General features: G+C 47.7%; 3 protein-coding genes across 3 annotated transcripts in view; 2 read left to right on the top strand and 1 right to left on the bottom strand.

Annotated features, from left to right (window-relative positions):
- The window catches only part of LOC136563930 (DEP domain-containing mTOR-interacting protein-like), a 16,880-nt gene extending 10,884 nt beyond the window's left edge, over window positions 1-5,996 (top strand). The window contains exons 4-9 of the mRNA XM_066561616.1: window positions 862-1,040; window positions 1,898-2,083; window positions 2,447-2,587; window positions 2,882-2,952; window positions 4,603-4,707; window positions 5,784-5,996. Of these exons, the coding sequence (XP_066417713.1) occupies window positions 862-1,040; window positions 1,898-2,083; window positions 2,447-2,587; window positions 2,882-2,952; window positions 4,603-4,707; window positions 5,784-5,909 (808 nt within the window). The 3' untranslated portion in view covers window positions 5,910-5,996. The remainder of the gene's footprint in view (window positions 1-861; window positions 1,041-1,897; window positions 2,084-2,446; window positions 2,588-2,881; window positions 2,953-4,602; window positions 4,708-5,783) is intronic.
- Window positions 5,997-12,889: 6,893 nt separating this feature from the next.
- On the top strand, window positions 12,890-62,220 carry COL20A1 (collagen type XX alpha 1 chain). Its single transcript, XM_066561598.1, has 39 exons — window positions 12,890-12,962; window positions 15,262-15,372; window positions 16,980-17,123; window positions 17,349-17,498; window positions 18,399-18,599; window positions 19,815-19,970; window positions 20,940-21,059; window positions 21,233-21,397; window positions 23,710-23,874; window positions 25,138-25,310; window positions 25,896-26,025; window positions 26,497-26,642; window positions 28,269-28,392; window positions 29,318-29,457; window positions 30,054-30,183; window positions 30,716-30,858; window positions 31,918-32,050; window positions 37,351-37,493; window positions 38,043-38,172; window positions 38,826-38,882; window positions 41,875-41,913; window positions 43,617-43,755; window positions 45,927-46,069; window positions 46,421-46,530; window positions 47,221-47,379; window positions 49,281-49,358; window positions 49,990-50,076; window positions 52,236-52,289; window positions 53,081-53,176; window positions 53,688-53,741; window positions 54,217-54,270; window positions 54,581-54,634; window positions 55,993-56,064; window positions 56,758-56,793; window positions 57,957-58,023; window positions 58,860-59,048; window positions 60,359-60,436; window positions 61,252-61,407; window positions 61,901-62,220. Exons 1-39 carry the CDS (start codon window positions 12,890-12,892, stop codon window positions 61,912-61,914), a joined length of 4,413 nt encoding a protein of 1,470 aa, XP_066417695.1. The 3' UTR covers window positions 61,915-62,220.
- A 5,808-nt stretch (window positions 62,221-68,028) lies between these two features.
- The window catches only part of CHRNA4 (cholinergic receptor nicotinic alpha 4 subunit), a 21,201-nt gene continuing 19,707 nt past the window's right edge, over window positions 68,029-69,522 (bottom strand). Inside the window, exon 6 of the mRNA XM_066561300.1 lies at window positions 68,029-68,616. Within this exon, the coding sequence (XP_066417397.1) occupies window positions 68,491-68,616 (126 nt within the window). The 3' untranslated portion in view covers window positions 68,029-68,490. The remainder of the gene's footprint in view (window positions 68,617-69,522) is intronic.

The following is a 69,522-nucleotide window of genomic DNA, read 5'->3' as shown; positions in this document are numbered from 1 at the left end:
CCCAAATCAGCAAGGTATGGGACTTTCAGGACCCTCGTGGGCCTGGGTTCCTGCCCCTTTCTTAGCCCATTAGCCTATTTAGGCTATTCATAGCCCATTTCTTAGCCTAATTTGCAAAATTTGTAATGGAAAAGGTTATTCTCAGAGAGTAGAGAAAAATCCTTCCACCTCCAAGTGTTTCATTTTCGTTGTGTCAGTTGTTTCTGGTTCTAAATCCAAGCCATTCCAGAGTTTAACCCCAGCCCACTCTGGACCTGTTTCCTTCAACAGCCTCTTCACAGCTTCACATCCTCCCCACCCTGGCAGGGGGAGTCACAAACCGGCCCTGAAGGAGGGTCCTCCCTCCGGCCGGGTGGTGATTTTGGGTGTGTCCCTGCCCCTTTGCCAGGTGTGCATCCCTCGTGCTTGGCCCTTGATCCGCAGCCGTGCCCTGGGATGGGGAGCGCGTCCCTGCGCTCTGATGGCTGAGCCGGCTGCACCCTCTCGTGGAGACACCGGATTCAGCTCTCACACGCTGCCAGGGAGCACCTGCTGACCGAAACCCACCTTGTCCTTGCATTTGGACCCTCTGCCGTCTGTTACCCACGCTCAGTCGCTTGCTTGGCTTTCCCTGCGGTCTTTAGCTGAGCTCACAGCCCACCTGGTTCTGCTGGAGCTGCTGCCTCGCTGTGCTGAAGATTTACAAAGGTGTCCGACTGCAGCTCCGGGTTCCTCCCTCCCTTCCCGCTGCTCCCCGGCAGGAATGTTCTGGCTGCAATGCTTTTCCCACTGCTCTTGAGCTTGTTTCACCCGGCTGCAGCTCCCCTGGGGGCTGGCAGGGATGTTTGGCATCACGGGAGCCTTGTCCCACCTCTGTGCCAGGCTGGTGAGCGTGGAGGAGTCAATCCTGAAGGTGAGGGAGGAGAACTCGGTGAAGTACCAGAGGACTTTCCTGGGCTCTGAGATGATCGACTGGCTCATTCAGGAGGGAGAGGTGGAGAACAGGCAGGAGGCAGTGGAGCTGGGCCGGGCCCTGCTGGAGCACGGGATCATTCAGCATGGTGAGCCAGGCTGGAACAAATCCCCATTCATGCCATGCAACAAGTGCTGGTCAAGTGCCCACTTGGAGATGGCAATGGAGCCTTTGAGTTCTATGTTTGGAGCTGGTGACCTTTGAAACTGGAGCAATCTTTACCATCCACAAAGGCTTTGAGATGAAATCTGAGCTCTTGCTCTTCAGTTCTTCAAAGCCGCCGGCCACGGGGCTGGGCTGCACCCCTGGGTTTGGAGGGCTGGGGCGTGAGGATGTCATGTTTAGCTCCTCTTGGCTGGAGATCCTATCCATCTGCTATAATTAAACTGTAATTCGGAAGGCAGGGAGTCCTCTGAGTGCCTTGGGGCAGGGGCAGCTGGCGGGCTGTGCCACTGAGGGCACCCCTGGGAGATGGCGCTGCCTTGGAGGTGGCCCTGCTGTTCCTCCCTCCCTGCAGGCAGAAAAGCTGCAGTAGGGCACAGGGGCGTTAAAAACGATTCATGAAGGTCCCTTTAGTGTCGCTATAGGACACGAAATAACACAACGGGCACACACAGCTTTTTTAAGGTAAAAAAAAAAAAAAAGGCACTTTTAATTTCTGGTTCTAACATTTATAGATTTCTAAAAGTGACAGTGGATTGGAGGGTGACAGTGCCACCTCTCCAATGACACTGGACAAACCAACAGTTTATCAGATTTCTCTTCTTCCATAAAAGAATGCAAAACAATAAGTTATTTACATAAAGTGTGTGAGAAAGTTCGTTACAAGAATGTAAACCTCAGAAGGCTTAGAAAAACTTAAAAAATCAGGGCAACACCCTCAGGATATTTGTTATTTATTGTTCCACCCCCTCAGCCTCTCCCTCCTCCCCTGTTCTCTCCTAGTCTCCAACAGGCATCACTTCTTTGACAGTGACATCCTCTACCACTTCTGGATCAATTTCCGGCGGCGGCGGCGTCTGACGGAGCTGCTCAATGAGAACTCTGCCCGTGCCCTCTCCGAGAGCCCTGACAGCCCCTTCTGCCTCCGAAAGCTCAACCCAGAGCCAGGCAACAGCAGCTTCCTCTCTGGTAACCGCGGGTGTGCAAGCAAGGATTAATTACCAGAGTACCCCAGGGATGAGGGTGTCGCTCCAGCAGAGTTTGAGAGCTTCCTCTGGCACCCCATGAAGGGAACACCCATCCCACTGGTTTGTGGTGGATGTCACAATGCACTGGCAGTCTCTAGCACGGCCCCCTGGCCCAGGAAAAGAACTCAGCTTAGCATCAGATCAGCTCTTGATCTTTCTTTGAAGCTGGTTTTACTCTTTCTAAGCTCAAATACCTTCTTCTGTGCACACATACCTTTCAAGTGTAGGTCAGGCTTAGGGGGAAGTTTGTTTTTTTTAATCTACTCTGTTTTTACATAGAAATTTTTTTATGTGCCTCTTTCAGTCCAGACCAACAAGGAGATCAAAGTTGTCTCAGCAGTTCGAAGGAGCAGCATCACTTCCCTCTCTGGAAACTCCAACACCTACTTCAGTGCTCCTCCTACCTTGGTATTCCCTCCTGTGGCTGAGTGCAACCCCAAATCAGGTCTGGGCTTCTGCATTGCCTGTTGTTATATGGGAGACATCAACTCCTTCAGGGCACGGGCTCCAGCCCAGGCCCAAACCCATCAAACCCCTCATCCTCACCTCTGCACCTTGATTTGAAAAGCTCTGTGTGTGTGTTTGGCAAACCACTGAGATGAACTCAAAGGTTTCTGTGTGCAGGAACTGTGGTTCTAACATCTGTTTTCCAGCCCAGGGTGATCCCCAGGCTGCCTTGTTTTGCACTTTCCTGTACAAACCCCTTGATTCTGATGGAATCTGTCACCTTCTGCTCTAGTGTTAAAGAGACCTGTCACCACTGAGGAGCTGCTGTCCCCTGGGGCCCCCTATGTCAAGAAAACGCTGACTGTGAGTGACCATTGGGAGTGGCATTGCTAATCCAGCAGTGCCCAGCTCCCTGCCTGCTCTGTGGTGCTTTTCTGTTGGCTGCTCTGACCTCTCCATACTAAAGCTTTGTCTGCTTGTCACATCCTCGTGGCTTTTTGTTGGTGACTCTCTAGGGGTCAATGTCTTCACACATTCTTGTGGGTGGAAATGTGCTCAGCCCCTCTGAGAGCTTGATGTACATCCATAAGGTAGATCAGGAAAAAAAAAAAAAATCTGGCCAGGAAAAAAATCTCCCATTTTGGAATTTTTTTTGCCATTGGTCAGGCCCTGGCACAGGGTGCCCAGAGAAGCTGTGGCTGCCCCTGGATCCCTGGAAGTGTCCAAGGGCAGGTTGGATGGGGTTTGGAGCAACCTGGGATAGAGGAAGGTGTCCCTGCTCATGGCAGGAACAAGCTGATCTTTAAGGTCCTTTCCAATCCAACCCATTCTGATATTCTGTGATTTCTGTTCCCTCCAGCTCCATGCCAACTGTAAAATCAGTAAGTCTTGTGGCACTTGGGACTGTGACACTCACCCTCTGTCACACCCTTTATGCACAGCTTCGTGCATCTTTTAGGTCCCTCTGCAGATCAGGGGTGTTGATTTGATCCACAGCATCTGATGGAGCTGCACTGGGTGGGGGGAGCATCCAAGGGCCACTCCTGCCCTCCTCATGTTGGGCTTTTTACATGGACGAATCTCCAGGATGCTGCAGACAACTCAAGTTTGGGGCTTTTGCTTTTTAAAATTATTTCTAACGCTGTAGGACTGGTGGGTGAAAATATTGCAGGGCAGCTCCTGCCCTGTGGATCCTGTTGCACTTGGCTATTTTTGTGTCTCACCCCTTCAGTGTCCACCTCTGAGAGGGGCAGTCTCACAGAGAGCAGTGTGAGACGTGTGAGGGCTGCCTTGCCATGCTGGTTTGGCACCAGGAAATGTGGATCAGGTTCCCAAATTAAGTGTGCTGTACAAAGGGGTGGGATGGAGCAAGAAAAATCAAGCTGGTGATTGGCATGGCACGTCTGAGGAAGTGCTGCTCATTCTCCTCCTGAATGCTCTTGCCCTGCCCTTCAACTCTGCCAGCCTGGGCCTTTCACGGCTCATTTCCTCCTGCTTAGCTCTGCAGTTGCTGTTATTTATTTCTATGGGCCATGTGCAAAGTCCCTTGGGAATTCCTTTTCTCTTTTGGGCCTTTCAGAGGGCTGCAGTAGCACTGCAAACTGCTCTGGCAGGCTGGCACCAGAGTGTCCAGGCAAGAGCAGCCCCTTCCAGCCAGGAAATGCTCTGCTGTGCCCAGGAAAAGCTCAGCAGGTGTGTGTGCCCTGGGAATGTTCCCAAGCATGCTCGAGGTGCTTCACCTTGCATGGTGCTGCCTGTGATTCTGCTTCCTGCACAGGCTGACAGGGAATTAACAAAAAATTAATTAATTTATTAATTAGTTAATGAATAAAAAATAGAAAGCAGCTTTGCAGGGAGCAATTAATCAGCTCTGCATCTCACTTGGTGCTCAGCCTTTTCTCTCCTGCCCGTAACAGGTTAGGATCATGAGCTCTCTGTCTCTCTAGGAGCTGTTGCATCACCTCTCTGCAGCCCATTCCTTGGTTTTTGAAGGAGTTTTTGTTTTCCTTGCAGATTGTGGGGGATGCAGTGGGCTGGGGGTTTGTGGTTCGAGGAGGAAGACCTTGCCACATCCAGGCAGTGGACCCAGGAGGACCTGCTGCTGCTGCAGGGATGAAGGTACTTCTTACCCATGGGGAATAAACAGGAGACAGGATTTGTGTCCTGTTTGAGCTTTTTGGGCTGAACACGTCCTCCATGATATTCCCACCTGCTGCCCTGGGGATCAGACTGATGGAATGGAGCTCTGGGAGAGATGGAGGGAGGGAGGGATGTTGTGGGCAGCTGAAACTTAAAAAAATCTCTGTCAAAAATAAACCATCCCTGTGCCAGACTTTGGAACTGTCAAAATGGTTTGAGCTACTAAAGACAAAGCAGAGAATTCCCAGTTCAGTTCCAGTGACTTTATATAACCCCAGGGAGGCAGGGAAGGAGCAGAACTTTGTCCTGAGTCATAGTTCCTGAAATGCTCAGCTCCTGAGCGTTTTGTTTCCCTGCTATTAGCAATGGACTTCTCCATTGAGCTGTTTTCCATGCACACAAAACTTTAATAATATCAAATTGATGCCTTGATTTGATTCATCAAGTAACTTCCAGTATTTACAGCTCAGGAGAAATGAACTTAGAGCTTGAAACTCACTTTAGGCCCAGGCACGTGAGTTTGGTGTGCAGTCTTAGGCATGAATGAAAGAAGTGCTGTTTCCCTACAGGAACCCCAGCAACAAGGGAGTAATTTCTAAAGGCTGATATAAGTCTAAAGCCAAATGAATATTTGAAACAATGGAATTTTTCAGAGGCAGAGTGTGACTCCTTGTTTGCTCCAGGCAGGATTGGAAGAGGATGGATGAATTTGTTTCATTTACTCAAGAGCCCAGTTAATTTCTACTTACCTAATCTCATTTGCTACCAAATTGCTGGATGTTAATATTGTGTTTCATTTCCATCTGTGAAATGATCCCCTGCTCATAAATGAGTCTTTTTTTCCCTCTGTTAGCTCACAGCCTAAATCCCCTTGGTCCCATTTTTATGACACAGTGATTGCAGCCCTGTGATTATTGGTGTAGCTACAGGGTGGTGATGCTTGAGGCTTTCCAGGATTTTGACACGAGTTATTTGCATCTCAGCCAGCATTTCCAGCCAGTCCTGGGCAGGAGGTGCTGTGGGGCTGGAGGTGAGCTGTCCCTCCTCTCTTGCAGGTGTGCCAGTTTGTGTTCTCAGTCAATGGGGTGTATGTTCTGCACCTGGACTATCAGACCATCAGCAGCCTCATCATGACAGGACCACGGACTCTGGTGATGGAAGTCATGGAAGCCATTGAATGAGCCAAGGAGCCTCCTGCCACGGCTGTTTGGAAAGGCAGGGAGGGACTGTGGGGAGGGACCGAGCTTGACCACTCACTGTGATGTGTTACCCAGGCATTTTGATGTATTTTCAAATAAATACATTCGAATGGACAAATCTTGGATTTTTACCCTCTTGAAATATTTATCTCTACCTGCTCTCAGAGTGTCTGAGCTCTTGCAGCTCCTTTTTAGTGCCACTGTGAGAATTCAGCACTTAATGAAGCCCTCCACCAGCCAAGCTGTGAGGCAGGTGGCAAAGCTGGTAAGCAGCAAGAAGTTTATACCAAGTGAGTCTGTCTGAGCTGCCCTGAGCTGTCTGTGCACTCTCCCAAGAACACAATGTGCTCCCCAGATGGCCCCATAAGCTGTGCCACCGGCTCTGTCAAGAAAATAAGGAAATGGATAAAGGAATGTGGGTTCCTTGTAGAGTCTAAGGCTCCTGCTACTCTCTTGGCTTAGCCACACTCACAGCCAGGGCTGGTTGCTGTTCACAGCTGTTTCTTGAAAAGGTGACACTTCCATGATTGTGCTTTTTGTGTCCCCACCCCTTAATAATGCTTAATTTCATTAATCAGCTTCACCTCAGCAGGGAGGCAGGCAGAGATCCCCAACATCATAGGCTGCTAGCAAACTAGTGGGGAGCAGTGGGTAAAAGAGGGACCAAAACCAGAGCGTGGCCAAAAGGAAATGTGTCCTGGTCTGAATCTGGCTCTGGGAAGGAACAAAAATGAGTAAAAGCCACCAGAATCCAGCTCCCTGTCAGCTGCTGCTTGAAGGATGGCTGTATTTGCAGCCAGTGCAAAATATTCCTTGCAAACTACCCTGAAAGTGAGCTCAGTATAGAAAAACAGGTAATAACAAGAAATTAGGGAGGTTTCCTTCCTTCCAGTTCACAGAGCATCCTGTTTGTGATTAGCCTGCTGTGCTGTGCATGGACAGGATGATTGCCAGCACTGCTGCTTAGGGCAGGGTCCTCAGTGCAGCTCCTTTGGCCACAAACCAAACCTTAAAAACACCCCAGAAAGGCCAAAGATAGTAATTTTGATTTGTGTTAAAATGGGGTTGACTTTCTTGGAGAATCTGGGGTCAGTTGTGTATCAGGTATTGCCCTACTGCTGGCTCCTTTTTTTCCCTTGGTATAAAGGGATTTCTGCTCCCCCAGAGCTGGTGCTGAGGTAATGGGACAACTTGGAGCACAGAATTCCTGGAACAGGGTCCAGGCAAGATGTTTGCATTGATAATTGGGGTCCTTCCAGCCCCTAAGTGGAACCAGACCATCTCCTCAACAAACTCACAGTTGTTATTTGTAGCATTCAGTGCGTGAGTTCAGAAACCTCCATCTGCCTGTTTGCTTTTTAAATTCTCTTTAGGGAGAGTTTGGGTATCTGGGATGTCCCAAAGGTTTAACCCAGCGTGCTTGGCTTGCACTAAGGTCAAATCCAGAAGGTTTAGGCATGGTGTGAGCACCTTGGGAAAGGCAGGTCAGGAAACAGCAGCCTGAACACGAGCACTGAAAACAGCTCCAGATTTTCCTGTGTCAGAGCAGGGATTTTTAATTCTGGATCTGAATTCCTTGAAAGCTCAGAAGATAAGTGCTCATTTCTTTCTCTCCTACTTTTAAAGAAAGCTGCAGCAGCTCTGAGCAACATCAGAAACCCAGCAGGAATTCCAGAAGAGGCAACTTGTGGTATTTACACAAAGGGCAGTGACAACTCTCTCTCCATGGGGTACAAAATGCTCTGTGCTTGGTTTTATGAAGATTTGTTGCCCACTTTTTGCCCAGGGAAGCTGTGGCTGCCCCATCCCTGGAAGTGTTCAGGACTGGGTTGGAGCAACCTGGGATAGTGGAAGGAGTTCCTGTCCATGCAGGGGTTGGAATAACATGCTTTGTCCCTTCCAACCTAAATCCTTCTGTAATTCTATTATTTAAGTGCTTCCTTAGTGGAAGGAATAGTGGTTGGAATAACATGCTCTGTTATGTCCCTTCCAACCCAAATCCTTCTGTAATTCTATTATTTAAGTGCTTCCTTTTGGTGTTATCCTTTGGTCTGTACATTGTGATGCTTTTAAGTACTTACAGGATTATAAAACAAAACTGCAAAGAGCTAACAAAGGTTTGTTTAATGTGCAAAATATTTTGAAAACTATGATTTTTTCCCCATTTAACTTGACACTTCCAAAGGTATCCATGTTTCCAGCTGAATGGCAATGCAAGTGTCCTAAACCTCAGTTGTGATGGGAGACTGATGCTGACAGCCCCTGCAGTTGCCTCTGAAACAAGAAATGTCACCGTCAGTCATCCCCTCCTGACAACGAGGACAAAATCCATCCAGCAGAAGTTTTGGCACACCGGGGGTCCCTCCCAGCAGCTCCTGGTGCTGGGGATCCCTCTCGCAGGGCTGGATCTCCCAGCTGAGCAGCTCCAGCTCACGATTCAGCCTCCGGCCCTGCAGAACTGGCAGATGTGCTTAATTTCCCAAAGCAAAGGGAGCACAGCCCCCATCCGTGCGCGCACAGCTGTTGATGGGAGCGAGCGGGGCTGGGCTGACTTCATCCCGGCCACTCTCGGCGTGGGAGGGAGCCAGCACTTGTTGCTGCCTTCTAGGAAATCAGCCTGCAGCCTCCCGCACAGAGATTCTATTTTATTTCATTAGCAAATCCCCTAAAAGCCGTGTGCTCCTGCCCATAGGAGCAGCCTCCCGCTTTTCACGCTTTTCTTTTGGCGGCGCGAAGGGGCCAAGCCGTGCGTGTAGAGAGGGAGGTGCGGGAACCCCATCCCTCTCCCTCTGCTCTCCCTCCCCTCCCTGATCCCTCCCGGCTGCTGGGATTGCGATCTTGGATCGCTGCGAGGAGCAGATGAGGCGCCGGGGCAGCTCCTGCCCCCGTCCCAGGATGTAGCCGGAGCCACCTCCCGACTCCGACAGGTCTGTGCCTCCTTCCTTCCCCTCGGGGCTGGCTTTGCAGGGATGCCCAGGAGGGGTTTGCTCTCCTGGGGCACGTATGGGTATAGCAAAAATGGAATTCCTGCAGGGTTTTGCTCTCTGGGATGCCCAGGAGAGGTTTGCTATCTGGGGCATGTATGGGTATAGCAAAAAGGGAATTCCTGCAGGGTTTTGCTCTCTGGGATGCCCAGGAGAGGTTTGCTATCTGGGGCATGTATGGGTGTAGCAAAAAGGGAATTCCTGCAGGGTTTTGCTCTCTGGGATGCCCAGGAGAGGTTTGCTATCTGGGGCATGTATGGGTGTAGCAAAAAGGGAATTCCTGCAGGGTTTTGCTCTCTGGGCGGCTTGGAGCTGGTGCAGTGCTGGGTGCCGGGCAGGGGGGACAGGTCCCCTCCTTCAGGGTGAATTGGCTTCAGGGCACATTCCCTGACATCAGCCTAAACAAACCAGGATCTGGGGCTCTTCAGGGGATGTGGCTGTGAGAAATGCACTTTGTTGGTTGGTTTTGATCTCTTTTTTTTCCTTCTGTTTTGTGGTTGATAGTACAAAACTGTACTATCCTCTAAGATATCCTCTAAAATTTTGTATTATCTATCTATCTAAAATACTCTACTATTTAGGATATCCTCTAAAAACCTTACTATCCTCTAGGATATCCTCTAGAATATTGTATTATCTATCTATCTATCTAAAATACTCTGCTATTTAGGATACCCTCTAAAACCTGTACATTCCTCTAGGATATTGTAAGATATCCTCTAAAAACTGTACTGTCCTGCAGGATATCCTCTAAAATACTGTACTATCTATCTAAAATACTCTACTATTTAGGATATCCTCTAAAAACTCTACTTTCCTCTAGGATATTGTAGCCAGAGAGTGCTTGGAAGGGTTTGTCACCTGTGTGGGTTTTTCCCACCTGGAGGTGTGGGTGGGTTCAGCCTGATGGGCTGGGGGAACTGCAAAAGCTCAGCCTACAAGTGGAACTTTTTCCTGACTTTTTTTTTATTCTGGTGCTGCTTCCACTTTTGTTCAATAGTGGAACTGAAATAGAGGAAGTTTCCAAGAGAAACTAGAAAGGGGTTGGTGAATTTGTGGGGTTTAGTGTGTTTTAGGTCCTTTAACCGGCAAAGCACTCGGGGAATGTGGGACAGATTTATTCCCTGCCTCGGGCAGCCCCTGTCTCCTTCGGGGCTGTTTCTGGCCCTGCTCCTGTGCCCAGCAGTGAGAGGAACAGGAGGTGACATTGCTCCTGCCAGCCCTCCTGTGCAGAGACAGGGGTGACCTCTGACATGAGGAAACGTCCCCAGACTGTGACTGTGGAGGATGGAAATAATTCACAGTGCCTGCAAATCCTCACTTTTAGTCCTGATGATTTAAATACGTGGCTGGCATTTTTTTTCCTTAACTAAAGTGACTACTTCTAAAATTTCCTGTACAAAAAAAGGCTTCTCTGACTGCCTTAACCTCCAAATCTCCTCTGAGCACACAACTGGAGCAAGTGGAAAGTGGTGTGCTCCCCACACACCCCTGTTTTCCAGGCTCTGGAAATACTCGCCACTTGCTCCATGTGCTGCTGTCTCCACATTCCTTCCCTGGGGGTGAGTAACAGGAGAGAGGCTCCAGCCTGCTGTGGGCTCCCTGCCTGCTGTCCCTGTGCTCCTCTCAGCCCCAGGGGCCACACTCAGCCTGGCTGGCACCACGGACGGCAGAAATGGATGGGGAGGGACCAGGGAGTCCTGGAGCTGGGGCTTGGGGTGTGGCAGGGGAGCTGTGGAGAGGGAGCTCCTCCAGATGGGTGACTTCCACCACTTCAGACAGGTGCATTTCTTATTCCTGATTTACAGCCAGGAAGAGGCAGAATGGTGGTGGGTTTGCCTCTGAGACGGCAGAAGAGAGGAAGTCTCTGTTTCTTGCTTTAATCACAGAAAAGATCCACAGCCTGGGGTCTAACTGTGCCCAATCTGGGTTAAAACCAGGATTACTGGGAGGGTGGTGAGGCCCTGGCACAGGGTGCCCAGAGAAGCTGTGGCTGCCCCTGGCAGTGCCCAAGGCCAGGTTAGATGGGGCTTGGAGCAGCCTGGGACAGTGGAAGGTGTCCCTGCCATAGCAGGGGTGGAATGAGATGAGCTTTAAGGCCCCTTCCAGCCCAAACCAGTCAGTGATTCTATGATAATATTGAACTCATCCTTACTGACACAACAGGGTGGAAGCTTCTGCCCAAATCAGAGCCTGCAGTAAGCCTGGAGCAGTGCAGGCTGGAGGAGTTTATTTTTCTGGATTTTGGATCCCATATAACCTGGGTTAACATGAAAAGATCCCACACAACCCAGTGCTTTTGCCAGAGTTTGGCATCCTGTTTGTCAGCAGTTGCACAGAAGTTTCAAGGAAATCAAGAGCAGTTTGGTGGCATTGCAAAATAGCAAAAATGAAATTTTAGTTCAAGGAATTTGAAAAATGCTGACTTTTTGCTGCTGTTTGGCACACACACCTCTGCAGCCAGGGCAGGCTCTGCTTTCCTGGAGGTGACAATCAGGGTTCTGAAAGCCACCTATCAAATGTTTGCTGTTTTTTATAAACAATGACCTCATTTTATTAGCTGGAAAAATAAAGCAAGTGTTTCCCATGGCTAAAGGCTTCGGTTACACTGCAGTTGTTCCATTCATCTTCAATTAAAAAAAAAAAAAAACAACAAACCAACAGACAGAGAAGGGTGGTTAACAACTCCCTGTTACAACTTGCACACTTTTCCATTCATTCTTCCAGCAATTTAGATCTGATTTAAACAGATCATGCCTGGGTCCCTCACTCACTCATGTGCATATTTATTTTTCCTTGAAATTGCTACAAAGCTGCTGTGTTTGAGGGGAATCAGGCATTTGCCAGGAGCCTCTGCATACCTGTCCATCAAGGTGAAGGGAAGGGAAATGTCACTGCAGGAGGGGGTGCAGGGCTGGTTCTGCCAGAAGCAGTGAGGCTGAAATGTGGAGCACAGAGATGACAAAAGGCCAACAACAGGTGCTTAAAACCTGGTTTGCTGGGAGCCAGATGAGGGGGTGGCACTTCTTCCATCAGGGTGGTTCTCTGCTGACCAAAATTCCTGACCCAAACTGAACAGCACTGAAATCCAGGCTGGAAAAGCCAACTGTGGGTGCTCAGGGTCCGTGGGCTGAGGCTGGCAGTCAGCTTTGGCCATGCTGCTGAGGTTATTTCTGAGTCAAACTGATTCAGAACTCTGACTCTCTGCCATGGTTAAGTCTCTCCTGTCTACTTTCAGTCTGTTCAGGTGAACAAATTAAAGCAAAACTATCCCAACAAATACTGCATATAACTTCTTGGGAATGAAATAAGAAATAAACTCCTTCTTTGTAAGCTGTTCACATACAAACTCCACTGGGTCTGTGGACCCCTCCTGCTGCAAAATTGCTTTCTCACAGCAACTGATGTCATTAAATCTGTGGTTTGAGCAGCCTGGCTGTTACAGAGTGCTCCTCTCTGTGCTTTTCCCCTTGTGATTGGTGTGCATCCCAGGGACATGAGAAACATGCTGTCTGTAAGCCTGGAATGATTGTGGTCATGATAAACTGTACAGAAGTAATTAATTGTGGTTAAACCAGAGGTTATTCTGGAATCTCTGTGTCCAGTAATTTGCCAGTGTTGTTGGTTTCCATGATCAGAGCAGAGCCCATCACTGGGAGCTCCAGTGCTGAGATTGTCCTGCCCAGAGAGCAGCCCCAGGCACAAGCAGGAGGAGAGGAGTGTTCCCCACCAGGTTTATAAACACAGCTTAGTCCAAGGCACTGAGAGCTATACTGGAGAGACTAAAAAGATAAAATAACGTGTAGGGATTGCAGGAAAATCTGTGTGTTCCTCTCCACCATCCTTCCAGTGCCATCCATGATGCCCAGAGCTTGTGGTGCCTCAAAGCAGGATGGACAAAACCTGGATTTCGATGTGGTGAAATACAACTTTCACTTCTCCTCCCTGACATTTGCCCTTTTGTAGGTCCTGCTCACAATGCTGATTCACACTTGGTTCTTTCTTGCCTGCCTGCCTGTGGTGAGCCATGTCTGGGGACGAGTGGGCCAAGGTAAGGATCCTGCCTGCCCTGCTGGGGCTGTTCCCTGAGGTTTGTCTGCCCTGGGACAGCCCAGCCCTTCCTGCTGGCAGTGACAGCACTGCCAGGGCCATTCCCAGAGCCAGGCATTGTTCCAGGGGGCTGCTGTGCTCTGCTGTCTGCTGGTGAAGCTCCCAACAGCCTTTCCCAAGCATGAAGAGCAATGAGGGGTCAGGGGCCCCATCTGGGAGAGCCCCTCTATCCCTCCCCACCCTGCCTGGCCTGTCCTCATCCCTGGCAGCAGTTCAGCACATCAGGGATGCATTTCGGCCTGTGCAAGCAATGAGGGGCTGGTGTGATCTGTGGGAGCCTGAGAAATAGGAAGGAAAAGGCTTTTGCTTCTTTAGACACTGCACCTTCCTGCTTTGGGTGTTTGTGGTGAGATGTGGTGCAGCAGCCGGGTGAGAAAGCACGAGGTGATTCCTCCTCCATCATCCTGCTCCCCAGAAAATGCCTACAGCACCTCAGCACAGCCTTTCTGAGGTGGAAGAGCCACCTTTAGGTTGTGTCTGAAGAGCACAAAGGTTCCTAGAGAGGTGGTGGCCCTGCAGGGCTGGGACAGATGTGTCTCCCTGCTGTGTATCTTCCAGACTTCTGCAGTTCAGCCTGGGCTTAACTCCCTGTGAGCTGGAGAGCAAGGTTACAGCATCAAACAGTGCACATCTAACACAGGGCAAGGAAACAGTGGAGCTTTCATGGCACTGGGGATCATTTGCATCCAGCACATAATGGTGCTTTAGAGGATGATGTCCTTTCTGGTCTGTCTGGGGACATTCTTGTCTTTTTAGCTTCTGGGCTCCTAGAGTGATGCCCAAGGAGCTGGACCACACTTGGCCAAAAGAAGACAGCTCCATGTTTAATCTAACTATGAATTCCCCTCATTGTTCCATGATCTTTTACCATTTTCTCTTAGGCATGATTTTAGGATTTGCTTTTTGCCCTTCACCCCTCTTTCCCCTGTTTTCTTTCTTCCTCTTCAGATTTGCCTGGGGTGAGATGTGAATCTGAGCTTTGTTTCCCCAAAATAGTTATCTGCTTGTTGGGCAGCCTGCAGGAAGTCTCTGCAAGGAAAGGTTAAGGCCCAGATGTTGGGCTGAGACCAGCAGGAACCTCAGTGCGAGCTCTCACTGCTTTCCTGGGGGGTGGCATCATGGCAGGGACGTCAGGAGGTGTCAGGGCATCGTGCAAGACCAGATGAAGGAGCTGAGGAGCCCTGGGTGACAGTTTGGCAGCACTGAGCAGAAACTCCAGGTCGCTCTGAGATTTATTTTTTTTTTTTGCGAGTAATTGTAAAGGGAAAAAGATTGGTGACAGCTGCAAATGAGGGGGAGCACTTGGGTGCAGGTGTTTATGGTGTGCTCACTCACTGCAAATTAGGGCATCCTGCTGGAAAGGCAGCTCTGGGCACAGTGTCAGAGGGAGGGGAGAGAAATCTGCTGAGTTGCCACCCTGCATCCAGCTGAGTGAAAAAGTTTCACGTGGTGACATTTGTGTGACAGGAATCATGGATTCAAGGAGTGACACATGGGCTCAGCCATCTAGCTGGGTTAAGAGATAGCTGTGAAATCTGGAGGTGATAAAGGAATGTGCTCTTTCTTCTCTTTACCTCCTTGTCTGATACTGTTTTTTCCCTCAAGATTTGTCATTTAGCTTTCAGCTCCCTGCAGCAAACTGATACAAACTGGTGCCCATGAGTTATGGTCCTGCCAGGAGCTGTTATTTACACTTTATCAGGTTTTCTTTCTTTCTTTTTTTTTTTTTTTCCATCTTTCTAAACCCAGCTGGTCCTTGGAGCTGCCTCTGAAATGATCATTCTGCAGAAGTGTGGGATCCATCACCTGGGGAATTCCTGTATTTCTCAGCATCCCAAGCCTGTTGAGGAGCCTTGCTTGAGCCCGTTTGCTCCCCTCCCATTTCACATGTTTGCACTGAACACACTTGCTGTAAAAAGCCATTCAGCCTGAAAGCTCCTGGGAGAGCCCTTCAAGACATGAAGGGTTCAGAGAGAGCCCCCACCTGTGGGGAGGCTGCTTTACCTTCCTGTAGGGGTATAAATGAACACCTGAGAAATTCCTCCTTGCGCGGGAGGCTCCAGGCCTGCAGAGGTGCAAGGGGACTGCAGGAGCTGCCATGGGATGCTGAGGACTTGCCTGGGGTGGGGAAGGTTCCCTTTGCACCACAATCGCTGCCATGTCCTTAGGAGAGACAGCACAGAGGGGTTTGTGGCAGGAATTGCACCCACAACAGCTCGGCCACGTCTCCTCCTCCCCAGGGTCGGGCCGGCTGAAGCTCACTGTCCTTTCAGAAGACAGGCTCCAGATGAAGTGGAAAGAGACTGAGGGGACCATCAGTGGCTACAAAGTTCGGGTAAAGCCCATGGCAGGTACGTGCTGACACCCTGGGCTCGGGTCCCAGCAGAGCTCAGCGGGACTGAGCTCCACCTGGAGCACAACAGCACCTAAAAATGAGAAATGAGCATTATTGAGAAATGAGCATTATTGAGACTTTGGGGGAATAGAGACAAGGCAGAGGGAGTTACCCACAGCCTGCTCTGGCTCTGAGGGTTGGTTTCACTGGGCTGGTTGGTTTCCAAGGGTTGGTTTCACGGTGACAAGGAGCCTCTCTGGGCACCGTGGGAGCTGTCAGTAGTGCTACCCAATGCAGGCACTGTCCCTTTTTCACTCCTTCAGAGGAAAGAGAGGAATTTCGCCCTCTTCATCCTAGGGGAAAGGTTTAGCCAGAAACACTGTTCTTTGGGGCTCTGTGAGACAAAAATGAAACAGGTTCCTTGCCTGGCTCTTCTGTGGAGCTCCCAGCTCTGCCACCACTGCAGGGACATGGCACGGGAAGCCTCTGACCCTATTTGCGTGGGTAGGCCCATCCCTCCAGCTCCCTACCCCTACTCCCTGACTTCAGATGTTGAACCTGGTGGTGTTGGAAGGACACAATGTCCCCCAGCAGGGAGGAGGGGCTGAGCCATCCTCGGTCGTGGCTGGCGTTTGGTTCCCAGTCGCTTTCCCAGTGAGCCCGGAAAGGGAGCAGGAGTGCACGGCGGCAGCTCCTGTGATCATCCACCATTTTATCTCAGCCCCCACCTGTTTCCCGGGCTGGAGCAGCAGGTTTCTCATTCCTTGCCTGCCCTGCTCCTCCCCAGAGCCTCAGCTCAGCAGAGATTGATGAGCATCCCGGGAATGCAGGGAATCCCCGCAGCACATGCCTGAGGCTTTCCCTCTCAGGCTGGGGAGTTTCCAGCCCCAGGCAGGAGCACAGGGATAGCTGGGTCCATCATTCAAAGCTTCAGACCTCTCCTATCAGAGGGATTTAGGGGGCTGCTGTGCCTCTCTGTGCTGGGCAGCAGTCACTGCCTTGCTCCCCCTGCTCACTGCCCTGCCAGCACAGAAACGCTCCAGCTCTTGGCTGCTCAAGCCATCCCAGTCCCAGGACAGGGTCCAACAGCTCGGGACGTGGCTGTGGAAGGGTCTGGAGGCAGTGCCAGCCCCAGAAATGAGCTGTGCCCTGCAGGCAGCAGCTGCCCTTGGAGACAGATGGGGCAGAGGCAGCACAGCTGGGGTAAGATGAGTCCAAGTGCCATTGGTGACCTCCAGAGACTCCGAGTCACTTCCTCATTTTGTCACACATGACCTCAACCAGCTGGGTGTTTTCATAAGCAGTTGCCAGTCTTTACATTCTGAACACCAGCTTTTCACTCAACAGCTCCTTGGGAAGCTGGTGAGAGTTGCACTCATACTGGGTGGGAAGTAATTCTCTAATTTGGGCACATACCAGGGATTTAAAAAGCCCACCTCAATCCTCCCAACTCTACATTGAAGAAAAAGAGTAAAAATCAGAGCACCTCAAAATTTAAAGTATGAATAGGAGCTGACTGCAGTCCCTAGGCAGACATTCCCTGCATTTCAGTGCTGCTTTTGCTACTGTCAACTTAAATTTAAGCTCTGACAGGCTCTGAGCTGTGGCTTCATCCCACCTCAGGGGACTCGGAGCAAGAAGTCATGCTGAAAACCAAGACTCCCAAAGCCACGGTGGGAGGGCTAAGCCCCACCAAGGAATACACCCTGCAGGTCTACGTGCTCAATGGCTCCCAGGAAGCCCTGTTTGCCAAGAGGAAATTTGTGAGTAAGTGGAGAGGGCTAAATTTTACCACTCAGAGCTCCTGAGGCTCTTGGGGATGCGGCTGCTCTGGCACACTCCCTGCAGAGTGCTTGGCAATCCCAGAGCCTGGTACTATTTTGGTTGGAAGGTTAGAAAGGGAGATGGGGAAAACCCAGGGAATGAGGGAGGGAACTGTGGCTCACAGGCCTCTCTAGATGGGCAATTTCTCTATTTTTGGTCTTCCTGCAGTAGAGGAGCTCAGAAATGCATCCCAGACTAGAAACAACCACAGGAACGCAGGAGCTGCATCAGGAAAGAACCTCACCTCCTCTGCAGCTGAGCACAGTGGGGTGGCTGAGGCCACCCCACCACCCCTGAACACTGCCCTGTCACATTCAGGTGGGTGCTCTCGCCATCCTGGAGTCACACAGTGTTGATTTTGAGCCACAGCCTGTGCCATGCTACCATGGCATTCAGCTGGCCCTGAAACCATCCCCATTTTCTCACCACAACCTCCCTTCATCAGAGATATTCTTACAGTGAGCCTTGCTAGCCTGATCTCATCATTTCCATACAGTTCTTAGCTACAGAAACACAGTAAACCACCTAAAAATATTTGCCCCTCATCCCAGCCAAGCTGAAAATGCACGTTCAGGTATCCAAATTCAGCAGGTGCAAACTCATCCTTTAACTGAATGTGGATCCTTTGAGAACAAGCTGCTCCCTGAGCAGCTGATGGTGCTTTTTTCCCTAAGCTCTGTGTCCCAAGGCTGCCTGCAGGTCCTCTACAAGAAGGATTTCCTCAACCTCCCTGGCTGAGGACTGCATGTAACTACAGAGTCTCATGTTTCCATGGGCTCAAAAGGGAATTCCACCTGTTGATGGAAGAAAGATCCACCAGGGCCATTATCCAAAAAGCCTTGCACTAGAGCTTGGGGTGGTTGCAAGTCACAGGTTGCTGAGCTCTGGAGAGCAAATGGATATGAGGTGCCATGGGATGTTTTCCCTGATTTATATTTTGTAAACATTCATTGTTTTTCGTCATTGATGATAATGGGAACAACACACTTGTTGATGTGACCCATTTTTAACATTAGCTCCTGAGACCACATTCAGCCCTCTCAGAGAGGTGAATGAAGGTGGTGACAGTCCATCCACCTATTTCCATAAAATTGTAGGAATTTTACCCTTTCTGAGCCCCCTGCACCTGTGCCAAATGTGGTTTAAATGAGCTGAGGTGAGGGGTTGGATGGGGATAACACAGTTTGGGACAAGGGGATTTTTCTCTTTGGAGCACAGCAAAGGACAGAGCTGAAAGGAAAAGGCAGAAGGGGATTCAGCCAAAGAGCTCAGGAGAAGTGACAAGAAACCAGCCCAATGTGGAGGCCAGCATGACAGAAACAGCACCAACAGCCCCAAAATCATCCCAGCACAATCCTGCAAACGCAGAGCGAGAGTCTCCAGGAAAAGAAAAAACCCCAAAGGATTCACTGAGACGAGGTGAGAGGGGGTTCAAACATGTCCTGCTCCTTCTCCCCTGCTGTTTTCCCTAACACTCACTGAATTCCAGCTTTCCAGCCCACCCTCTGCCCCCCCAGATTACGGTGCTGCTGGTTGTGTTTCCAATCCCTAGCTCATGCTCTGGGAGCTGTCTGAGCTCACTGGAGAAATTTGGAATCCTGTAGAACAACATGAATTCTCAGGAAAGCTGGAGTTAGGCCAAAAATTCCTTCCAGATGATTTAATTTATTGATTTTAATTGATTTGGCACCATTCTCTCTTCACGTTGTCATCTCCCCCTGCTTCTGGCAGATTCACGTAAGCATTTGTGTTCCTCCCCAGAGCACCCCCAGCCATGGACCTTTCCAAGGTGTTTCCTTTCCAAGCACCAGGGGTGTTTGTTAGCCAGCCTGCTCCTCCTTCTGGGCTTGTTCTTCATGTTTCACAGATATCTGATCCATGAGGAGCCTTGAGGTTCAGTTGAGATTGTGATGGCTCCCAGCTCTGCTGAAATGGTGGGAATGGGATGGGCCAGAGCATCCCCTTTGGCCCAGTAGAAATCCATGGCTGTGAGAGGAGACACACCTCCTTGGAGCCTGATAAATCTCAGTGGGATCATCTGTTTCCCCCTCCACCAAAGATGGAAAATTCCCCATCTGAGAATTACTCAAGGAAGATGCATCCAATTAGCAAAATGCCTTATCTTGTCCTCTGCTGAGCTGAAGGCCTGGGGTGGGGAGGGAGGCAGAGCTGGAGCATCCATGGTGCCAGCAGGTTTTTGCTGAGAGATTGGATTTAATATAAAGCCATGAAATAATTGTAGCCCACAGGGGATCTCATGATGGAATGGAATTAAGCAATCACCTGCAATTCTTGGAGACTTAAGCTAGATAAAAGGAAGCACTGGGCTGGAGCAGAGATGGAATGGAGCTGACAGCTTGCAGAGAGCAGTGCTTGGGTTAGCACATGCTTCCTGACAGCTTTAACCCCTTCTTTGCAGAGGTGCAGCTGCACACCACTCCATTTCGAGGTGCTGAGATGGGTTATCCTTGGCTCCATGGTTTTCACAGGATGCTGACATGTGCCAGGCTGGCAGATGGTCCATTCCACCATCCAGACAAGGCCTTGCACAGCAGATTTGATTTTTATCTTAAAGCTGAAGCAGGTTTTCCTCCTTACAACTGTTTCTCTCAATATCCAACCTTTCCCCTGCAGGCTCCCAGTTTCAGTGTGACACTCCTGCCATGACTGACATTGTCCTGCTTGTGGATGGCTCCTGGAGCATCGGGCGCAACAATTTCAAGCTCATTAAGGAGTTCCTGAGCAATTTGATTTCCCCATTCAGTATTGCAGAAGACAAGATCAGAGTAGGTAGGACATGCTCCTGTTTCCTGACCTTGGGATGTTGATGTTTGAAGGGGCCTTGGTCTCTTGTCCCCGTGGTGATGTGCTCCTCTTGGGAGCTGTTATTTCTTTAGGATGGGGTCCTTGAGCTGGTCTTGGAAGCTTTTCCCATCTGGCAGCAAGCTCTGGCCTCTAGTGGCCGTGAAAAATATCTGCACAGTGAGCAGCAGTGCTGTCTTTGGGCAGCCCTAGGTTGGGCGGTGATGCTGAGATACTTTTGGGATTTGCTGCCATCTCTGACGAGGTGCTCAGTCACCAATACACTGGGTGCAGTGGCAATGCCCCACTGGGGCTGCTGTGAGTTCAGCAGGGGATGGGGCTGCTTCCAGCTCTGGGTGATGCTGACAGCCAGGCTGTACATGGAATAGGATGATGTAAATCCTTCTCAGCCCTTGCAGCTGACTGTTTGACCTGGATTCACCTTGACACCTTATCATATACCTGTGATCATCATGACAGGGGTGTGTACCCCTGTACCCCGTGGGATTTAAGGCATTTCTTTGCTGCAAGCATGGCAGGACCAGAGAATCACAGAACTGTGGAATATCCTGATTTGGGAGGAACTCAAAAGGATCATTGAGTCCAAGCCCTGGCCCTGCACAGAACACCCCAAAGATCCCACCCAGTGCCTGAGAGCATTATCCAAACATTCCTTGAGCTCTGTGAGCCTGAGACTGTGACCCTGGGAACCTGTTCAATGCCCCACCACCCTCTGGGGGAAGAACCTTTTCCCAATATCCAGCCTAAACCTCCCCTGACTCAACTTCATGCTATTTCCTCAGCACCATGCAGAGAAGTGGAGTTAGATGTGCTCACCCCCAGTCCCTGTCATTATTTGGTGTCATCTTCCCTGCCAGTCCTGACACTGGTTCCCAGAGTGGGCCTCCTGCATCTCCCCTGGGCTGGCTGGATGCCCATGGCTCCTGTCTTCCCCAGGGCTGTCCCAGTACAGCAGTGACCCCAGGACAGAGTGGGATCTGAGTGCTCACTCCACGAGGGAGCAGCTGCTGGAGGCCGTGAGGAATCTGCGCTACAAGGGCGGCAACACCTTTACAGGTAACCCCACCTGGCAGGGCTCTAAATAACGAGTGCAGCCACAGTGGGGGGAGCTGTTCCCATGGATAATGTGCTCTGTGGGGACTGTGGCCACTGGGGAGCAGGGAAAACAGTAAAGGCATGGGGGTTTTTTGGAAGGCTGTGGCACAACCTCCATCTCTGCCCCTCCCCAGGTCTGGCACTGACCCACGTTCTGGAGCAGAATCTGAAACCAGATGCTGGTGCTCGGCTGGAGGCTGAGAAGTTGGTAATCCTCCTGACTGATGGGAAATCCCAGGATGATGCCAACCTGGCTGCTCAGACCTTGAAAAACCTGGGCATAGAGATATTTGCCATTGGTAAGATCACAGCTGTTGATAAGCTGTAGGACAAAGCCAACCTATTTTTGGTCATCTTCAAATTGAAGGTTATGTTCCCTTAACTTTGACAGAAGCATCCTGAGGCTGTAGAACTGAGGTGGTGGGTGAGACCTCATTACACTGTGGCTCAGATGAAAATTAACTCATTTATTCAGCCCAGGCAGTGTCTTGAAAGGATATATTTTTTTTGGAGAAAGTATTCACATGAGAGATTGCACACCTCCCATCTAAAGACATTTGGGAGCCTCAAGGACCAGTGCCATGAAAACAATATTCTCAGCTGTGGAATTGGGCAAGAGAACATTGTATTGGGGATGGCAGGGGACCTCTTGTATAATTACTGCCTCTCACAACTTTCCATTTCTCTGAATAACAACATTATCTGCTTTTCACTGTCTGCCAGCAACACCAAGACACAAAATGGCCTTGAGCAGCTCTGGCCTTGAGGAGCACATGAGGTCTGCTGGAGACTGATACATGAGCAATAAGGTTACATAAAATCTCCCCTAAAATTGCAATCTTCAAAAGTTTAAGTGCTAATTTATGTTGGGAACATGCAAGTGAGGGTTTATTGCATAGGGTCATGCAGGTAAGTGGCATTTATGGAGGGAGGAGAGCTGCTGAGCCTCCTTGGACAGTGTTAGGGAACCTCGAACCAAGCTCTGGGAAGCAAAATGAATTGTACTGTGGAGCTTGGTCAGCAGAGAGTTAGGGAGGAGGGGGAGCTGAAGGATGGAGGATGCCGTGAGATGGAGAAATTCTGTTACATAAAAGGGCTGCTTTTTACTCATCCCTGACTATTGAAATGCAATGTGATGTTCTGACAAACAACAGGCTCTCTGTGGGGAGCACTGGCACCTCATAAATATAAAATGGTTATTTGTTCATTCAGTCCCTCATCTGTTTATGCCAACTGCCTCTCAGGTTGAAAAACATTTACCTTTCTGACAGCCAAGCCTGCAAGTGGTGAGGAGGCAGGAAAACAGCAGGAAGATTCACCAGGCTGTCTCCAGGCCACTAAGAGCCTTCTGAGCTGAAAGCTCTTCCCAGGCTGGGCTGAGGTGGTTGCTGCAGGAAAAGACACCACTGTGCCAGTGGGGTGCCTGGGAGGCTGTGCTGGGAGAGCAGGGCGGTGATGAAGGCCTGTGTGGGGCGTTTCTCAGCCTGGTGTCACGGACATAGTTTATGAAAAATCCTTTTGTTAGGATCTTTTCTCCTGAGAAGCTGAGAGGCCTCAGAAACGAAATGTAAACAACAATTATCTGCTGCCGTGGAATGCAACAGGTGCAGTCTTTGATTGGTCTCATGTGGTTGTTTTTAATTAATGGCCAATCACAGTCCAGCTGTCTCGGACTCTCTGGTCAGTCACAAGATTTTATTATCATTCCTTGCTACCCTTCTGATGAAATCCTTTTTTCTATTCTTTTAGTAGAGTTTTAATATATCATTTTCCTTTGATATAATACATACAATAAAATAATAAATCGGCCCTCTGAAACATGGAGTAGAGATCCTCCTCTCTCCCCACGCTGGGGTTGTGTGCAAACTCAGGTGGAGCTGCGGCCGGTGGCCTCGGAGCCGCTGGAGCTCACTGTTGACAGCGTGCTGGACTTCCCCCTGCTGGAAGGCTAAATCCACCTTCCAGGGGTTGTTCCATACCCCTTTGCTGTTATGCTCTAACTTAGAAAATGTCGCCCATTGCTTCCATTCCACAGGCTGTACCTTGACCTGTTTTATTAGCGTGGTGGGGCTATTGCACTCACTGTTGGGCTTCCAGGGAAGGTGGGCTGGCACGGTGGTATGTGTGCTGTTTAGGCGAGGAATGGTCAGCTATATCATGGATCATCGATTACATAACAAGCTCCTCTAGGTGGGTTCATGGCAGTGGCACCACCAAGTCCTTGGAGTTTTAAGCATTGGTGCTTGTAGTTCTCAGGTGGATGCTTTAGTAGGGGTAAGCATCAAGATTTAGGCCCAGGCATAGTGGGGTATCTAATCCCAGTTTGGGCCCTGGCTTTCATGGAGTTCAATTAATTGTTGTTCAAAGATCTTCTTTGATGGAGAGGCCTTATTGGCATCTTGGGCTTGTGACAGCTCAGTTGCTTTTTAATCTTAGCTACTTGGATAACATGTGACCACTCTTTACACCGTTACAAGGTTAATTTGGGTCTCCTGTATGACCACAGTGGCTGGCACAGGATATACCAACCCTAGATTTGCGATGGTTAAGTCAAGTTTACCCTCATTGCTCACTATTAACTCGTGCTGAGTACCTGGTTCTCTGGCGGCAGGGGTGAAGAACGCGGACGAGGCGGAGCTGCGGCAGGTGGCCTCGGAGCCGCTGGAGTTCACCGTCTACAACGTGCTGGACTTCCCCCTGCTCAGCTCCCTGGTGGGCAAGCTCACACGGGTCCTGTGCACCAGGATCAAGGAGAGGAGCCACAAGGAAACCGCAGGTGAAGTGGGACCTCCCTTCCTGCTGCGTTGTCGTCTTGTTGCAGGGGTTTCATGCCGTTGTCCCCTTATCGCAAAAGTTTCACACCTTCTTGGTGGGCAGCTCCTCAGAGCACTGACCTTTTCTTCTTCACAAAGCAGCCAACCAACTCGAATTCCCTTCTCAACCAACCATCCCACTCTTTTATAGCACTCATCTTCTCATTGGTCACACAGGCTGTGGCCTGTTAAAGTCAGGCCTGTTCCTAATCTTTGGTAATTGGCCCAGCTGCAACTCCTTAGGGCTGAGAATACTTTCTGCAATATCTTTATTTTTCTTATATTCTATCCCCCCACACTGCTGCTCACCATGCCCCTTCCTCTTGGAGGAGAAAATCACTTAATGACTGCAATTACCATTATAGGGAATTACCATTACATTCCTTCTCTCTTCCTTTATCATATGGTGTGGTAAATGTGTTGTATCCATCTCCTTTTCTGAGTTTCTTGCAGCCAAAAAGAGGCAGAAAAAGCAGAAGAACTAGTATGAAAATATACTACAGAAAGAGTATGGGGTAAATGTGGAGGTAGGATGAGGAGATGATAAAACACATATATGCATTTCTTTTTTCCTCCACTAAACTTTGGATGTTGGATCTCCAAGGCATTTTCAAGTTCAAATCAAGCAACCATTTCTTTCCTTAGCTGGGGAGCAGTTTGCATTATGAAAACCATGAAGAACCCCTCCAGATGTTAGGTTAGATCCTCAGGAGAAATATCGTGTACATATTTCTATCTCTGTTTGCTCTAAGATTGACCTAAGCAGAATGGGAACATCTAAATTTCAAACATAATTTTATTTTAATGCTCTGGACATTCATGTAAATAAATTCATTTATTCTTATTGATTTGTATTTCATATAATTAGACATTTTACAAAGATGAAGATTAAGCTGAAGAAAAATTAGCTTCTTCAAAAAGAAACCAAAGTAATTTTTGCTAGGTAATTTTGGCAAATTTTTGTGATTGAGGAACATAGACTTGTGTTGAAGAATTATTTGCAGCACCCAGCAAAATACACAGCCTGCTCTTTATGGAGTATTTATGTTCTCTGTACACCCAGTTTTAAAATATTTATTTCAGAGCAGTCTGGAACAGTTTCTCTACTCTATAGGGAAGGAGACTGCAACTTGATTTGAAAAATGTCACTCATATTTATGAGCTGGAAAGTATGTTTGGCATGAGAAGTGTGAATGTAAGAAAATAACTGTGTTTTTAATTCCTAGGCAGCGCTGTGAAAGACACCCCTGTGAGCACGGGTCCCCAGCTCAGCCCAACTGACCTGAAAATATCTGCTGTGACCTCCAAGAGCATGCACTTGGCCTGGAGCCCTCCTCTGAGACCACCAAAGAAATACAGGGTTGTGTATTATCCATCCAAGGGTGGCACCCCCAAAGAGGTGAGAGACCTTTCCCTGGATACCTGAGACTGCCACAGATTCCAGATGGTGGCTGGGAATTAAAGTGTAGGCTTGGGTGGACAAAAGGAGGGTGGGAGTGGGACATCAGTTAAGCCAGAGATTAAATTAAATGTACAATGAGTGTAAATGTGATGAGGTAATAGGGTGGCAAGGTTGATTTTTCTCTTAGCCAGTGTTATCCCCTCCCTAAATCATGTTTTGACTCAAAGTGGACACTCGGGTACAGAGCTCTGTCCAAGGATACTCGTCTGTGATGGATATGATTAAAAAAAGCAAATCCAAGTTGTGGATGAATTTCCATTGATTTCAGTGAGAGCATGACTAGAGTTTTATGCTCAGTGTTTGCACAGATCCCAGGCTTAGAGGACAGCAATCCTTCCTGCCTCTCACCTCTGTGTTTTGGAGAGATTTACCGAGCACAAAGCACCGAGGGAGCTGCACTTCACGTTTCTGGGCACAGATCTGTCACGGGGGAGCCACACTGGCCAGGGATGTCCACTTCAGCTGTTCCACTGAAGAGCAGCAGCACCTCCCTGCCCTGACAGCCCTGCCTTGTGCTTGCAGGTGGTTCTAGAGGGAGCAGAGTCCTCCCTGCAGCTGTCCAACCTGACCTCACACACGGAGTACCTGGTGTCGGTGATCCCTGTGTACGACAGCGCCGCGGGGGACGGGCTGAGAGGAGTCACCTCCACCTGTGAGTAGAGAGAACTGTGCTGATGGCTGCTCTGGCCACCTCACACTGCAGCCTGCCCTGGGTATTTCCCAGCTCACGTTCAGCCTGCCTACAGCTCTCTTTGGAGAGAGCTCATTTCATCTCTCATCTGTGGAGATGCTCAGAACTCAACCAGACAAGACTCCTTGAGCAACCTGTTCTTTGAGCAGCTGGTTGGGCAGGGGTCCTTTCCACCTCTGTCATTCTGCAAAGCAGAATGTGACAGTAACACACCCTGCTAGGAATATATTGCAACTCTTTGCTGCTTTTTTAAAAGTTTTCAATCCATGGTCTCCAAGTGAATTAAACTCTCTGTAGCATAGAGACTGTTAGACACGGGGTAAGTGACCACCAGCTTGCAGTAGCTGTTGCAAAGCCAGGTGTCCCCTGGGTTTTGAGTTGTTTCAGACCTCATTCACTGAAGGTACCTTTGTGCCTTATTTTTCTCTTTAGTGCCTTTATCTTCCCCTCGCTCCCTGCGTGTGTCTGAGCTGAGCCACAACAGTCTGAGGCTGAGCTGGGAAGCAGCCCAGGGAGCCACACACTACCTGGTGCTCTGCTCTGCAGCCCCTGATGGAGCAGAGGACTATACAGCAGAGGTAGAGTTTGTGACAATGGTGATAACATTGTTTTTTCTCTGTTTGGGCTGAGTTTAGTGCTAGCTCTAAGCATTGGCAATCGGTATCGTGTGGTCAAAGAAAAAAAATGTATCAGAATTATTGTCAGAAACAGCTTTCATATAAGATTCTTTTTTCAATGGTTTGTCTCAAAGTGATTTCTAACTTTGAGGGTTTCATGTGGGAAATTAAGTCAAGGGAGAGATCTGGCTGCCTCCTGGGGCCCTGGAAACTCAGGCACTGAACTCACATCCTTGCAGCCCCAAGTGTAATCACTGCATCCTCGAGGCTGTACATAAACATCTTGACTGTGTGTATCTTTAAATGTTAATTGAAAATGTGTTAGGGTAGATTTTGCTGACACCTGAAAACAGGCCTATGACACTGCAGATGAATAAAACAATGCTTGATGAATGGAAAATCCTTAGAAACAACTAAGAACCCTTTGTTGTGCATGTTAATGCCTTATCTGGAGTACCTGTAGGCTGACGATATGAATTTAAAAAAAACAAAGTGAGTGGGGAGGAACATTTATTGCCTCATTGACTGAGATTCCCCCTTTGAATGCACAGCAATAGGGACAATTGCAGGATGGTTTTCAAAACAGAACAATGAATACTCTGCTTCCAGGGCATAATCATGGGATTTTTATAAGATTCAGAACACTTGAAGCAACACCAACATTCAAATTTGCATTTCAGCATGCCAAAACATTTCCACAGTTACCTGACCTACTCCCTGCAGGAGTGCAATGCTCCACACCTATGGGATGTCTGCAAAACCAGCATTAAAATGTTCCCACCTTCTTATAAGCTGTGCTCAAATGGGTGCAGCCTCCTCAATGTCCCCGTGGTGGCTTTCCGCAGCTCAAGGCAGCGGGACCAGGGCTGTGCCCGTGCTGTGCTGGCAGCAGATGGCAGCAGCCCGGCAGCGCTCCTGCCACAGCTTCCCGTGGCTCTGAGAAAAGCAGGATCACAGCTCTTGGATGCCCCCGATCCAAGCCAGAGCAGCAGCAGCGTTTTGGTGTGAGGGACTCAGGGCTCTGCAGCGCAGGGTGTGGAGGAGGTGCTGTGCATCCCCAAGGGCTGGGTGTCAGAGGGGCAGAGCACTGCAGAGCACCTGCCCAGGTGGGGAAGGGGCTGGAGAGCAGGAGAATGACAGGAGGCATCATCGAGGGGAAGGGAGGGGAGCTCCCATCTCTGCTCCGTGTGACAGCAGCCGAGGGAGCAGCTGGAGCTGTGTCAGGACAGGTTTGGGGGGGATATCAAGAAAGGATTCCTTACCCCAGGGGTGGTTGAGCATGGGATGGTCACAGCAGCAGGGTGACAGGGGTCAAAGAGAATTTGTGCAACACTCTCAGGGACGTGGTGGGGTTCTTGGGGTTTTCCTGTTCAGGAACAGGATTTGGGCTCTGCTGATCCTTGTTGGTCCCTTCCAGCTTGGGATATTCTGTGACACTATGATTCTAAGTCCATTCTAGAGTGGAGATGTCCCCTTACTGTAACCAAAGGGTCCTTGGCCTGTGTCTCTGTAAGGTCCTGCTGTCTTTAATGCATTGGGAGGTACCCTAGAGCTGAAGGGTACCCTAAACCCCCTCTCTGTTGGCAGGTGAAGGTGACCCAGCCCGAGGTGCTGCTGGAGGGGCTGTCCCCCAGCACGGGGTACTCTGTTGCAGTGTATGCCATGTATGGGGAAGATGCCAGTGATCCAGCCAGCATCCAGGAAACCACCTGTAAGTGCTGCTGCTGCTGCTGACGGAGCTGTTATTAAACACTCAAGGTGGGAGAGATGTGTTCAGTGAGGTGCTTCCCATATTGTGCATGTGGCTTGTACACATGCTACCTCTTTTCTGCTGGATCTGAAGCAAATATTGGTCCCCAAGGGGATCTCTAGTTGCAGGGTAAGCTGTGAAAAAGGAGTGGTGTTCCCCTGGTAGTAAAGGACCCCTGAAAGAGATGTTCCTTGAAGTCTTTGTTGTCTGGGGGGGGAAAGGCAATCATCTGGCTGTTTCCTCATCTAAACCTATGGCAGCCCTTCATAACCTTCCAGATGTGCATGTGATAGTTGATGCCTCAGGTTTTAACTTTTATATTTTTCTGATTCTGTACTGCTTTAGTGTGTAGATCTGATTTTCATATTAGGAAATAGGAAGCTCTCTTCACAGAGTAGCTAGACAAAGCAATTCCTTCTCTAGCTGGGGACCAAAGAAAAATGATCCAAATCTCAGGCCTAAGAACATAAACAACAATGGACTGAAGAGAGAAAAACAAGAAGGATGGGACTTCACAAGTTAAAGCTATAATTGGATAATTAACTCCAATATGCAAATGGAGCAGAACTTATAAAAGTGAGAGACCTTGTGACTGTCGTGCATTTTGTGACCATTTTGGTTCATCTTGGATGCTGCCCTAGCTGGGCTGCCTAAGGTGTATCCATGGAGGCCTTCTAATAAATTCCAACTTTATTCTTTAACTCTGCCTAGCCTCTCTTCTAGGTCAGCTTTCACAAGGCATCACAGTGAATAAAGGGAATATTTTCCTGCATAATGAACGAGCCCCTTAGTTCAAGCTGGGATCATCTAAGAGCAGCAGGAGGCAGTGGGTGGCATTTGTGCAGGCTGTGAGGGCTGGGAGTGCTGTCACTAACTGTTGTTGCAGTGGCCTTGAGTCCTCCCAGGTACCTGAGCTTCTCAGAGCTGAGCCACGCGTCCGTGCGGGTGAGCTGGGAGCCCGCGGCGCCGGCCGTGCGCGCTCACCACCTCACCTATGTCTCTAGCAGAGGGGGCAATGCTGGGCAGGTGAGTCCCCAAGGGCTGGGGGGAGGAAGAGAGACCTGGGGAGTTGGATAATGTGCTGTTCTCCGTCAGCATGGTGCAGGGAGAGCCGGTGTGCTGGCAGAGTCGTAACTCTGAAATGGGCGCTTTTGCTGCAGTTATCACCACGTGCTGACCTCTCTGCAGCTGTACCCCTAGAGTCACTGGATGGTTTGGGTTGGAAGGGACATCCATCCATCCATCCATCTAGTTCAACTCCCCTGCAGTGAGCAGAGACATCTTCAGCTAGTTCAGGTTGCTCAGATCCCCATCCAATCTGGCCTGGAATTTTTCCAGGGATGGGGCATCCACCGCCTCTCTGGGTAGCCCATGCCAGTGTTTTACCACTTTTGTTGTAAAATTCTTCCTTATACCTCATCTGAATCTACTTCTTTTAGTTTAAAGCCAGGACCCCTTGTCCTATAGCAACAGGCCTTGCTGAAATTGTCTGTTCCCATCTTTTTAACAAGCTCCCTTGAAATACTGAAAGGCTGCAATAAAGTGTCTCTTTTTCTTCAGGCTGACCAAGCCCAGGCGTCTCAGCCTCTGTCTTACAATGCTCACCCAACTCCCTCATGCAGGTGGAAGTTCCTGGCACTGCAACATCCACTGTCCTGAGACCTCTGTCCTCCCTCACACAATACTTCATCAGCGTCAGATCCACATACGATGAAGGGGACTCCTTTCCAATTACTGGCAATGTCACCACCTGTAAGTAAGGAATGAAAATACTTCTGATCTCAGTAAGAGGTGACAAAGTTTGTTTGTGTGTCTCTGAACTTGCTTGGGCCAGTTTTGCAGACTGGCCCCAGCAGCTCGTGGCCAAAACCCTTCCACAGAGCACAGATGGCTGCTGTTCTTTGTGTGTGGAATATGTCCAACTGTGTTATGCTCAAAATGAGGTGGAAGGGATAAAGAAAAGAAGCAAATGAAGAAAAGCATGATGTATCACTAACCTCTGCATCCTTGAGAGCCCTCCTAGCCTTCTTCCCTTTACAAAACCAATGTGATATCTGTGCTCCCCATAAACGAGATAACCTGTCTTAATTAGGGCTTTAAAAATAATTTACCCCGTCTGTCCTGATGACTGTTGTCACATGGGTCTGAAGAAGCGACAGACAGGCTGGCCTCACACATCTGCTTGGGTGATGTTCTGCTCCCCAGCCATCTGCTCCCCACCCTGGCTCTGACAAGGTGCTGTCAGAGCCTGCTCTTCAGCTCGTGTTCCTTGTGCTCCCCTCAGTGAAGGTGCCCCCTCCTCGCGCTCTGAAGGTCACTGAGCTCTCTGGGAGCAGCCTCCGCCTGCAGTGGGAAGCTGTCGCTGCCTCGGACGTGGTTGTCTATCAGATCAAGTGGAGCACAGCCAGCGGAGAGAAGCCTCAGGAGGTATGAGCCCACACACAGCTCTGGGGAGGCTGGGCTGGCTCTGAGCTCACCTGCTGGAGTGGCAGAGAGCTGTGTGAAACGATTCAGGGAAATGCACTCCAGCAATTGAACAGTTCAGCAGGATCCCTGCTGGCTCTGGCTTTCAGTGGAGCAGTCACCTTGAGGGCTGGAAGCAGGAGGGACAGCAGGGCAGAGTCCTGCAGGCTCTGGGAAGATTGTAGAAGTGTTCTGGGAAACCTCAAGGATGAAATTTAATAGGGACAAGAAGAAAGTATTAAGCTTAGGCAGGAATAATTAACCATAGGTATACAGGATGTAGAACAAATAGCTAAGAAGCAATTCAGTAGAAAAAGATCTGGGCTTGCAGAGGATCACCAGTCCCCAATGTCAAGATGTTGTGGGTAAGAAAAAGACAGCACTCAAGTATTTATAGCTGGAGGCATTGCTTCTAAGAAGGTGAAGCATTTTCTCTTCTCCTCAGTGCTAGGAAGCACTGGTATTTTTGGGACACTGCTCTTTGGGAAGGATGAGGGCCAAGTAAGGAGCACACAGAGGAGAATGAGCAGAGACAGAGCTGGTGCAGGTGTGGCAGGGATGGACCAGGTGCCCTCTTCCATCTGAAGCCCCTATTTTCAGTATGAGGTCAAACAGCAGTTGAAATCTAGGCTTAATACTCAAGTCTCTCCTGCAATGAGTGAGACCAAATAATTTCTATTTGGGCTGGAACAGAGGGGTTCTGGGGCTTCTGTCCCCAGCTCCCCTAGAAGCTGGAAACTCATCAGAGGGACTCTGTGCTCCAGGCAGGCACTGCCTTGTGTCAGAGCTCTGTGTTGTGGTGTGCAGGAGCTGCTGGTCATCCCTGGGCTGCCATGCACAGGCCTCTGCTCTGCACTCTTCACAGCTGCAATTTTGCCTTTGCTAACACGTGTGCAACCCCAAACTTTGGCCCCAAAGCCTGGTGTTAACTCACTTGTGCCTAGGGACAACCTGTGAGCCAGGCAGCTGGGGGGCATGGAGCAGCCTGGGGATCCGACTCCTGTCCTCTCTCTCCTTGTGCAGCTCTCCCTGGCTGGAAATGTGGCCACAGCCATCCTGCCCGGCCTGCAGAAGAACACTGACTACAAAATATCCATCTGGGCCTACTACAAGGATGGTGCTCGAAGTGACACTGTGTCTGTCCACCACAGGACCAGTAAGTGACCAGTGCTGGGATCACAGCGCAGAGGTGACAGGGCAGGGGAACCCTCACAGCTCAGCACGTCTGCAGCTCAGACTGGTCTCCTCCAGCTCTAAAAACACCAACCCAAATGTCTGAAAAAAGCTAGAGATGTTTATTTAGGCTTCTGTCTGAAAATGTTCTCAGTCTGTCCCGAGAACAAGAGGCTGGACAATCCCATCACACTGATAATCCCTGCACGTGTTCCATGTGGAGCACATTTCATCCCTCCCCTGCCTCAGTGTAGTGCATGGATGGAAATTCCAAGGGTGTCCAGCTGAACGTGTCCCTGTGCTGCCTAAGGAATGGTTCTTGTTCATAAAATATTGCCTGTAGGGAGGGTGAGGATTTCCTGAGCTCTGTGATTGCTGAGCCGTGCCTCACTGAGGGCATTTACAGATTTGGGAGGCAATCCTGCAGGCACACTCTGCCTTGGAAGCATTGTCTAAATCTGGCTTTGTACAGGCAGGATATGAGGTTAAAAGTGGCACTCCCACAGGTCCTGTTAATTAATATTTCCTTTAAAATGGCTTTGTTGGAAGTGGAACACTTCAACACCAGCAGTCCTCCCTCCCCTCTCAGATCTCATCCTTCTCTGCAGAATGAACTCTTTTAGGCTGATGTTGAGCTTATGAAGCTTGAAGTAAATGGCAATCTTGGAATAAGAAGCTCAGGTTTTATTAATAATAAATAATAAAACCATTTTTATTGGAAACGACCTCAGACAAGTACCTTGGAGCTGCATACTGGCAAAGAAAAAAAGAAAAGCAAGCATCCTACTGATATATGATGACAAGAGGACAATTAGAGCTGTTTGGAGGCTGTAGGAAAATTAATTACTACATTTTAAGCTCTGAATTATGAGGTGTCAGAGGAGCTCTCTCAGCCTAGCACAATGAACGTGACAGTGCCCTTCTGGGCACATTTGCACAAGCCAGCCCTTGCTGCTGCTGGCACCCCAGCAGGGCAGGGAAAACAATTTGAGTTCTGCTTGTCAGCTGCTGTCCTTGTGCAGGAGCTTTGGGAATTGCCAGGCTCTGCCTTCTGCATGAAGAAAACGGAATTCTCCAGAAAGCCAGGTGTGCAGCTGGGCAGCCAGCACAGGGCCCAGTGCCTGGGAGCTGCTGCCCCCTTTGCAGGAGCAGTCAGGACACTGCCACACTCCTCCCAGCCAATATGTGCAGGTGAAATCAACGTTTTGATGCTAATTCTTTTCTAGTGTTTAAAGTAAGAAGTGGCCACAGAGGAGAAGTGGCACAGAAGGGGTGGCTGGTGATTTCCAGAGCTGCTCTGGGACAGGTCAGGGGGAACCTGAGGATGCCAGAAAATTGCTGAAGGCTTGAACAACGAATGTATGGGATGATGTGGCACTAGGCAGGACTCTGGGAACTCCTGGGATATGGGTATATTTCAAATATTCAGTGTTTCAAGCACAAGCTGCTACCCTGTACTGTGCCTGGTCAGGATGTCCAGTGCTGTTAATCTACCATCAGAGCTGGTGGATAACAACTCATTCAGACACAGCATGGAAATCTCTGGTGTTATCTGAAAACCCAGACCTCTTGGTTTGATTTTTGAGCCCTTTCCCCCTTAATTTTCATTATAAAATGGAATTCTGAGGGCTGAATCAGTGATGAAAGCTCTCTGGATCTCCTCAGGATGGCAGACTTTGGGTTGCTAGGTGGTGAGCAGCATTGATCAGGCTGTGCTGAGCAATACCAAAAGTGTGTGCTAGAGGAGGTTGTGGGAGGCAGGAGGAAATGCTTTTTTTTGCTTTCATCATTGCTTTTCTCTTTTTCTCTCTTGGCAACATCCTTTTATGTAAGGATAGGTCAAGTCATGAAGTTTTTTCTTAAAAATGTCTTGGTAGAATTTCCAAGAAATGCTGAAGTTTAAGGGCAAGGACTGAAGTGAAGCTCAGCAGGAACTGGTAACACAAGATCCTCTCCTTGTCCTTCAGCCTTCCTGAAATTTTCTTCCTTGAAGGTCAAGGGAAAATATTGCCAGGTCAGAGCAATGCTCCTTGCCTATGGTTTTGTGAAATGGAACTGAGTTCTGCCCCTGGGGTGAGGGAAAAACACCAAGTTCATTTTATTCGGGACCAGTAATGCCTCTTGTCTCACCTGAAACACCCATTTTGAGACCAAATATGTTATGGTCATGAGACCCTGCAGACACCAATCCCTCACAAAATACAGGTCACCAGAAGCATCATCCTCCTACAAGAACCAACAACCAACCATCACTGTGATGTGACATTTGGAAGGACTGGGATGGGGTCACTCATCTTTCTGGTAGGAGAAAAAGTTGTTTCAAAGTTATGGCTTGAGATTCGTCATTTTATGAACTCGAAATCAGTGAGTAGCTTTAGCTGGAAAAGAAAATTTGGAGACATTGATGTGGTACAAGCCCCTTCTTGTCTTGGAGATATTGGATTTTTAAAAGTTCTTTGTTTGGACTAGAGGAAAGAAAAAAGTTTAGGATTATTTTTCAGTAACCCAGTTAGCAAACTTTTCCCTGCAGACTTTCTAAGAGGCAGAGCAGAAACAAAAGCATGCTGATGTATTTCCCACAGACAACAAAATTGTCAAAATGTGCTGCTTACCCACAGTTCTGATGTTTCCTTTTTTCTCTGTTATATTTAGACTGAATTCTCATCTGAGTTGAGCTCTCCTTTCTGTCTGTTTTATAAATTGGCAAGTGTGGCAAAGTCCTTATCCTTGACCAAAGGCTTTCACAGTGATCACTTGTCACACTAATAAACATCTTTAGTGGTACTTCAAGCACAAACCTTCCCAGCAAGCACAGGGAGTGCAGATGATGCTTTCCTGAAGGAATCTGCTGGGACATGGAGGTGCTGCTGAATGGAAAATGCTGGAAGGGGTGGCTTTGGTCCTGCTGAGAACCAGACAAGCACCTTCTTTTGTACTGAGGGAGAGTTCTTTCATCCAGGCTGGGGAAAAAGAACTTGAGCAAAAGAAAAGAGCCCCTTGATGGTCCCGAAGGACAAGGAGAGGGCAGTTTGGATGGGAGCTGCTGCAGAAGTGCTCCACAAAGTGCTTGTGTGCCCTGCTCCTCCAGCTAACTGTGGGGAAATCTCTTTATCCAGCTCCTCACTGAGGATACACTGCTCCTGACAGAGTAGGCATGGCAAATAAAAGACATAAAATAAAAATGTGGGAATGAAGCTTCAACCCATGGCAGGAAAACACAAGGCTTGTAGTTACTATATAATAATCATTGCAGGTGAGCATTTGGATGGAGTGGAGCCCGGGTTTTATTCTTATTTGAGTATTTGTGTGCCTGTGGTGCTGGGCAGACCTGAGAGCACACAGGGATCGTTCCTGTGGAGGAGCAGAGGGTGAGGAGGCAAACCCAGACACAGATGCAGGCAGGGATACTTCTATCCCCCAGGGCAGCTTCAGGAGGTGGCCTGTCCCCTGTCTGTCAGATCCAGGCCATCAAACTCTGCCAGGCCTGAGGGCTTTCCAGAATAAACCTGACTCTAAAGACTTGCCCTAACTCTCCCTTTAGCCCTAACTCTCCCTTTAAAGTTCACTTCAGCAGTCTCCCCTGACCTCAGGTGAAGGAAATGGCCAGTGCAGGCAGCAAGGATGCATCGCTGACTGATAAAAGTGCTGCTGAAGTGACTTTATTCTTGTTTTCTTCTCTGCTTTACCTCGTGGTGGTGCACGGCAACACCTCCAGCCTGATTCAGCTGCTTGCAATCTCAGTTCAGCCTCAGTAAAATTAAGCTCATTTTCTAAACAAAAGAGGAGGAGGATCAATGAAGATGGAAATGATCTTCACTCAACCTGTGCTTTAAGGTCACCCCAGGCTTTGCTGGGTGGGCAGAACATCCTTACAGGAAAAGTGCAGAATACAAACCTCATCACCTCAGTGTGTTTCTTTGACTGTCTTTAGGGCTCACCCATCATTTTTAGTGTCTTCTGAATAAATTCTTCTTTTTATTTGTCCAGAACTTCTGTGTCTTCACACCAGCATGAGTTCAAGGACAGACACATGATTTTATGCTTGGAAATGCCCCAGGAGCAGCTGACCTCATGCTCTGGAGCCTCTTTTTGACCTGATTTAGCCCCCTTTGCCTTTCCCTTCCTCCCTCAACCTCTGCTCAGAGAAATCCCTCCAGCAGAAGAGCCTCTGTCGTCAGATCCAGTTTGCTGCACAGCAGGACCCCAGGGAAAGAAATGCATTTATGTAATTAAAAATTGCTCAGCTATGGTCCCTGGCAAACTCCTTTCTGGTTGTCTGGCTCAGCCCATCACCTGTTTGGAATCCATCCAGCCATCCTAGGACAGGGCCAGAGAAGAGGGGGTAGCTCAGGCACTGTGTGTGACCCATTCCAGGGCTGTGGGTGTTGATGTCAGAAGCTCTAGACAGAACTCTGGTGTGCTGGATACTCTGGGATTTATTTTTTTAGGGTAATTTTAAAACAGAAAAAGCTGAAAAATATTAGAAATGATGATGGATTAACTCTGATGTGTGATCCAGGTTTAATTGCCAGTAAAGCTGTTTGTCCAGCTTGATGAAATTCAGTTCCAGCTCAAGCAGCCTTAGTGTTGGTTCATGATGTGTACAATGGGTCTCTTTGCCTTGTGATTCCAGGACTCTTTCACCTTTGCAAGAATTTTCCCCATGTCCTAGGCTTGGAATTGCTGAATGTGTGAGTTGTGGTGTTTTGTAGCTGGGCTATCCTCATCCCTCCAGAATTTTTTCCCCTCTTTCCTGGGTGCTTGTGGCTTCCCTGAGTGTTGGTTATCTGCACAGCAGAGCACTGAGGCATGACCGTGTTCACAGGGGTTCTTGGATGAGGGAAGAGATGAGGATCTGACTCCATGTTTCAGAAGGCTTGATTTATTATTTTATGATATATATTACATTAAAACTGTACTAAAAGAATAGAAGAAAGGATTTTATCAGAAGGCTGGCTAAGAATAGAATAGCAAAGAATGGTAACAAATGTTTGTGGATTGGCTCTCTGTCCTAGCCAGCTGGGCTGTGATTGACCATTAATTACAAACATCTAACAAAGATCCACCTGTTGCATTCCACAGCAGCAGATAATCAATGTTTACATTTTGTTCCTGAGGCTTCTCAGCTTCTCAGGAGGAAAAATCCTAAGGAAAGGATTTTTCATAAAAGATGCCTGCGACACTGAGGCATTCAGAAAAGGGTCTGGAAGCAAACACTGCTGGCTCCATTTACAGGGATTTCTCCCTGCTTTTTGTGCTGCTCACCTTCCATCCCTGTCACAGATTCCCGGAGCCCACCCACCAACCTCTTCATCAGCTCTGAGACCCCCAGCAGCCTCCAGGTGCACTGGACCCCTCCTGATGGCCGAGTTCAGCACTACAAAATCACCTACAGCCCTGTTTCTGATGCTGCTGCCCAGCAAACTGTGAGTGTCCAGCTCCTCTGGGGGGGACAGGGGGGGACAATATGACCAGAGGAACTCTGCTCATTCCAGTCAGGTTTAGGATATCAGGGCTCACAACCAAATCTCTTCTTGCTGATGTATTGCTTTGTAAACAGAACTCCGAGACTCTTTAGTAATTAAGATATTTTTCTCCATCAAAGCCACTTCAGCACAGCTTTCTCTGCTCACTGAACTGGGGAGGGAATTCTTGGAGGCAGAGGGGTGGGGGATAAACCTACTGCTCCTCTGATTTAGGGAGGTTAAATAGAATTATTTTAAAAGATTCCCTGCATAAACAGCTTGAAAATCCTTTTATAAGGCACGTCTGCTGCATTTCCATGGGGAATAGTGGGGCTTTTACATGGGAAAATGATTTTCCTCTGGCCATCGCTAGTCCAACAGCAGCACACAGCCAGGTTTCCTGGGCTGAGCTGAGCAGGAATGCTGCTCTGAGCCTCACACCCAGTGGGCTGTGAGTGAGAGCTGCAATGAGAGCCCCAGCCACTGAGATCTTTTCTTCCCCCATTGCAGATCATGGCTCCAGGCAAAAGCAGCAGTGTGACCCTGCAGTCCCTGCTGCCTGATCGAGCCTACAAGGTGACAATTTCTGCCATCCACTACACAGGAGAGAGCGAGAGCACCTCCACCACGGGCCGGACAGGTACGGGGCTCAGCTGGAGTGGGCACCTCCTGCACTGCCCTCCAGCTGCCACCTCCAGCTGCCACCTCTGCTGGGACACTCTGCCTGAAGCCAGGGTTTTGCTCAGCAATAGAATATTGGCCTTGAAAAGTGAAAATCCTGCCCCATTTTCTGTATTCCTGTGAGTTATTGACAATTCTGGGATGAGCGCGAAGGGCTGGCGGCTCTTTGGGTTTCGAGCCTGGCATCACAATCTTGGGTGACAGAGCTCAGGCATGGCCTCAGGCTGGGCCAGGAGAGGTTCAGATCAGATACTAGGAAATATTTCTTCACTGAAAGAGTGGTTAAGCATTGGAAAATGCTCCCAGGGAAGTGGTGGAATCACCTTCCCTGGAAGTGTTACAAACCGAGCAGATGTGGCCCTTCCCGAGGTGGCTGAGTGGGCGTGGTGGTGTTTGGAAAGAGTGGTTAAGCACTGAAAGAGTGGTTAAGCATTGGAAAATGCTCCCCAAGGAGCATTTAGAGTCACCCTCCCTGGAAGAGTGAACAGCCGAGCAGATGTGGCCGTTCCTGATGTGGCTGAGTGGGCGTGGTGGTTTTTGGTCAAAGGCTGGACTTGATGGTCTTTAGGGTCTTCTCCAACTTTCTGATTCTGTGATTGCTTTCTCTTCCAGCTCCAGTGCTGTCTAAATTCCCCTCCATCCGAGGATTCATCCCACCTAAAGCAGAGGGTAAATCATCTCCTCTAAAGCCCTGCTTTGCTGGTGTTGGTTTTAATTCAGTGTGGGCTCTGCAGAGCAGCAGGAGGGGTCCATCAGCTCTTGACAGATGCCCTTGGGGACAACCCAAGGACAGCCAGAAACCACAGAACTTCATAAAATCAGGCTCACTAAAGAGACCAACAGTATTTTAGAGGATTTCTGCACAACTTGACCAAAATGTAGTGCAGAGAAGTGTGACATGTTTTAAATTAAAATTCCCTGTAAAGTCCCTTATTAAATTTAATGAGCATATGCTCTCATAGCTGATAGAAAGCAAACTATGAAATGGATTAGTGAGAAATGTTGAATTAATGGGGTTATAAAAAGTTTTTAATAAGTAAATATCACAATGCAGATATTGTGGCACTGCTGGCACTATTTGAAACTATTCCAAGCAAAATTTTAGTTTTAAAATTTATTGAGTGAAGTCAAGATTGAAGAATGAGGCAGCTTAGATGTAAAAAAAAATTTAGTTTATAGCCAACAAAGGACATAGCAGATTAAGTTTTCAAGTGTTATTGAGGTGTTCAGATCACAGTGGAAAAGTCCTGTGAACTTTGAAGAAGAAAACAACCTCTCAAAGGGCTGATGAGTCACCTTGTAGAATTTAATATAGCTGTTCAGCTATGAGAACTGAAAAGACAATGGAAGAAATATTAAATTCTTTCTGTTTTATAAAGTACCTTTTTTTTTTTGAAGAAGGAGAGACAATATGTAACAATGCTGGGAAAACAGTTGGATGTGCAATAAAGGCTCCAATATTGATATATAACCAAATTATTGAGAGAAATGATCTGATGTTGCAGGAGTGAATGTTCATTGAACATTGAATAACTGCACTGGGCTGGGATTTGGGGAGAAAAACAAAAACCAAAGGAAATAACAAGACAGCAGGAATTTTAGGCTGGAAAGTCTAGGGAAAAATCTTCAAAGCAGAAGTGAAACTGTCAGTGTCAGGGATCCTTGCCCTGACTCTGAGAGGCTTCCCACAAGCTGAGCATTGCCCGATCAAAGAGCTGTGAGCAATCCCAGTGCTGCCAGCTGGGAAGGAGGGGAGAATTGCCAGGGATGGAAGCAAGAGGGACTCTGGGGCCTGGGCAAGGGTCAGATTTTTCTGACATTTTTCCAGGTATCTTTCCAGGTGCCGATTTTCCAGGTATCTTTCTTGTTTGGGAGCTCACTGACTCCCAAACAAGAAAGATACCTGGAAAATGGGCAAGTTTACAGCTTGCTTTGGGAATCTTTTTTTTTTTTTTTTTTGTATTTCATTCACCGTGCTTCAGTTCTGACAGAGCTGGAGAGGGACTTTTCACAAGGGTGTGGAGTGATAGAACAAGGGGGGATGGCTTCAAACTGACAAAGAACAGGTTTGGATTAGATGTCAGGAATAAATTCTTCCCTGTGAGGGTGGTGAGGCCCTGGCACAGGATGCCCAGACAAGCTGTGGCTGCCCCTGGATCCCTGGAAGTGTCCAAGGCCAGGTTGGATGGGGTTTGGAGCAGCCTGGGACAGTGGAGGGTGTCTCTGCCCATGGAAGGGGTGGAACAGGTTGAGCTTTAAGGTCCCTTCCAACCCAAACCATTCTCTAAGATTTAGAAAAGTTGGTTTCTGGAAGGAGAAGGGAAAGAGCAGTGCATAGGTTGAAGATCCTGCATGCAAGGGCTGCTCAGGCTCAGCATTGCAAGGCTTAAGTTTCAGAAACGGATTTTTTAATGGATTTCCATAGATCCCTTCCACAGTTTTACACTCAGTTCTACAGGAATTATGGTATATAAAAAATTAGGCATAAGTTGGAACAACAGAGGTCACAGCACCTTGTAAGTGTTTGTGGTTTAATCCTGGCTTTAGTGGTCCTGTGGCCATCAGAGTCATAGGTTTGGGTGCCCTTTCTTCACCATGAGGAATGGCATTGAAACTCTTACAGGCTTAGGAATCTCAGGTCTTTTGGAGGAAGCAAGTCACCTCCTTTAAATGTTCTACACATTTTACAAAAGTTAGGCTGCTGCAGAGGTAGGAAATGGCATTGATGCAAGAAAGGCAAGGCTATGCTGCAGCCTCAGTACAATGATCTCTTAGATTCTATTATCCTGATGAATGAGTAAACCCCTTGTGAGACAGCCCATCCTGTCAAGTGTCCTTGATTTTCAGGGACATTTCTCATTTTGCATCAAGCATTCCCTTTGTCCCAGCTCCATCTGGCACCCATGGCCTGGGATTTACGTGGCAGCAGATGATTGAAAATAGCATTCATGAGATTTTTTCTAAAACACCCCTTTACCTGAGCCTTTAAACAGAGTGCTTACAGCCCTGGTGCCTCATGTTCCACCTTCACATCCCAATCTCTTCTCTGGTCTTGCTTTTTATCCTGTGGCATCTCAAAGGATTCATCAAGAGGATTTCTGAAAGACAAACTACAAAAATTTTCAAAACTCTCTATGTTTCTGAAAGAAATCAAAAGCCAGACTCTCAAGTTGAGATACATTTTTTTGCTGTGTGTATTTTTAATTGCAGGTACAAAATTTGAAATGGTGCATATCTTTATTTTACCACACTACTAAGGCACTGTTAAAAGAAAAACAAATGCTTTGATGTCTGTTTAAAAAAAAAACTTGCCAAAATGATACTCTCTTGTATTGCATATCATCAGGTGCCAGCTGAGTTAGTCAAAAGAAAGTGATCATGGAGATGTTTGATGATGAAAGACACTATTTTTATTTTGCTGATAGGCAAGCCAGGAAACAACTTTTATGTCTGCATAAAAATCAGTTCTATCCTTCTCCATATATATATATATAAACAAGGTTAAAATCCAAGCTCTGAATGGAGCTGCAGAATATTCTAAGTTTTGCTGTGTTTTTCCTTTGCTCTGTCTAAAGGAACTGTGTTCTTTTTGCTTCCATAATCCCCTGCTGGTTTTTTTTTCCCCCTCTAATAGTTTTTCCCCTTTGTTCTGTTCCCACAGCCTGCCCCACCATCACCTCCAGAGAAGGTTCCATAAGAGGTACAGTAGTAGATCCAAGCCTTGGTGCTGCTGGGCTGTGACTGAAAACACTGCTTGGGAGACATATGCAAGAGCTGAGCGTGGGGAAAATGTCCCAAGGAAAAGGGGAGAAGTGTGAGAACCAAAATTGGAACGTGTCTTTTATCAGGTAGAAGAATATTTTGCAGCACCTGAGTTGTTAGTGCTTAACACCAGGATTTTCACCAGCCTTAAGGAGGTGAAGCTTCCAACAGCCCTTGAATTCGAGGAGGATTTGAACTCCTATCTCACAAAGGCTCCTCAGGCTATCAAACTCCAAACCTCTCAGCAGTCCCTGGGATCCCCTGTGCACCCTCCAGAGGAGCTCACTGCACTCAGGCTGCATGGATTTTGGGGGCAGGAGTTTCCCCTTTCTCCTGCCTGAGCCATGAGAGCTGTTCATGCTGATGGGTTTGTGGCAAGTGTTGCTTCCTGAGAAAGGAGTGAGTTCTGCTTAGAGAGAGGCATCACCTCCTTCCCAGAGAGTTACAGGTGAGCTGAGGGACTGGCTGCAGTTCTCTGGTCTGGTTGCTCTGTGGTTGAGTCACTTTGCCTCGCCCAAGGCCAGGTTGGATGTGGCCCTGAGCAAACTGATCTTGCAGGTGACATCCGTGCCCATGGAGCTGGATGATCTTTAAGGTCCCTTCCAACTCAAGCTGTTCTATGACTCTGTGATAATAATGGGATTATATTTCAATAAGTTTTTAATTGTGACTCAAGCCTTCTCTTCCTGTGCATTTTAAAGGAAGTCTCATTGTCAGGAGCTCCATACCAGAGATAAATGGCCCTCAAGTAGGTCATTTATTTTGGCAAACTCCCTCGTACTGCTGGGGTATGAAAAAATAATGAAATAAAAGCACCTTGAGCCAGCCCCCAGGCGAAACAAAAACTCAAGCCAAGAAACTGCAGAAGATTGTGAATGGTGAAGGGGAGAGGGAATCCAGACTGAAAGCACCACACTGAAATGAAGCCCCTCCATTTGCACAAAAAGGAACCATCACCTTCGTCCCAGTCTGCTGCAAACTCTGATAAACTCAAACAGAATCCAAACAGTGAGGTCTTGTCTGACTAAACAGAAAACTGAAATGAAAATGACTTGGAGCTTTAATGATGAGCTGGGGGAGAGAAATTAAGCTGCATGAGCCAGAGAAGATGTCAGAGGTGTCAGAGGAGAATCTCTGTAGCCCACACAAGGCAGGTCAGCCATGGGTGTCTCCTGAAAATAGAGAGAAATGGAAAAGTTTGTATTTTAAAGTTTTTTCCTATTTTTTTTCTGTCTCTTACACATAAGGCATTTCAGAGTAGAAGTCATTTTCTCTCCCTGCTAGCAATTACTGGACTGATTCCATGCCTTTTGAAGATAATACTTAGTGTGTAGTTGAAAGGAAGAAATCGTTGGAGTAACATCTTTCTCATTGGGTTTTTTTCATCCTGAAGATTTGAAAACACAGTTGTGAAAGCCTCCATCTTTTGCCCACTCTCCTTCAAGAGGAAGAGATTACAAGAAACGTGCACACAATCTTCTTCTCCTTGGCTGCCATTTGAGGGGTACACTTGGGCTGATGTTGTGTCATGCAGGGCATTTTCATCTGCTGCCTTCTCTGTGCTAATTCAACCTGCTCTTCAAAGACACCTCTTTTGCACTGCTGCCTAACCACTGATTTCTCTGTTTCCCTTTGTTCCAGGATTTGATATGATGGAAGTTTTTGGCTTGGTAGAGAAGGAATATTCCTCCATTAAGGGCGTGGCCATGGAGCCCTTTGTGTTCAGTGGCTCCCGCACCTTCACCCTGTTCAGGGACATTCAGCTCACCCAGAGGACCAGGTGGGAGCACAGCTCTGGCTCTTGCCATCCTCATCCTCAGCCTCATGCTATGTGCACAGCAAAGGAAGGTCATTGTGGGGAGGAATGGTGCAGCCCTGCTAGCAATTTCCAAATGAAATGATAAATACGATGAGCTAAATCAAACCATTGGTAGATTGAAAAAATAGCCAGAGGGTTTTTACTTAATGTATTAATAAATAAACCCCTGACTTCCCTCAAGATGAGTTGTCATGTAGAAATTAAGGGGACACAGAAGTATTTATTATACATTTGTACAGCCAAACATTTTCACAGTGCTGTTTTTGGTTTCTATAAAATCACTTTTTCCCAGATTTTTAGTTGCTGTGATGGACATGAGGATCATGTCATGTATGGACACTGCACCAGTCTTTAGGCATTCTGTCCACAGCCACCTACATTTCAGGGATGGCAGTTTGAGGTCACATTTTCATCTTCAATCCCTTCTCCCAAATATCTCTGGTTTGGAGAGAGATCTTTGCTTTAGAAAATATCACTCTTGTAGCTGCTCTCTGCAGCCTGGGCTGCACTGATGAGAGGGAATAACCATTAGCTCTGGCTTGTGGCTTGACCTCATTCCGTGGCATATGAAGCTTCTCCACAGGGTCCCAAGCAAGGCAGGCAGCTCCTGTGACCTCATTCCTTTTTTATGATTATGAATCAGGAGTGATCTGACTCCTGACATTCATTGCTACTTTGTTTAAAGCCTAATTACTGAGCCACTGACTCCGCTTAATCTTAGTTAAAGAGGCAAAGCTTCTTAGAGTAAACAGAGTGGCAGAGATTCAGAGAACCCTTTGGTCTAAATACTCAGGAAATGATGGGCAAATCCTTTTGTTCAGCTCTTATAGATGCCTTTCCAAGGACATTACCCCTTCAGAAACTGAGTGAGAAAGAAAAGATTTGTATTATTTGTGAATCAGTCCTGAAAAGATGCCTGATGGGCTGTGTTTATGCTGTGCCAATGTGTCCTGTTTCAGATTACAGGCGTGTTTCAGGCAAAACCAATTTGACCTTCCCTTATTGCCTTGTATCCTCTCACTGCTGCTGAGCCTAAATCCTGCAGCTGGGATGTGGGGACCCAGAGGGGGCTTTGCTGTGGGCTCAGTGCTTATCCCTGAAGGGCATTTACGCTGATTTAGATAATAGAATCATTTAGGCTGGGAGAATCACTGAGTCCAACCATCACCCTAAATGCTACCAGGTCTGCCAACCACGTCCCTAAGCCAAGAGTTTTGTGCCAGGGTTTAAAGATTTACCCCATGATATATGGCAACCATTCCTCCTCCTTGAAGGGGAGACCTGGGGGAGTGCTTTGGAACCTGGCAGGGATGTTTTGTAAGCCTCCACTGAGCTCTCATCTCAAAAGCATTGAGGCTGCACTCGCTGTGGCTTGGCATTCCCTGAGGCAGCTCTGGCAGTGATGGATTGACACCAGCTGCTCCAGCTGAGCATCCCCCAGGCACCAGAAGCCCCACGAGGGCTCATCACTCACCACAGAGTTGTCCAGGCACAGCAGGTCCAGGCTCTTTCTGTTCATATCACCATCATCTCCTGGGAGCAAAGCCAGTCCAGTTCTGGCCCTTCAGTTTGGGAAGGATGTTGAGGTGCTTGTGTGTTCAGAGAAGGCAACGAGGCTGGTGAGGGGCTTGGAGCACAAGCCCTATGAGGAATGACTGAGGGAGTTGGGGGTGTTTAGCCTGGAGAAAAGGAGACTCAGGGGTGACCTTATCACTCTCTCTTTCAGCTTCCTGAAAGGTGGTTGTAGTCAGGTGGGGTTGGTCTCTTTCTCCAGGCAGCAGCTGACAGAACCAGAGGACACAGTCTCAAGCTGCATTAAGGGAAATATAGGTTGGATATCAGGAAAAATTTTTTTACAGAAAGAGTGATAAAGTTCTGGAATGGCTTGCCTGGGGAGGTGGTGGAGTCACCATCCCTGGATGTGTTTAACAAAGCCTGGATACGGCACTGAGTGCCAGGGTTCAATGAGGTATTAGGGAATGAGTTGGACTCGATGATCTTGAAGGTCTCTTCCAACCCAGTCATTCTGTGATTCTTTGCCGGCCCCCCTGCCCAGCAAACACCGGGGTGAAGCTGCAGGATGTTTCTGGGGGTTTAAATCACTGATGTTCCCTTGCTTTGTGCCATTGCAGTGATGTGCACCTGTTTGCCATCCCACCTGAGCACACCATCGTGGTCCTGCTGCGCCTGCTGCCCGACACGCCCAGGGAGCCCTTTGCTGTGTGGCAGGTCACGGACGAGGACTTCCAGCCTCTCCTGGGTGTTAACCTGGACCGTAAGATTTCTTGCTAAATACATGAAATTCGGCTGCTTCCATACATCTTGCAAGCAGCAGGGCTCGCTTGGAATGTTTTGGTGGTTTCCTTACTCAGCAGCAGTTTCTTGGGAAGCTTTGTCGTGGCTGCCAACCTCACGTTTAAATCATTGCCCAGTGCAATTGGAAGACATGTTTTTATTTTTATTCTGCTTGGAGCATATTCTTTATTTTTACAAATTTTTTCCATTGTTTAGAAGTAGTTCTTGATAACATTGGAAATGTTCCACCATGTTTAAGGCTAATTATTTACTACTGTATATATGTGTGAAATCAATTTCTAAGCTGTTATTTGTCCTATTTTCCCTGCAGCCAGTAAGAAATCCTTGACCTATTTCAATCATGACTACAAGGCTGATTTACAGGAAGTCTCCTTTGATGAGCAGGAAGTGAAGAAGATATTCTATGGGAGCTTTCATAAGGTCCTTATCAAGAGAGGGAGAAATGTGGCTCATGATCTCACTCTGGTCAGGGAGTATCATTCAAACTGAGGGGTGATCATTCAAATGCTTTGCATCCTGGTTGTCAGCAAAGTGGCCAACCTCTTAGATATGCTGAAATTCATAATTTTAAAGATTTCAGGTGGATCTCATGATCAAAATATGATTTCCATATTGATTTTTCCCTTTTCCCCCAGACTCCAAAAACTGAGGTGTTTTTAAGATCTTTATGATCAGGAAAAATTTAGAAAGAATTTTTTTTTTTTTAGAATTTAGAATTTTGGTAACCATTTGCTTCTGGATGAAAGGAAAAGGGAATCCAGCCTTGTGAGAAAGTCACTTCATCACTCATGATAGGGTGGGGATTTGGCTATCGATGTCCTCATAGCAAAGGGATTGCACCCAAACGAGCAAAGAGCTCTTTCCGTGGGTATCTGTGGGCAGGTTCATTACTCACCTCCAGCAAGGCTTCTCCCAAGGAGAGGTGAGGGGATCAACAAGGGAAAGTCATACTAAACCTTACTCCTGAGCCCCCTCCATCCATTCACTCACTAAAAACACCCCAGGTGTGCCAGCAGCAGGCTGGGGATGGGGCAGAAGGTGCTGCTGTCAATAGGAGGCCCCTTATCCCTCCGCAAAGCTCCAACTTGGCTTTGTCCTCCTGCTGCCCAGGTGCACGTGGCCGTGAGCCACTCCAAGGTCAAGCTCTATGTGGACTGCAAGAAAACAGCAGAGAAGCCCCTCAACACCCTGGGCAGCATCTCCACTGCTGGCTTCATCATGCTGGGGAAAGTGACCCGCACCAGGGGGCCCCGGAGCGGCTCCGTGCCCGTGAGTCCTGGGACGCGCTGGCTGCGGTGCCGATGGGCAGGAGTGCCACACCACCCTCATCTGAACCCCTCCCCGCACTGCTGGGCTGCTCCCTGTGGGTTTAATGAGCTTTCCCAGCACTGGGAGAGCGGTTTTGTCCCTCCTGCCTTGGTGTGGGGACTGTGATGGGTGTCCCAGAGGAGCCTTCTGCTGGCTGCATCCCCAGGGCTGGGGCAGCACAGCTCCTGCACTGGGATGCTGAAGCAGACAGGAGGAGGGTCTGGGAATTGGTTCTGCAAGGAAACTTGGGCACATCAGCCCACACAGAGAGATGTTGGGAAGTGCTGGTGGCTGGAGGCAGCTGAGCTGGGTGTGCCTCAGTCTCCAGTGTGCTTGGATTTGTCTATCTGAATACAAATGAAGGGGGAATAATCTCCAGTAGAGAGGCTCTTTATCAGCTTCTACTTGGGAAAAAACCCCAAGCCAGCAGTGAGTACTGGCCTGTGGGTGTATCCCCACTGCTCCACACAGCTCTGCAGGCAGCTGCTCCCTGCCAGGGGACAGGAAAAGGGGATGTGTGGACTCAGTGTCCTGGCCTGTGCACAGTCCTTAGGGCAAAACCACCCTTCTTCTGTCTGTCTGTTCCACTCTCACTCCCCAAAGCAGGAGTGGTAATTATGTGCAGAATCAGTGGCAAGTTCATCATTCACAAGGGTCCAGTGGGGCTGTGGCAAATCATTCACCACTGGTGTGAAGATTTTGCTCCTTGGCCCTGCTTTTAGATCTACAAGTCCAGGGGAAAATGGCTCATCAGGTGATTTGTAACTCCCCTTACCTCAAAGCAGCACCATAAAAACACTTTGTCCCATGTGCACCCCCAGTTGCAAACTGAGAGGCAGAGGTCTGGGATACACTTGGAAAAAAGTGGAATTGCCTGTAGGAAATGGGGTCTGCTGTGTAACAAACCAGGGGACAATGTGTTCAAGCAGTATTTACTTGTTTCCTAAATAAATCCTCTGGTAATTTGATCAAAACCTGTGGCCATCAAGGCAGGAATCTGTGCTTTCCTTGTCCCTCCCAAATTCTGTCTGCTAGCAGCTCAGCTAGACAGCTCTGGCCAAATAATAAACAGCCTTGTGCCATCCCTACTCCCCTTGCCTTTCAAGCACAGCAACATTTCACATCTTCCACAGCTCTGCTGTCCTTGAGAAGACAGAGTGCCTCATTATTGGTTATCATGGAACCCTATTTAATTTAAGAAATCTTTAAATGCCACTTGATCTGCAGGGCTCATCTGTATCAGTAACCCTCCCTGGGCTGTACAGCTCTCTCCTTGTTAAATGCATGGAGTGAAAGAAAAAAAAAAAAAGATGAGAAATGGTGTCAAGGCAAGAAAAATTAATCTCTGCCTCATTATTTTGTTTGGCTTTGTGCAGTGTGTGCTTTTTTGTTAATCAGAATGGGAAGATGTGGCTGTTGCGAGGGAGGCAGTGAGAGACTGGTTGGGGTTTGTGGGGAGGAGAATTACATCCCTGCCCTGGGAAATGCTGCTGCCACATTTACCCTTCTCCCCATGCCCCCAAGGGGAGCAAATCAAAGTTTGCTTTCACATTCTGGTGGTGCTGAAGCCCAATTAGTTGAGAACCTGCTGCTATTGCAGGCCTGTGAGTAAATTGGAGGCGTGATGTGAAGCTGCTTTGTTGAGTTGCTCATCAAGACAGAGACCTGAGGACTTGTGGAACACTCAGTCTGGGGGTAGCTCTCATGTTGTGGCTTTTTTGGGGTACAGTAATAATTGGGATCACACAGATGAGTCCTGCCAAATCATCCCTGAAGATTATTTTTATCACTTGAACTTAATGAAATCTGGTGATGGGAGCCAATGCTACTTTCTTATCAAACTCTCTCTTTTTCCCCCCCAGTTCCAGCTGCAGTCTCTGCAGCTCTTGTGCAGCAGTGTGGGGGCAGAGCAGGACAGATGCTGTGATCTCCCTGCACTGGTAAGGCAAGGGGCACTGCTCTGCTCATTGACAGCAGGCTGGGGAGGATGGGACAAGCCCGTGGCACCGAAGTGACACTGAAAATGATTTTGATAGACTTAAGAGGGAAAGAATTTTTTTCCACTTGGAAATAACATTAGTGTGTTTCTTGGTGAAGCCAACAAAACTGTGTTTGCTTCAAAAAGAGTGAAAACTTCCAATCCTGGTGCAGTGCTTATTTCTCCTGTCATGACCTCATCCAGGAGCCCTGGCAGTCCTAGAGCTTTGCTGCCACCTCAGCCCTGAGGCACAACATCCCCCACTCTTCCTTTCACTTCTCAACACAGGCAGCTGCTATATGGGGTGTATAAATATGTAGAAAGGAGAAAATTATCTTCCAATATGTGTTTTGCACATTGCAGGCAGGGCTGGTTCATAGTGGTTTTTTTTTTTTTTTTGGTCTACATTTGTTATTCAACAGAAAAATAAAGCACTCGATTGCTCACAAAAATCTCTCAGTGGAGTAGAAAAAAAAATTCTGCTTTTTTCAAGTAGAAGATTGAATTTTGAAACACTAAGTGTTGTACTTGTGATCCATCCTGCTCTTGCTGTGCAGCTGCTCATGACTGGTTTTGGCTTGATTTCATTTCAGAGGGATGAGGACACCTGCCCTACCTTGGCTCCCGCCTGTTCTTGCACTTCTGGGCGCCCAGGCTTGCCAGGACCCCCAGGGCCCCCTGTAAGTCCACCCTCCCACCCAGTGTACTGCAGGTGCTGCTCTTGCTTCATTTCATTTTTTTGTGGCATGTTGGGCATTGGGTAACACTCCTGGGGCTCTGTGGGGTTTTAGAATCACAGAATCATTCAGTTTGGAAAATATCCTAAAGATCATTGAGTCCACCCGTTAATCAGGGCTGCCAAACCCAGCTCTGAACCATGTCCCCAAGAGCCACACCTACACTTTTAAATCCCTGCAGAAATGGTGACTGCACCCCTGAGCAGCCTGTGCCAGGGCTTGACAACCCTTTTGGTGAAGTTTTATCCTCATGTCTAATCTAAACCTCCCCTGGTGCAACTTGAGGCCATTTCCTCTCATCCTAACTGAAGGAGCTTTTCTAGGGCAAGGCTGAGAGTTTCCCTTTGGGTTTTGGATGGTGATGAAGTGGGGAGATGGAGAGTTGGCAGTGCAACAGCTGCAGCTGGGAACAGGCTGAGCAGTGCCTGGTTCCACATTAATCCTCTTAGGAGAGGAGGACAGGTCACCCTCAGTGTCTGCAGAGATTTCATGGATTGGAGGCTCTGAAACTCTCTGTAAGTTTAAGGAAAAAACAACTCACCAAAGAAAAAAAAAAAATCTTCCTGTCTGGATCTATGTTAAATTGGAGCCAGTGAGTGTCTGTGTGGGTGGACAGTGTAAAGAGAAAGGGGAGACTTTGCTATCCTGACTGTCCCCAAAACTCTCTTTCTGTTCAGTGAATGTCACTTGCAAGAAAACCCTGAAGAAATGGGGGGGGAAGAGAAAACAGCCATTACATATGCAGTGTGCTCAGGAAAAAGGGCATAAATTCTGCCCTGTCCCTTATGGATGCAGGAAAACTGTCAAGGGCTTAAATCCCAGGAGAAAATATTCCTGTTAAATGCTAGGAAGCAGTTATAAAAAAAAATTGCTTTTTGAAAATCTGTGGAAGAATATTTGATTTGCACAAGCCAGCTGAAACCTGACAGCCTGTCCAGAGCACCTCAGCTCAACCACTCCAGGTGCTTTTCTCCTGGAAAATAACCATAAATGGAAACATTTGCCTCCTTTTTCAAGTGAAATGGTCTCAGATTACCTCCTGCACTGACCTGTGATTTAGCTGTGAGTTCAGTTCTATGCAAGGAGAGTGCCTCATTGCAGAGTAATTACTTGCTCATTCCGGTGGAAGTTTAATTAACAGCACACTCCACTGTCAGAGTTTGCTCCAATATCCTAAGTGCATAATTAGCAGCTTGCATTGCCCTGTGGTTTAAGCATCTCCACAGACAACTCTTTAAAGAGCAGGACTCTTTAAAGCATTAGAAGAAATCAGGTTTTGACACATAACCTCCTCCTCACACCACTGAACCCTTGGTAATTTGCTGCAGTTACAACAGCACTCACTGCTATTTTTAAAAATCCAGTTAGCAAGACATGTCCCACCTTGTATTTATCACTGTCCTTAATGAGTGTGTCTGACTAGATCCAGCTGGCTTCTGAAATGAGTTTCTGGGCACTTCTGAAAGCACCTTTCCCAAAGTTCCCTGCCTGTGCTTCTCAATTCAAATTGGTTTATTTTGGATTCAAGAATAGCCATGCTCAGATTAAGATGTCAAAAATTCACACAAAATGAGGTCATGCCAGGAGGCTGGTTTCTTCTCCCTGCCCAGAGTTAGGCAGAGGCAGAGCTAAGCCAGGTCTCCCAGAGCCAGGTCTGTCCCTGATCTCAGTACTTGTCACTTCTCTGGGGTGGAGAGTGTAAAACCCAGCTGAGTTCCAGAGGAGTGCACATGTGAGCACCCCTCTTCTTCCTTCTCAAGTGTGTTCCCATGTGCATATGAGATGTTGTCTCAGCATGGATCCACTCAGAGGGAGTTGGAGGGAGGTTAAACAGGTTGAAACTTCATCCCTCTCTGCTGGGAATAAGTGCTGTGTTCCCCATGCTGGTCATGGAGGGACTGGGCTGTTACTTTCATCTCCCCTTTCCCACATTTCCTGGACAACTCAATTAATTTTCTTCCTGCCTCTATTTGTTTTGAGCTCTGTGGGGCAGGAAACCTTTTTCAGTGTGGGGCAGGCAGTGAAGAGCACAGAGTTCTGTCCCCCAGGCTCCTGGTTACAGTGCAGTAAATGTGATGATGTTCTTTGTGTCCCACTGGCAGGGCAGCCCTGGGAGGAGAGGACCTCAGGGGGAGCAGGGGGAGCCAGGACCCAAGGTGAGTCCTTAGGCTGGAGATTATCTCCCTGCACCAAGCTGAGCCCAAGCAGAGTCCTGACAACACATAGAGGAGGATGGGATCACTTATTATTAATTAAATGCTCAGTTGGGCTTTGGAGATTGAGATGATGAGCCTGATTGTGCTGAATGAATGCACTGTACATGGTCAGCAGTGTCCTCTGAGAGCAGCTGTGCTGTGACAGGGTCAGGCTTTGTGCTGTGACAGATGCCCTGCCCTGGGGCAGAGCAGCATGAGGAGGGAGGCAGAGAGGGAACACAGCCCTGAGGTGGGCATGAGGAGTGGCTGGGTCTGAGTCCCCCAGCCCTGGGGACTGCAGCAAACCCTGGTGCAAGTGTTCACAGCTCCATGGATCAGCACAGGGCAGAGCCAGAGCACTCCACTGGTCCCATTTTGGGATGGCATCTGGGAAAGCAGCATGGCTGCAGGGGAAGGATTTGGGGGAAGGAATGAGAATGGACACAGATCTCAGAAATGGGCTAAGGAACGTTTCCCTTTGCCCCCTGACCACCTTGAATAACAGGAATCACTGCTTGGGAAGGTGAATTGGGCTCTGCAAAGCACCCTCTGCAGCTTTGCTGTCTGCTCTCATGAAAGATAGACCAAAGTCCTGGACCTAAACCACAAAGGCAGCTGAGGTTACAGTGCACTAACTCAATCTTGAATCCTGTGGATGCTTCATGCTGACCCAGGCTGTGCAGTGCAGCCCATGAGGAGAGCAGGCACCAGCCACTTCCTTCCCTTATGATTTTCCTTGTCTTTGGTTTCAGGGCGAGCCAGGCCCCCCTGGACAAGTGGGACCAGCAGGTCCCAGTGGCCAGCAAGGCTCTCCAGGCTCCCAAGGAATCACAGTTCAGGGCCCTGTGGTATGTGACCTCTTCCATTGCCTTTTTTTTTTTGTCACTCACTCTTCCCAGCTAGAACCTGTCAGAAATGGGTGTCAGTGCTGTGATTTATGTGTTTACATCACCCTCACCAGCAGCTGAACAGCTGCAGAGGGAGAGATGACAATCAGTGGGTTTGTGCTGACAAGGCCCTGCACTTCATTATTGTGGCCAAAGCCTGCTTTTGTCCAGACTCCCCTTAATGGGCTTTTATTTCCAGCAGCCCAGTGGGGTCCCTTCCAACTCAGGATATCCTATGAATATTCAGGCATTTCTCTTTCCAGTGATCATCATTGCTTGGCAGGGAGTAGTGGCAAGGGCTGCCACATATCTGGGATGGCAGAATCCCTGTGCACATGCTGTGGCTGTAAATTACCCTGGAACACTGCAGGGAGCAGGAACAACCTGGGATATGCATGTGGAGCAGCAGGATGCTCTTTGCCTTAAATGGTTCTGCCACACACCCAACTGTGTGCTTCTGTTTTAATCCAAGGGGCCACCAGGAATTAAAGGAGAGAAAGGAGACACTGGAATCCCTGGCATGCAGGTAATGGTAAACACCACTCCTTCTACTTGTCCCAAAGATTTGCCCCCCCCTTCTTTTTCTTTTTCTTTTTCTTTTTCTTTTTCTTTTTCTTTTTCTTTTTCTTTTTCTTTTTCTTTTTCTTTTTCTTTTTCTTTTTCTTTTTCTTTTTCTTTTTCTTTTTCTTTTTCTTTTTCTTTTTCTTTTCCTTCTGATTAACTACTTTAAGCAAGTCTGAAAAGTTGTTGCTCTTGTCTGCTTGTGAACTGTCATTTTGGAATGCCATCACTTTCCCAAGGAAACTGAGTCACCTGGTGTAAGGGAGATAGACCTATCTGGAAGCTGGATATGATGGAATTAAAGCTGGGTTAACAGTCTTTGCTCAATGTAATGAATAACTCTCTCTCTTCTTTGACCTTTCTCTTCTGTCCTCTGTTCCAAGATGGATTAGGGCAGTGATAATCAGATGCTGACTTTACCCAGCATTTCTGATTTACAGGGAATTCCTGGTGTGCAGGGAGCTCCAGGCAGGGACGGACTTCAAGGTGCAAAGGTAAAACACCTCACCCCTGAGGTTTTATGCATGGGTGCCTAAAAATCCCAGCAGAGACCCAAAACATCCCAGTGCACTCAGTGCAGAAGTGAACGGTCCTTTCACAAAGCCAGAGGGATTGGGGGAAAAAATGGGATCATTTCAGGTTTGGCCAAATTTGAGCAGATACTGCCCTTCTTGCTGCTCTACAGATGCTTCTCTTACCCATCTTTAGCCAGTTCCCGCTAAAAGCAGCACATGGAAAAGCACCTCACTGTTGATGAGGTCTCAGAATCCCTTTGTTAGTAAATGCCTGGATTTGGCTTTGCAGGGGGTGAGGGGACTCGAAGGCACAGCTGGGCCTCCAGGACCTCCTGGACCGAGGGTGAGTACTCCCTGTGAGCGATGCACTCTGAAATCTGTTCCATTTTATGCTTTCACCTGGAAGTGTCAGGGCAAACCTCCTTCCCAGGGTACCACAGGGAACACCTGGCACATGGTGCAGGTGCTCCCTTTCCCTGCCACTCTCAAGTGTAAGAAGAAAATCCTTGGCTTGCTCTGGCCAAGTCCTGAGGAAGCTTCATCCCAGCCAGGAGATTCTTATTGTGCTATTTTCACTTTCCTGACACTGCTGTTTTCCAACTGCTGGTTGAGTTGGAGAGGATTTGGCTTGTTGGACTGAAATCAGCAGGAGCTGGAGGATGCAGGCAGAGTGAAAGGTTCCCCCCCACATCACTGCCAGTATCTGCTGCCAGGGCTGGATGTGGATGGGTGTGCTTGCAGGGCAGCAGAACTTTAGGATCTGTTGATTCACACCTCCTAATTGGAAGGCACCACAGGAACACTTCGTTTTACTTGGGAAATTGAACCAAATTTGGGGTTAGTTGATGGCTGGTGGACCTGATAGTTACTGATTCTCACAATTGAATCTCACAGCTGAGTCTCACTGCTGAATTATAAGGAATTTGGCAGTGGTTGTGCTAAGTTATTTATAGGAGCCAAGGTTGAATTATGCTCATAACTTTGACTTGTTCATCCTGGGAATATGTGGAGCTGGCAGCATTGAGCCTCAGCTTTTTAAATATGAGGAAAGCACTGTCACCTCCAGAGCAGGCTCTGAAAGCTGCTCTGGTGCTGCCTTGAAAACTTTTCTCATTTTCACTGTTCAGAAAAGTTGCTAATATCTACTGAATTCAAACGTAATAGCTGGAAAATTCTAAAACAAAGTATTTCTGCTAGTTGGTTTTGGCTGATTTTTTTCTTCCCTTTATGGCTCCAAAAGGCACAGAAAGCTCACAAAGAGGAGATGACCACAGAAGGCACTTCCCACTCTCTAGGCTGCTGTTGATGTTGTTAAGTATTAGAGGCCAGCACAGGTTTTAAAGGAAAAAGAAAACCACGTGGCATTGGGAGGCTGAAGAAGAGGGTTGTGCTCCAGGCTATGTCTAAATCTGAATGTATAATGGAAGATCAAAAAGCCTGTAGGGTATAAACTGCACTGCAGTTTGTTGGCAAAACTCAGCTTTGCTGGCTTGGCCATAATTGAGATGGTGATGGGAAGTGATGTGAGCATGACTCACACACAATGAGCTTTAAACAGTGGGCTCGTGGCTGGACAGGAAACTTAAGGCTACTGTTCCCTTGCTTGAGTCCTCTAAACTCCCACCAGGGGTGCCCCTGGAGCCCTTGAACAGAAACAGAAAGTTAGGGAATAACTGGGTTGTTAATCTGTAATGTCTGCAGGGTTTCCAAGGAGCCACAGGCACCCGAGGCAGCAGTGGTGAGAAGGGACCTCCAGGTGATGTTGGGCCGACAGTAAGTTTCTGCTTTTGGGTCTCAAAGAAGGCCAAGACATGGAATAACTGACTGGGAATGAGCTGTTCCCACAGCAGCTCTGCCTCAGAGTCTGAAGAATGGTTCAAATTCACACTCATCCTTCTTAAGGAGATGTCTGGGCATTCAAAGCCCAGGCTACTGATCTGTTGATAAAGCATTCAACAAATCCCACCTCCCTTCACCCTCTGCAGATTCACAAAATTGCTACACAAAATTTCAACAGATTTCTGGTGTAAGATTCTAGAATAAAGCAAGAAAGTCACTCCTGAGCTGGACCAGCCAGTCTTGGGCTTGTAGATGAAACCACAGATCTAAATGTCACAGGTATTTCTTCTCCTCAGATGTTGAAAACCACCTGTCCTGCTGGGAAATCTGTTCTTAGAGTGCATCTGAGAAATTTCTGCATCCCTCTTGATGGTGCTTATCCCACTGCTCCAGTTACTGATTTATTACTCTTTTATTTAAAAACAAAGTGTTTGAGTATGAGTTCATACTTTTAAGTATGGACTTAAAGCTCTTACAATCACTGCCATGAGGTCAAGGAAACAACAAGAGTGTGAGAAACAATCATTGTGCTCCCACTAATGTAACCCACACCCCCAGTGAATTTATTTGTTTGTTTGTTTTCTGTTCTTCCTTTCCTTAGACTTCTTTATTTTTTTTTTTCTATAGGGGCTGCCAGGTCCCAAAGGAGAAAGAGGAGAGAAAGTGAGTTTTTCTGATGCTGGGTGACACTGTCAGTGCATCATACCCTCAAAAGAGTGGGTGTTATAACCTGAATTGCAACTTTTACTTACAATTATGAGCCAGTGTTGGTTCTACCTATTGCTTGTTTCCTTTCACCTGCACAGGCTGGGCTGCTGGGGGATAAATAATCCCACAGCAGTCAGGAGCTCCTTAGTATCACCTGTAATAATGAAGCAGAAATGTCAAATGCAAATCCATTCTTTGCTGAGAAGGGAAAAACCAAACCCACTTGGCTCCACTTTGTTCTGGTTTAATGTGTTGCAAAAGGGGACTCGTTTGTCATAATCATTGTCCATGCCCCAGCACAGACCTTGGCAGCCAGGACATCCACACTACCTTGGAAGGTTCTTTTGTTGGGAAAAGTTTTTCAAGTTTTTCTCATCCTGACTCCTGGTTAAATCAAACTGCCATGACTTTCTAGGAGTCATTGCCAAGAGCGACTTCTGCAAATTCTTCTTCAGACAGGGATGAGGTGCTTTTGTCTCAAGTTAATGCTTCAGAATTATAATTTTAAAGAGCATTTTCCTTCCAATCCCACATCTCTGTGATCCAGCCAGAGATGTATGCTTTATAAACAGTTCTGGAAGCAGGTGCATTAGGTATGAATTTTCACAGTCAGTGTTTATTTTTAAGCAGGTTTTTGCATTTTAATTGCTTTTCCCTACTTTACTAAAACTTTCTGAAGGGCCTATAATATATGATTTATTCAAAATACAGTCAGAATCAATATTCATGGAAGATGGAGTCAAAGATAGGAAGTTGTAATATCTGATCATACTAAATGTTTTACATATCACAGAACACTGAGTTATAGACTTAGCATCTTTTCTGATAAAATTTGAGGGTGAAATTTGCTCTCCCTTTTTTGGTAATTATTTAGATTCGGTCTGGGCCTTTTGATGTGCAGGAGAAAAGCAATTATTGATGTTTCCAATTCCAATTTTCTGGTTTCAGAGCTTCTTGATAAATAAATAGAGCTGCATTTCACAGTAATTAATATCTCTAGAACTCAAGCTGAGAAAATGAATAGGCTGAAAGCTATCATGCATTATGAGATTGATCCTTTCTAAAAGATATTGATACTTCATTTTTTTCATAATTTAAAAAAAAATGCTTCCTTTTAGGGGGAACCACAGTCTTTAGCCACCATTTACCAGCTCGTTAGCCAGGCCTGTGAGCGGATGATCCAGAGTGAGTAAAACCAACCCAGCTCCTGAGTCTGCTCATGTGGTGATGGGACAAGGGGGAATGGCTTTAAGCTGAAGGATTGGCTTTATGTTAGATATGAAATTGTTCCCTGTGAGGGTGGGGAGGCCCCGGCACAGAGAAGCTGTGGCTGCCCCATCCCTGGAGGTGTTCAAAGCCAGGTTGGGCAGGGCTTGGAGCAACCGGGGATAGTGGAAGGTGTCCCTGTTCATGGCAGGGGGTGGAACAAGATGAGCTTTAAGGTCCCTTCCAACCCAAACCATCTGTGATTCTATGATCCTATGACTCTCCAGAAGTGGAAAACCAGAGGAGAGACAGCCTGAAGCTGTAGTGATCCCAGCAGCTCCACCACCCTGTGCCCTGCTGAGCCCCACCACCAGCACATGTCCCATCTCAGGCTCTAAGCGCTACTTTGGCTTTATCAGGTGGCATTAGCACAGAAAAGACCTGCAAAATATTTATTTGCAAACCCCTTTGGTGTTTTGCAAAGCCTCCTTTATTTCTTAAATGGAAAAGCTTGAAACTAATTTGATAGAAATTATTCTTTCAGCAATATGTGCTGATTCCTCCCGAGACAAGGCAGGTTTGTAAATCTCCTGTGCTGTGATGTGCAGAGAGAAGCAGTGCCTTGCCCAAGGTCAGGCAGCAAAGTCATCACTCAGCTGCCCATCTTCATCTTCTGCCTTTCCCAGTTTGGACTGACAGCTTTTTAGCACTAGCTGATCATTCTAAGTACCTTTTTAGACAAAATCCTTTGATTTTTATCTCTCTTCTAAATTTCCCAGCCAAGGAAATGTTTATTTTCTCTCTTGCCTTCTCAGCTCATGTGTTGAAATTTGATTCATTCATACATGAACATGCAAGGAAGCCAGTTCCCATCTGGGAGGAAAGGTTAAAACCAGGAGAACCAGGACCACCAGGTCCTCCAGGCCCACCTGGGAACAGTGGAGAAAGAGGAGAAAATGGCAGCCCTGGACAGCCAGGCAAAGATGGGTATCCAGGAGAGAGAGGTATGGACAGAAGTGTTCATATGCATTTTTCACTGCATCTTTGGTACTTTAACTAAACATCTCAGTGCCTCAAGCAGTGTTATATAGATAATCCATGATATTGTCTCATTTTATTGCTGTTTTCCCTTTGGATTTCTCCATTCTAGAAAGAGACACCGATATTATAAATCTCAACAAGTAGGGAGAAGCCAGATGCAGCCCACTCTATTTTCAAGCTTTGAATGGAAGGAAAGGCCATTTTAGCCTACCATTTGTAGGTTTGAGGGGGATGGAGAGTTTAATTGTAGTGGGCAGGAGGCTTTTTCTACAACAAAACAGTTATTTGGCTAAAGACATGGTGGTGGAACAGATCAGCTTTGGGCAGAAATGAGGAGCATTGGAAAACACTGATGGAAGGAATGAGGCAGCTGAAGCAATCTTCAAAGGGGAAGTAAGTTTCTGGAGCAGTGGTTTCACAGAGAAAGACTCAGACATAACTAAAGAAATAGATTAATATGATCTCAGAAGTGACCTCAGTTATTGCACATAAATGAGTGAAAGGTGGGAAGATGTTTTGCTTGGATTTGCAGCCAACGTTTGTCAGTGGTTCAAGTAATTGTCTGTCAAAATAAAAAGAAAACCATTGGTTTCAGCAGTGTCCTAATACCTCAGAGTAACTGGAAATATTCTGTTTAACTCCTTCCTCCTGCAGTAGTCAGCCTTAGCTGGTATCTGCAGAGCTCACCAAAATGTCACTTCAGAGAGAAGGGAGTAACAACAGATTTTTCCAGCCTGTCAAGCAGGAGAGGGCAGAAGATGGATCTTAGTGAAAAACCACCTGAAGGACATGGCTGATCAAAATACTTTCATCTTAAAACAATGAAAAATCATATTTTGTCAAAATGTACCTGTTTTCTCTGAGAGGTACTAGTTTCACAAGTAATTTAACAGGAAAATATCAATCCTGGCTAACCAGCACCTGGTCAAAGAGACAGCTCAGCTTTGTGATTTGTTTGATCCACATGAAGAGCACAGAGGTGGACCTGACCCTCAGGCTGGTGCAGTAACAATATTGCTATGAATTTCTCTGTGAAAAATGTTCATTCCCACCCCTTTGGGGCTGCAAATCTGTGCTGCTTGGATGAAAGAAATCAGTGCCCTGCTGGTCAGAGCAAGAGTAGGTGCCCAGGCTGAATGAAAGCAAATGGATGTTTCTCAGTGCTGCCAAGGGTTGTGACTCCTCTTGGACTCATGGAGAGACTGCAGGAACCTCAATTCAAAGTGAAATTTGCCATACAGTGAAGCAACACTTATCTGTTATCTGTGAATAGGTGCCCCAGGGCCCAAAGGAGAGAAAGGGATGTCTGGAGCCAGCGAGGAAGGGAGCCAAGGACCCAGAGGCAGAACAGGTAGAGTGACCCCAACTTCTATCTATTGATCCAGCAAGGCCATGTGATGGCCACCAGCTCTCAGATTCAAAGCATCATCCAGCTGAAGGACCTCTGTGGTGGGGTTGGACTCACCTTCCCACCACAGCCCTGTTGGCAGCATCCTCAATGGTTTCCTCTCCGCTAAAATGCAAGAGATTACTCCAGGCAGCTTCTTCCCTCTAGTACCCATTCCCAGGGGGTGCTGTGTTTTGAGGACATGAGACCCACCCAGGGAGTTTTAATTTTGCTGCCTTTTTGCATGCAAGACCAGATGCTTGGGGGATAGAAGGTCTGAAAATTCAGCTCGTGGAACGTAAGGGTTTGTGAGTAATCTGTGAGGATTTGGTGTACTCCTCCACCCTGATCCCTGCTCTTGGGACCTGTGGGAAGTTTGCCACTGGCATAACAAACCAGGCACTGTCAAGAGAGTGTGGTCAAACACATTCTGCTTCATTTAATTGTCCACAGTTGAGATGTAAAGACACTAACCCCAATGACTTTGGGATGGATCCTGGGGTTAAGGTGATTCTCTGCATTAACATTTAGGTGGATTTGGGGTTCTCATAACCAGGCTCCATTTTTAGCCAAGCTGCACACCCTTAAGGTCAAGAATACTGGAATTCAGGTATTGGGATCCAGAACAGGTTTTCCAACAGGCAGGTCCTGTTTATCCACCAAAATGAGGAAACTATGCTCAGAAAATTACCTGCCATGCAGGATGGAGGAAAATACAGCAGAGGTATTACACTGCTAAGGCAGATGTGCTGCAGCTTTCTGTGCTTCTCCTTCTGCAGGCCCACCAGGAGAAGTTGTGCAGGGGAAACCAGGTCCCAAGGGTTTCCCAGGGAATGCTGGTCCTCCAGGTTTCCCTGGTGCCAGAGGGCAGCCTGGGCAGCCTGGGCAGCCCGGGCGCTGTGACATCTCTGGGTGTTATGAGGCTGATAGAAGAGGTAAGTCTTGACTATGGCAGTGCAAAGTGATGATTTTATGGCTGGTCTCTGGTTGCTTCTTTTGAGCCAGCAAAGACCTCTGATGATCCTTCAGGCACCATCAGTCCTGCAAAGCCTCCTCTGCAGAGCAGTCAGGGTGATTCCCATGCAACCCACGTGGATAAAAGCCAGCGCCATGGGCTGCTCCTCAGCTGTCCTTCATGGATTAACACATAATGCAGCACTAGTCAAGTAGGTGGGGAGGGATCATGGGGGATCAGTTCTTCATGTCCCCAGCAACGTTTCCATGGGGGATGGAGAGAGGGACAATTCCTCAGTTCCTACATTTGCATTTCATGGAGGCTCACTGGGACAAAGGCCTGGGTGATGAAGAAATTCGCTGGCACGGAACAAAAGGTTTACAAGGGGAAGGAATTAATTCTGTGCCATTCCTTCTCAGGCCCTGACACTGATTTATTCATTTGCTCAGTGGCCTCATCCTTTCCACACACAGATTTTGTCCCCTGATGGCTGGGGTGGAGGCAGCTGAAGACATCGCTTTTCCCTGGAAATCTCTGGAAGAAAACTCCACAACTCCAAAAGAAGCAGCAAACCAAACAGCAGATGTGTTATGTTTTTTTAATGCCCCATCATTTCTGTATGGACAAGTCAATCAAACTCCACAGCCACAGTCTGTGTCTGGCTGAGCTGTCTGCACAACTGCAGTGCTCAAACTCACTTCCCACAGCAAGAAAAAGGCACAGCTGGACACTCAGGCTGACAGACTTGTAAGAAAAAGAAATACTGTATTGAAATGCTCAGAAATAACAGATAATTTCTGCCCATTTGTCTGCTTGTGGTTTCTTATTGTCAGTTGTTGTTCAGTGTCCCCAGCACAGAGAAAAGCAGCACCTCATAACCAAAGAAGCAAATCCACTGGAGCACAGCTGCATTTTCTGTTGGCTGCCAAGGTAACAAAGTCTAGCACCATCTTGGCTGTTTCTGCTCTTGGCAGAATGCTGATGGTTTCCTTGCTGGGGTGTTCTGTACACAAACACTGCAGCCAGAGATCACCTCACTGTGATGTGACAAACCACTGTTCAACTCTCCTGGGGCTTGGTAACTCGGGCAAAGCCTTACATGAGTCACAACCCTGTGCTGAGAGGAGCTGGAGATTAACCTGCTGCTTTTGCCATGTCTCCCTCCTGCAGGCTGAGAAGCTACTTTGCATTATATCAGGCGGAATATTGAACAGCTCTGAGTCTGGCTTTTACCCATATAACATGGAGATAATTGTTGTGTTACACCCCCCTTCCTTGCCATCAGCTGAGATGTGTTTGCAACAAACCATGCAGATACTGATAAAAATGTTCCCCCTTCTTTGCAATCACTGCTTCAGGCTGGGCTGGATCATTGCCTGTAACCTGCCCCTGCTTCAGAAACAAACCTTCCTAAACTCTGATTTAAACCCTAAGTCTAAAATATCAGTACAGATTTTTCAAAGCTGTTAAAAGGTAAAAAATGGAGCATCATGCACATTCCTCCACATTTATTCTTGATGTGTAATTTCTGCAGTTACATACAGGCAGGCAGCCTGGCGTTCGTACAGCCAACCTTTGAAATCTTAGCAGCAAATACATCACACTTAGAGAATAGATTGTCACATCAATACCAAGGAGAAAGAGGTTTACCTTAAGAGAACTGACTTTTTTAGACAATGAGTCCAAATATTATTTCTTCTTGTCATTAAGAAAAAATCCTATGGAGTTAAGAAATTCTGCTAAAGGAATATTGGAACATGTCAGACTTGTGTGGGAGCCAACTACAACAAAAGTCAGATAAAATATGGTTAAGTGCATCCTGTAAGTATTTAAAGTTGTCGTTGGCTTTATGTGTATTCATTCTCTAGAAACTCCCAAGAATTAATATTTTCACTATGACATACATTCCCTTTGGAAAATGTAGGAAAATGCATAGAAATACCACTCTAATTTCTGTTCACTGTTGCCTTGACATATAAAAGGGAAACCTTTCAGCTCAGATGAAGTGAGACTGCTGCAGACAACAGTCAGGAGAAAAAGAGAGGTCAGAGGAGCTGAGGGTTGCAGCACAGCAGGAACAGTGTTTGGAAGAGACACCTGCACAGGAACACCCTGCACAGGTGGTGGGAGTTGCAGTGTTTCTGTTTACACAGGTCAAAGAGCTTTGGAACTGTGCTTTCCAGATTCCTTGGGGGGAAAAAACCCCAAAAAAACCCCAAAACAAAGCCAAACCTACAGCGAGTTGGTACAAAATGGTTCTGAATTTAGCACTGAGTATAAACTCCAAAGCTGTGATAACTGGTCAGTGAAAGCAGAAAATAATTCCCATGAATTGCTCACAAACTGGGGAAGGTGAGCAGTACAATGAGGAACATCCGAATTTGCAGGTTATTTTGCTTTCTTTCTGACTCAAACCAGTGCAGCCAAATTCCCAGTCCTGAACTTGCTGTTCTGCCTGTTAAAATTAGTAACCACAGGTGATTTGAGGCAGAGCTCCTTTATGTTTCTTTATCAACTGTTTTTGGAAATTGCTCACATCCCCTCTCTGCCTGTCTTGGGATTTGATCTATGTTGGTGGAATTTCCAGTCACATTTGCTTTTGTCTGGTTATTTCAGATCCAACAGCAATGGCTGGACTTTAACAAAATTGGGTCTCAGCAGAGCTATTGATTAGGAGAGAGACAACTTGCACAAACAACTCGTCCATTTATCTTCCTAAACTTTATCCCATGAGTGGTTTTATTTACTTGAAATCAAGGATATTTAGTCCATGTAGTGTCACAGAGCCTGTGCCAGTGCTTTGTAACCCAATTGCTCAAGCCAAGGAGCTTTTCTGCTGAGAGATTTTAGGCACTGGGAGTTTGACCCACCTGGTGAAGTTGGATTCTAGCAAAGGCTGAGGACCTTTCACTGATAGATATTTTTGCAACAAGCATTTTTTGAGGTGTTATCTCTGTCTCAGGAGTAAGATACAACCACAGGAGTAACCAGCAATGCTGTTACAAGCAGCAGAGCTTGTTATGCCTTTTCTCCATGACTCAACAGCTTGCCTGGATCGGAATTACAGGTCTGAAAAAACAAAGATACCCTGGGAGTGGGTAAAGTGTCATTAATGGACATCACTGCAGTGGGGGAGGGCCAGGTGGGGCTGGTATGGGATGTTTTCCTTAGGGACTGCACATGAATCTTGCATCTCTCATTTGCATCTCTGCCTCTCTCCCTCTACACCTGTGAATTTCCTTGAGCCAAATTTCTCGGTAAATGTCTAGAGAAACTTCTCCAAAAGGGAGGTGTTATAAACTGTGTGGATTGGCTCATTGGGGAATGAGATGGAAATCAGCCCTGGAAATGCTGGGGAAATGGGGATTACACAGATCATCCTGCCAGCCAGCTGCAGATAAAACCCCCTGCATCCTCTGTGCTTGGGAAGATGATCTGGACAAAGTGAGCATTAGGGAAGCAGGAGAAAGGAGATGTAGGGAAAAACAGAACAATGGAGGTAACTGAGGTTGTTACAGGCAGTTTTGTTCCATTCGTGCCCAGAGGAGCTGTACTGGAGGGAAAGCATCAAACACCATGGGGAGGATTCAATCTCTCCTGCACAAGTAAAACAGAAAAAGATCAACATCCATATCTGCTGTCTTTGATGCCTTTGGGGTCTCTGAGCTTAGTTTTGCACTCCTGGAAGCTGAAAACCATTTCCTTAGCTCTGAATCTCTTCCAAGACATTTCAGGGCTCTTGTTGTGTCCCACTCTTGCTTCCTCACTCTTTTTCTGATGTCAGCTTGTTCACTCAAGTCTTGGGAATCAATTCTGAGCTGGGAGCATTACAAATGCCAACAGTCTGGCTGCATGCATTTTCCTGGAGTCTTTCATATGCTAAAACCTCTCTTTGTGTTCCATGGGTTTGAAATAGCACAATTATTCATTATTCTACAGTTATAGTCTGGTTCATGTCCTAGTTTTATTCCAGTTTCTGATCACTGAATCCAATGGAGGGATAGCATCTTCCTAAACAACCTCTAAGATGGAATAACCTGCCTGAGAAAGAGCAGTAGATGTTGTTTCCTAATTTGTCCCCTCAGACTTTAAAAGGAGGCACATCAGAAGCAAAAACAAGAATTTATTTGAGCTTTAACCTGGGAAACCACTTATGCAACATGTGAGGAAATGTAGTTATCAGTATATGAAAACTGCTGTGACATTAGCAAAGCAGAGGATGCCAGGGACCTGCCCTATGCCAGCTTCTCCCCAGACACCAGTAACACCTCTGGAAATGGCTTCAGCTGTCACTCCTCATCTTGTCCCTCCAAACCCTGTGATCCTGCAGAGGCACTGACTCCTCAAGGACACAACCACACCCTGAGCACTCCTCATCACACCTGGTACCTCTGATGTGTTAATGCAGCTCTTCCCTCCTCCCCCTCCTGCACGGCAGGGCCATTCTGCCCTGGGTTTCATGTCCTGCTCTGCTGCAGTGCCACGCTCCCTTCGAGACACTGCCCTTCACACAGTGTGCCCTGGCCTTGACTTTGAGCAAAAAAGGTGAAAACTGGAGATGAACCCTTTGCTGTGAGCAAAGGACAGCCTGTGCCTGTCCCTGCTGAACTCCCCAATATGTCACCTTGAACATTTGGCTCTTTTTCTGTCCTTAAACCTTTATCAGTTCTCCTGGTGCCTCCAAGCCATTCCCTGCTGCCCCCAGGGCCCAGCAGCAGCTCTGGCAGCCCAGACACCCTGGCTTGGCTTTGGCTCCTGTGTTTGCTGGGAGATGTGAGCAGAGACTCGAGCTGCTGCTGACTCCATCCCAGCTGGAAAACTGCTGCTTTTACTGCTAAAAGTGTGCATGCCCAGCCAAGCCTCCCACCTGCCCTGCTGCTAGTGATTCCCATGTGTTCAGGAGGAGGAGGAGGAGGGGGAGGCAGAGAGCTCTGAGCAGCTGCTGCGGGCATTGCTGTGATACCACGCCCCTAACCCAGCAGTGCCCAGGGGCAGAAATCTCCCACCTTCATAATCCTTTTGTCAAAATGTGCAGAGGTGCTGGAGAGGGCCCAGCCTGTGGCCCCGTGGGGCTGTGACAGCGAGGGGCAGCCCTGCTGTGTCACAGCCCTGCTGTGTCACAGCCCTGCACACACACCGCAGCTGTGCTGGTACATTTATGCACTAGACCTTGAAGATGTTCGACTGTTTGTTTTCCTTTCATTGCCATAAGCAAACTCACTGACTGTGAAAAGGGATAAATTAGCATCTCCAAAGGCTGGGTCTCTCTTCATTCTGAAAACAAGCGGCAGCTCAGCTCCCTCGGCCTCCCTCCCCGCCTCCCACCCCGTGCAGTGCCAGCACAGCTCTTTGTGGAGCTGGCCCAAACCACGGCTGCTCTGCTTTCTTGGTGAGCCAAACAGATTTCAGCACTTGGCTGAACCTGTGAACACGGAGGTCACTTGTAGTTTCTTAGATGAGGCCTCACAGGCTGATCACTGCATTGATTTTTAACCTGTACTGTTCTGGCTGAGTGCAGTAACTTGTATTTCAAAGGAGTCTCTAAACCCCATTGTTTGTGTTCCAGCATTGCTGTCACAGCTCTGTGCTGCTCACTGAGCCATGTGGCAGCAACGAGCCTCATGTGCCAGGCCCCCACACAGGGTGACACATGTCCCCCCTGGGCTCTCACCTGGCTCTGGCTCCTGCAGGACCCTCTGTGCTGCTTCCCAGGCACCTGCCTGCCTCTCCTGGTGTGTAATTCCCTAAATTCGGGTCAGGGTAAACTTCCCAGTGCCCAGAGAGTCTCATGAGTGCTGATCCCAGCTGTGGGTGTGGAGGAGGTGCTGCGCAAAGCCCAGACCCCAGAGCTGCCAGCCTGGTCTTTGAGTTGTGCTCTCACAGCAGGTCCTGAGGCAGCTTTTAGAGGATTTTTAGACCATGTCTGCCTCTGCCTGCACACACTGGTAAAATGTTCATGAGCCCTTCTGCCTCTGAGAGCTCTGAAGGAAGCAGGGAGACACTGGGCTGTGGGCTGTTCCCAGCTGGCACCCAGCATTGAGGGTGGGAACAGTGAGCCAGACCAAATGGAGCTGGGCAGACTGAAACACAAAAGTTTCACCTCAACATGAGGAAAAACTGCTTTACATTGGGGGTGGAAGAGCACTGAGGCTCCCCTGGGAGGTCATGGAGTCTCTCTCTGGCACCTAAATAACCTGCCCTAGGTGGCCCTGGCACATTTCTTTCTTATCCTGACATCATCCTGGATTTCTGTTCTGGCTTCCCCATGCCTTAGGTATCTTCCCCACCTACACCAAGGGTTTTACAGCTCAGGGTGACCCTCTGCTGTTTTGCAGAAGCCATAACTTGGATCCAGGAGATTTCCTCTGAAAGTACCCTAAAGAGTTACCAATGAGGTCTCTACCCTAAATCCTCCCTCCATTTGCCTGATTCTCATTCACCCCAAGTCTCCACAGTTCCAGGAGGGCACTGGCCAAAGTAAAATCTCTATAAAATCTGCATCTGCTGTGCTAATGATCACTCTTGGTCCCAGGCAGCCATTTCAGCCTTTCCAGACTCTCTGCCTTTACCAGCTGAACACAGACCACATCCTGCACAGGTATCCCAAATTTGGAACTTTATTTATAAAATGACTCATACAGGGACACAGTCCTGAAAGACTTCAGCCTGACAGGGCAAAATCACTGGGCAGGGCACAGTGAGACTGCTGAGGGTGACTGGAGCTATTGCCAGGGGCTGGTTTGTGGATGCAGAGCCCCTTTCTGTGCTTTAGGGACAAGCTCGTGTTCTTACACTGCTGAGTATATGCCAATGAATGCCACCATGCTATGTACAGACTTTGATAAGAACTTTTCCCCTAAATTAGATGGAGGAGATGAAAATGGCTTGGCAAAACAATGTGACCTCGGCAAGGATTCCCCAGGAGCTCGGGAGCAGCTCAAGTGAGGACACGCAGTGAATTATTCAAAGGGCTGCCTCCATTTCTCTGTTCTCTCCTTCCAGGTGAACTAAAATCCATACAGTGGGACAGTGGGACAATAATTTCTTCCCTTTGGTGCTATATTTAGATCATTCCTGCCAGCCATGGTGGGAGAAAGAGCCCAACAGTTCCCAGCAAGCACACAATGATGAACATCCAGAGGAAGATCCTGTCGATGACCATTGCAACGTACTTCCAGTCTTCCTTCACCTGGAACACAGAGGGGAGAGGCCAATTATTAACATTTACTGGAGATTAAAATTTATGAAAACTCTTAGAGCTTCACTCCAAAGCAGGATATTCTCATGTCATTGCTGAGATTGGAGGTGGCGGTCTTGCTCACACTTAGTGGAGCTATAAAACGGCAAAGCTTTATTCATCAATCACCTGAGGGCTCCCCAGACTGCAGGGGTGTGCATGTGAAGTCACAAATCCCATGGATAACACACCCCTGTGTATAATTAAGGTCATCTGCACGCTCACTCTCCCGTTTTCCATCAGCAGCAGCTGTAACTGGTGTGTAAATGAGGCTGTGATTCAGGCTGGGGTGGTGGGGGGTAAGAAATGACTCGTTTCCCCGTGCTCATAAAAAGATTTGCTTACAGATTAACAAAGCCAAACTCTTTCTGTGAAGGGATTTACAGCTTTGGGTGAATAAGCAGTGAAAATGAACCAGCCAATAAAAGTACCCTCACCCTCCTTTTTCCCCATTTTTGCCTTGCTGTGGGAGGATTTTCCAGCAATTCCTCACTGGGGAGTTCTAGTACAATGAGGCAGAAATGGTAAATGACTGCTTCATTAAGAACCCATATATATATACAGGAAAACCTCTTTTATTACATTGCTGTTAGTAATTTCTTTCCCAGGAAGAGGCCTGATCAGATGGTAAAGTTCTGTTTGATACGACTGTACCCATTATGATTTCCTACAATTTCCCACTTGCTGATTAATAGACCCTAGGGCAGAAATTTGGCACACTGCCTTGTTCTTTGGGGAAAACATCTCAGCAGGAGCCCACTCAAACCTCCTCAGGGGCTGTGAGTGGTGAAAGGACAAAGGGACAGCAAAGCTGAAAAATGCATTTTGGTAAAGGAAGCAACCCAGCTATCAGTGCAG

Source organism: Molothrus aeneus, chromosome 17 (assembly GCF_037042795.1).
Source record: "Molothrus aeneus isolate 106 chromosome 17, BPBGC_Maene_1.0, whole genome shotgun sequence".
NCBI classification, from domain to species: Eukaryota; Metazoa; Chordata; class Aves; order Passeriformes; family Icteridae; genus Molothrus; species Molothrus aeneus.
Note: the sequence above shows the minus strand (reverse complement) of the source record. Positions and strands in the feature narration are given on the sequence as shown.

Excerpts from the sequence above, each read along its gene's own strand:
- COL20A1 (XM_066561598.1), top strand. The coding sequence starts at position 12,890 with ATGCTGATTCACACTTGGTTCTTTCTTGCCTGCCTGCCTGTGGTGAGC. Across the intron at positions 53,742-54,216 it reads CTGGAATCCCTGGCATGCAG|GGAATTCCTGGTGTGCAGGG; the intron begins GTAATGGTAAAC and ends TCTGATTTACAG. Across the intron at positions 60,437-61,251 it reads AGGACCCAGAGGCAGAACAG|GCCCACCAGGAGAAGTTGTG; the intron begins GTAGAGTGACCC and ends CTCCTTCTGCAG.